Consider the following 72089-nt stretch of genomic DNA (forward strand, 5'->3'; position numbering starts at 1 on the left):
ACCGATAGAGGTACTCAAAGTACCCTCCGCCACACACCGTTAGGTGGCTTGCGGAATATGGATGTAGATGTAGATGTAGAAGCTGGTGATGACTGCATAATGGTGTAGGCTGTGTTCACACGGAATGGACTGGTCCTTTGGTCAATCTGAACCGATAGCTACCCGGAAGTAGCTATGTGCAGCTACTCGGAGACCATTTTCAGAATTTCATGGACTTCATGTTCCTAAACAGTTACAGAATTTATATGGATGACAATACGCTATGCCACCAGGCCACAGTTGGTCGCGATTGGTTTAAAGAACATTCTGGAAAGTCCGGGCGAATGATTTGGTCACTCAGATCGCCCAATCCCATCGCACATTTATGGGACATAATCGAGAGGTCAGTTCTTGCACAAAATGCTGTACCGGCAACACTTTCGCAATTATGGACGGCTATAGAGGCACTATGGCTCAAAATTTCTGGAGACTTGCAACGACTTGTTGAGTCCATGCCACGTCCACTTGCTGCACTATGCTAGGCAAAATAAGGTCCGACACGATCTTAGAAGACACTCCACGACTTTTGTCACCTCAGCGTACAGTAAGATTACATGATTAAACCTGTAGGCGATTTGGGGGTAGAAGGAGGGCAAAATTTAGCAGGGTTGGAGCCGGAGCTGCACCCTTAGCAGCAACCATGGCTAAAAGCAGGCTGAGCATTGAGTCTAAATGAGATTGGATGACGTACAGGTACGTCATTCCACGCTGCGTCTACTCTCCTTCAGAGTTCATCAGTCATAGTAATTGGCCAGTGGTGGCGCGCTAGTGTCTCTTCAGACGATGAAAAGGTGTTTTTACTGGATGAGATCTGTATAACATGCTGGCCACGGAACAGCAGGCACGCTCTGTATCGAGGCTGTTTAGGACAGCAGGGGCAACATGACGTCTAGTGTGTGTTGAAAGCTGACGTCAAAGGGACCTTGAAGACAGGGCACAGCCTCAGAATTGTAATGGCTGTTGTCGAAATTATCACCTACGCGAACCGGAGGCACTCATACTAAAACCCATACCTAATGGCTGTAGATTATAATAAGCTAATGTGCAGTGCGCTGTAAAATATAGTACTAAAATTATTCCTTTCCTCTTCGAATGCGAGACGGAAATCGCACTAAAATTACGCCATTTCTCTTCGAATGCAAGTAAAAAAAAAAAAAAATAAAAAAAAAATGGCTCTGAGCACTAAGGGACTTAACATCTGAGGTCATCAGTCCCCTAGACTTAGAACTACTTAAACCTAACTAAACTAAGGACATCACACACATCCATGCCCGAGGCAGGATTCGAACCTGCGACCGTAGCAGCAGCGCGTTTCCAGACTGAAGCGCCTAGAACCGCTCGTCCACAACCGCCGGCGAACGCCAGTCAAATTCGAAAGAACATGTGTTCTGGTATGCAAATAAAACAGATGGAAATATGTTTTTGGCGCTCTCTCCGACATAACTAGAAACCAGTCTCGAGTGCTGAAAGATGGTCAGCTGCCCTACGATCAACTCGGGGAAGGGACGTCATCCCTTCCAGCACTACGAGTGGTAAATTGATTAAAGCACCAATTTCTTTGAAATTGCTCGTAACATATTGTGAAAGCATAGACTATGAGGGTTTTCGAAGAGCAGTTACACTAACAGCTCTGAGGGGCTCTGAGGAGAGGGTTGGGGGTGGAGGTTGGTTAGCTGCACTAATTAGTAGTCGTTAGCGTTCTTATATTACAAAAATGACATGCCTAGCAAAGTAAATGCAGATACAATACTTTACGCAGATGACTCAACTGCTGTAGTCTGCTGCAAAAACATTGATGAATTAGTATGGACCACGAAACAAACTCTACAAGAGCTTGAACAATGGATAAAAAATAATTCTATGAAATTAAATCTTGAAAAAACCCAAATCATACACTTCAGGACAAACCAACTACTGAATGCATATCGCAAATAGAATATTGAGGTAAAGAACTGACCACAGTTGATTCTGTAAAACTTCGTGGGATAACTTTAAATAAAAACTTTCAATGGATCGGCTATGTGGACAGTTTACTGAAGAGATTAAATAGTTTAGTTTATGCAACGAGGGTACTACACAACGGATTTAACGGTGAAGAAAACTGCTATAAGACATGGAATAATTTTTTGGGGTGCTGAAAAGACATACCTCCTTCGAATCTTCAAATTAAAAAAAAAAAAAAAAAATCAGAGCAATGACAGGAACCAATAGTAGACATTCATGCAGACCACTATTCGAAAGCCTCAGAATTGTAATGGCTGTTGTCGAAATTATCACCTACGCGAACCAGAGGCACTCATACTAAAACCCATACCTAATGGCTGTAGATTATAATAAGCTAATGTGCAGTGCACTGTAAAATATAGTACTAAAATTATTCCTTTCCTCTTCGAATGCGAGACGGAAATCGCACTAAAATTACGCCATTTCTCTTCGAATGCAAGTAAAAAAAATAAAAAATAAAAAAAAAATGGCTCTGAGCACTAAGGGACTTAACATCTGAGGTCATCAGTCCCCTAGACTTAGAACTACTTAAACCTAACTAAACTAAGGACATCACACACATCCATGCCCGAGGCAGGATTCGAACCTGCGACCGTAGCAGCAGCGCGTTTCCAGACTGAAGCGCCTAGAACCGCTCGTCCACAACCGCCGGCGAACGCCAGTCAAATTCGAAAGAACATGTGTTCTGGTATGCAAATAAAACAGATGGAAATATGTTTTTGGCGCTCTCTCCGACATAACTAGAAACCAGTCTCGAGTGCTGAAAGATGGTCAGCTGCCCTACGATCAACTCGGGGAAGGGACGTCATCCCTTCCAGCACTACGAGTGGTAAATTGATTAAAGCACCAATTTCTTTGAAATTGCTCGTAACATATTGTGAAAGCATAGACTATGAGGGTTTTCGAAGAGCAGTTACACTAACAGCTCTGAGGGGCTCTGAGGAGAGGGTTGGGGGTGGAGGTTGGTTAGCTGCACTAATTAGTAGTCGTTAGCGTTCTTATATTACAAAAATGACATGCCTAGCAAAGTAAATGCAGATACAATACTTTACGCAGATGACTCAACTGCTGCAGTCTGCTGCAAAAACATTGATGAATTAGTATGGACCACGAAACAAACTCTACAAGAGCTTGAACAATGGATAAAAAATAATTCTATGAAATTAAATCTTGAAAAAACCCAAATCATACACTTCAGGACCAAACAAACTACTGAATGCATATCGCAAATAGAATATTGAGGTAAAGAACTGACCACAGTTGATTCTGTAAAACTTCGTGGGATAACTTTAAATAAAAACTTTCAATGGATCGGCTATGTGGACAGTTTACTGAAGAGATTAAATAGTTTAGTTTATGCAACGAGGGTACTACACAACGGATTTAACGGTGAAGAAAACTGCTATAAGACATGGAATAATTTTTTGGGGTGCTGAAAAGACATACCTCCTTCGAATCTTCAAATTAAAAAAAAAAAAAAAAATCAGAGCAATGACAGGAACCAATAGTAGACATTCATGCAGACCACTATTCGAAAGCCTCGACTTCATGACAATCCCTTCTCTTTGAACAGGAAGACTCGCATCTGTTTGAAGGAAATACATTCACACATGCCTATGAAACTAGGCATAAATTGAAATACCTGCTACCTAGTCACCGACTCACATTGTATGAAAATACTCCATATTACATGGCTCTGAAGATCAGAAATAAGATAAGGTCAATATTTGGGGAATTCACATTGGAGACCATTGGCACATACTTAAAAAGCAAATGTTATTATAGTCTAGAAGAATTTCTAAATGAATTAAAAGCAAATGTTATAGTTTAGAAGAATTTATAAATAGGAATAGGGAGTAAGGATACAAGTACAAATGGTATACTTTCGAAGCCATATAGATACAAAGTATACACGTTCACAGTATATTCATGTTTATATATAGAATTATAGTTTGAATGGCAGTTTGTATTCCGTTAAAAAAAATGTCTCTGAGCACTATGGGACTTAACATCTGAGGTCATCAGTCCCCTAGAACTTAGAACTACTTAAACCTAATTAACCTAAGGACACCACACACATCCATGCCCGAGGCAGGATTCGAACCTGCGACCGTAGTAGTCGCGCGGTTCCAAACTGAAGCGCCTAGAACCGCTCGGCGTCCACGGCCGGCTATTCCGTTCAGTACATCCATACTTCATATAGGTGTGTGAAGTCTATGGTAATGATTCGATGAGTTACGAAAAGATTGAAAATATAATGTTGTATTTTCATTATAATAAGCAATGTATGTATTACGCATTTCCTGTAGTATATAAAATACTGTAACAACTTAGGTTAAAGACTGACGAGTCATCACTGTTCTCAATCGAATGATTGTATAAAAACATGTTATGTGACAATGAAGTATCTTATCTTAGCCCAGGTTTGGTTACCGCTGTTACCAACATTTTTTTTTTTTTGCATTTTATTTTATTTCTTGAAATGCGGTCTTCTGACTGATTTCATGCGACCGCGGACGAATTCCTCTCCCGTGCCAATCTTTACATCTCAGAGCAGCACTTGCAACCTACGTTCTCAGTTATTTGCTGAATGCATTTCAAACTCTGTTCTTCTCTACAGGTTTTACCCTCTATAGCTCCCTCTAGCGCCAAACAAGTTATTCCCTGATGTCCTATCATCCTGTCTCTTCTTCTTGCCAGTGTTTTCCATATATTCCTTTCCTCGCCGATTCTCCGGAAAACCACCTCATTCCTTACCTTATCATTCCACCTAATTTTCGACATTGTTCTGTAGCAGCACATTTCAAGTGCTTCGATTCTCTTCTATTCCGCTTTTCCCACAGTCCTTGTCTCACTTCAACACAAAGAATGCTATGCCCCAAACGTACATTCTCAAAAATTTGTTCCTCAAATTATAGGTAACTGAATTCCTTAACTTCACCTATTTCACGATAGCCAATTCTGATGTTAAGTTTCTCGCTGTTCTCATTTCTCCTACTTCTCATTACTTTCGTCTTTCTTCGATTTACTCTCAATCCATATTCTGTACTCATCAGACTGTTCATTCCATTCATCAGATCCTGTAATTCCTCACTTTCACAGATGATAGCAATGTCATCAGCGAATCTTATCACTGATATCCTTTCACCATTAATTTTAATTTCACTCTTGAACCTTTGTTTCATTTCCATCATTTTTTCTTCGATGTATAGATTGAAGAGTAGGGGGGAAAGACTACATACGTGTCTTACACCCTTTTTAATCAGAGCACATCTTTCTTGGTCGTCCACTCTTATTGTTTCTTTTTTTCTCTTGTACATATTGTACAAAGAGCGTTCAAAAAGTTTTGCAGTGTCGTCTCTAATTTTTTTATTTTTTGCAGGAGGAGAATGAAATTTTTTGTGAACATAAGTGGGACATTTAGCTATAAGTTGGTAGATAAAAGTATTTTATTTTATCTACAGGTGAGCCATAATGGACCGTGAAGTAGATGTGAGGTTGCGACAACGGTCGGTGACGGATTTTCATTGACTTGTAGAAACCTGACTCCACAATTAACCGGGATCGTTACTGTTTGTCATTGGACAAGCTGCAACGTGCCATCAAGACTCACAGACCACAGCATCAGGGTCAGCTCCTCAGACTACACCATAACAATTCCAAACCCCACACAGCCCTTATGACTCAGGAGAAAATCAGGAAAATGGGGAAAATTGTTCCTCATCCTCCCTACAGTCCGGACTTGGCTCCGTCTGATTTTTACCTCTTGGGTCGCCTGACAGCCCACCTGCACGGAAAACACTTGATAGTGAGAAAGACCTTACTTCCTGTGTCAAGCGATGATGTAAAAGTCAGTGCCCAGAATTTTACCAAAGAGCATTTACATCATGAAAAGAACGTTGGGCCAGTTGCGTCACAGCTGATTGAGGCCACATTGAGCAGGCTCAATGTATAGCTAAATGTTCTGAGTATATTTACAAAAAAATTAATTCTCCTCCTGCGAAAAATAAAAAAAATAGAGACAACTGTGCAAGACTTTTTGAACGCCCTTTGTATGTTACCCATCTATACCTACAGCCTACTCCTATTTTTTCAGAATTTCGAACATCTTCCACCATTGTACATCATCGAACGCTTTTTCCAGATCGACAAATCCTACGAACGTCCATTGACTTTTCTTTAGTCTTGTTTCCGTTATCAGCCGCAACGTCGGAATTGCCCCTCTGTACGTTTTCCTTTCCTAAAACCAAACTGATTGCCATCTAACACACCCTCAATTTCGTTTTCCATTGTATTTATTCTTGTCAGCAACATGGCTGAATGAGCTGTTAAGCTGATTGTGCCGGGGCTCGTCAGCAACCACTTGGTGCCGAACATTAACCAGAGCAAGAGAAGTAGCCCCAGCGTGTGGTTCAGGCCGACCGTGTGGCTGGAAATTCCATGTTGACGCTGTGTCGAGGACTGTGCTTTGTGTCGATGAAGGAGATTCGTATTCTGGGAGTCCCAAAGATGGCGGACTTTGTGAAACCATAACGGCAGACATTTCACAGTTCATGTAGAAATTAATAATAGCCAGAGGAATCATGACACCTTAATAAGAAACATGTACATTACCATTATTAGCACGAAGATTCTGATGGTGTAATCAGATTTTCAATATCTTTATTAGTTTAAAATTTAGTATCTGAATGTAAATAATACAAGTAACACCCAGCAACGAGTTTCCAAAATCTAAACGGTGTAACCTCTCCACAAAAATTTTACACGAGAATATTATTTAAGACTGCTAATGATCATTGAGCTAAGTGTAACCTTCCCGGAGAATTTTTTAAAAGACAATATTTAATAGAAATGGAGTCAAGCGTAACCTCCCTAGCAATTAAATTTAATGACAATAAAAATGAGAATCGCAATCTGACTCAAAGTATAAGGTGTCACGAAAATAATGAAAAACAATTCAATGCTAATGAAACTTCAGTGACAATGAAAATTCAATTAAACCGAAATATCGGTCTTTGGCCCTGTGCAAAAATCAGAATTAATTTCTTACCTCAGGATAACTGCATGTCAGGTTTCTGCTCTTATTGTTGGCCACGGCTTGGAGGAAATGCATTGCAAATAATATTTTTTTTTTTTTTTGGAATTTAACTGAAACTTTTCTTTAAAGAAAATGGAAGGAAATCGTTGGTTAAATTAAATGGTTTTTTTTGTTGAAAATTGCTTTGAAATCGAAATTATTATTGGGGCGATTATTGCACAAATTAGTTACAGTTAATTTACATTATTAGCTGAGCGCATTTAAAAATAATATACCTCGTCCTGTATCTTGACCAGAATGCCATGTCGACGCCCACGGACTCCTCACACACAACTGCACTCGACTGCTACTACCGACATACTGCACTGCTCACAGACTGCCCACTGACAGACTGCTCGCAACTGTACTGCACGACTACTACCGACCGACTAATACCGACGACTGCACTGAGCTACTGCTACCGACAGAGTGCACTGCATGACGACTACTAGAGTACTGCTCGTAACACTCGCGCGGTCAAGCGCAGACTAACCACAATAAAAGGCTCTCTGGTCAAAGATTTTATCATGCCTCACCATCGCTGCTACGTTACATACGTGTTTCATAACCCTCCACTGGGGGGGCAAAAATTTGGCAGCGATGGTGAGTCATTTGGACTTGTCATCGCAAGAAATTTTTACAATTTACAGAATATTCAAATGTAGTACATAAATTAAATGTGGTGCACACGCACCAAGTACAAAATATATCAGACAAAGACAAAATGTGAGTACAAAACATAGTAGCAAATCAGAAAAATGTATATACAAATTATTTGACAGATAACAGAGTGCATACGCACTGAAAAAATTCTTTAGCATTTTCAGAACAAATAAACAGAATGGCAGAAAATCTTGTTGACAAGTGACATGAGTGTACTTAATGAACATATCAGGAAATCATAAAAGGTATACAGAATGAGTACAAATCATATTGAAAAATGAGAAAAGTGCACAGCCACTGAAGTTCAGTAGAAAACATATTAACACATAACATAAGTGCACATGCACTGTAGTTCAGAACATATCATCAAAAATAAAAATGTATATACAATATAAAAGACAAGAGTGCACATATACTGTACTTCAGAACAAATCGAAAAAATGTCTTTAGAATTTTCACAACAAACATAATGGCAAAAAATCATGTCGACAAGTGACATAAGTGTACTCGCACTGGAGTTCAGCAAATCGAAAAAAAATGTATAACCCATGAACATAAATGATGTTAGCAAAAAATGATCTTCACTATGTGACAAGAATTACGATAGGAAAGGGAAGGATTGCATCATGGTTGTAGCACTTTAGATTGCACACAGCTGTTCTGAAAGTCCATATCTTTCCACAGAAGTACAACACCAAGTGACACAATTTGAAGTTCTTTTCTCATCAGATTTTATCAGCGTAGCCAAGACATTAAACTGTCGTAGTAATGTTCCATGTTTTCATTTTGGCAGTACACTAGGTACACCAAACAGTGCGACCACGCTCTTACAAGGCACACCAACGTAGAATTAGTGCAATAACCAAATATAGTGCTCCATGATCATAAGGATGGACAGGACAAATCGACATTGCAGTAATTCAGGGTAGTTAGCTCATAAGGTGAAGGACATTAAGTCACATAATATTGAGAATTACAGTAGTAGTTTGCGGCATTCATACCCTAGTTATTGAACATTTCTGTACTATGTATTTAGTATTACAGAATAATGTTCATAAAATTAAATTATTGGCATCATGGGTAATCGTATTACAATAAACAGTGGCAGTCCTTGGCCAGTTACAAAGCATATTTAGTATGACAGAATAATGTTCATCAGATGTCTTAATTAAAAAGGAGAGTCAATTATTGGACTAGCATTAACATAATACATTGAGTGATACAAATTATTGTCACTCATTGGTCATTTGCCAAAACATGAAAAGTCAACATTGAAAACAAGAGCTAATTAATGGCATAGCTAATAACATAATTCATTTAGTGACATTAATTATTGGCACTCAGTGGCTAGTTATTATAACATGAAAAGTCATAATTGAAAACAGGAGCTAATTGGTGACATAATTAATATATAATTCATTAAGTGACAGTAATTATTGGCACTCAGTGGCCATCAAGTATCGAATAGTATAAAACATTGTTCCTCATTCAGTATTATTCAGATAATTAAGAAGTCATTATTAAAAATCAGCTAATTACAATCATAGCATTAATAATCACGGGCATTATAAGTAGTCTCATTACAATAAACATTGTTCCTCATTCAGTATTATTCAGATCATTAAGAAGTCATTATTAAAAATCAGTTAATTATAGTCATAGCATTAATAATCACGGGCATTATAAGTAGTCTCATTACAATAAACAGTGGCAGTTATTAGCCAGTTACAAAGCATTATTTTATATATTTTTTTTTGTCTCATAAGAAGTCATTACTCAAGTGACATACTATTCAGAGCTAATCAGTATTATTCAGAATTATCATAAACTAGTGACATTATGTGGGACTGGTAATACATTTTTTTTTTGTTAGCAATGCATTGCGTTGGGATCGATAATTAATTGCTGAGGCATAACACTATTTGCTTTTGACCTATTGCTGCAAATGAGGATAGGTAACGTCATTCGTCATGAGTCAGCTGTAGCAAGGTTATGTAACAAGGCAGTATATGTGATCACATTTATAAATGATGCACACAAATGGGTAAAAAAATAAAATTGCAAGTACTAGAACAGGTATAATAAGTAACAGGTTTAGTAAGTATCATGAAAAACTTCTCCTGGGAAAAAAAAATACAAAATGGATTATTGACCTGAAAGAAGAAAAGCATACTATGCTGAAAAGTAGTGACCTTCGAATTAACAGGTAGTGAAATGTGTATAAAAATGTGTTCCATAGCTGTCCTTTCCAAAACTTTCCGTCATCCTACTATGCAATATAACACCTGCTGTCAAAGCAAACTGCAACAAATACTTAAATAACTACATAGCATAAATACATAACTTCAACATTATCCTCATCTGTAAAGAAAAAACTTCATTATCAATCACTTCATTATCCATATTATCATAACTTCATTATTATCATCACCTATAAAGAAAAACTTCATTATTCATAACAGCATATCCTTCATCATTATTCATCAGCATTCATTATCATCTGCAAAAAAAAAAATCACTTCATTACTCATTATACAACTATTTCTTATCTCTAGCATATTTCATCACTAAAACTAAGATGTGTAGTTCTGTCTGACAGCCTGCATCAATCGCCTTGTATTCTGAAAGAAAAATTAGTTAAGACTGCTATTCTATGATGAGTATAGTATATTCTTGTTAATGCTTGTTAATTCTGATCCATTTACTCTTCCTCATAAAGTTATTGCATCTTCTTTCGTTTATTCCGTAGGTGAAATTCCCATTTATGTTGAATTTATTTCTTACACGCATCATTTCTTTCTGAAATTGATGAACAAAGATTAATGTCTTGCATTTAAATCATATACCCACTAAATAATGACTGGTTTATGGTGACATAATTAACCATACAGCATAACATGACAGAAAACGTAATATGTCAAAGACATTGACCGTGTTCAGATGCAAAAATGTACACAGAATAATACAATGCAGCAGCAAAAAATGTAAAACAGTCACGATCTTGAGATGTCATAAGGCAAAAAATGTCAAAGTCAACTGGTGTGTGTTATATCTTAACTATTTCACAGTGCATACAAACAAAACTGGAAAACAATCATATACACAAAAAATGGAAAATGTGAACGGTCTGATGTGTAACGACAAGAAAAGCGACCTGCTAACCTTACCTTGTCGGGCACTTGCCAAGAAAAAATACGATAATCATCAGTAATAAGTCATATGAATATAATTGCTTAAGTGGTCATAAAAAAAATTAGTAAATGGCATCATAGTGTGTTGAATCATAAAGTGTCTTCATTCAATAAAGGGTTTAATATTTGACCAATGGTGGTTGCCTTTCGATTTTCTGGTTCTCAAAGTTTCGACGTGTACAACATTGGGATGAGGAATGCTGCGAATCCGATATGGACCTGCGTATAGAAGTTCAAATTTACTGCACTTACCTTTTACTTTGCTGGATAAATAGTGTGTACGCACTAATATCTTCTGTCCAACGTGAAAGTCGCGGCGTGTACAAACCTGTTTTTGCTGTCTTCTCCGGCGCTCTGCGGCACGTTTGATGTTGTTCAGCGCAATGTCAATTATTTCGTGGTGTCTTAGTCGACGACAGGTAGGGAAGTTTACTAATTCTTTAATTTTGTTTTGTGGTTCAACGTTTTTCAGTATAACAGACGGAGATAGCATAGTGGATTCATTTGGAATGGAATTAATTACATCTTGGAATGAGAGTATGTGTGTATCCCAATCAATATGTCTTTTGTGGCAGTATATTCGGCACAGCTTACCAATTTCTTTCATTAACCGTTCACAAGGGTTCGAAGAAGCATGGTACTTGGATATATAAATCGGAGAAATGTTTCTCGCTCGTAACATACGTGTCCATATGCTAGAACGAAATTGTGATCCATTGTCAGAAATTACTTTCAACACATGCCCTACATGAAATAGAAAATGTTTTACAAATGCTTTCGAAACAGTTTTAGCAGTAGCTTTGCGTAACGGAGTGAAAGTAACAAATTTTGAAGTGAGCTCAACAGCGACAAAGATGTAGCAAAAACCTCTGTTAGTTCTCGGAATCGGACCAAAAATGTCTACAGCGCCCATATGTTTTAATTTAACAGGTACAATGGGATATAAAGGAGGAATATGTGAAGTGGTGTCTGATTTAGCTTTCTGGCAAATTTTACAAGACGCTAAAACTCGTCGTATACGTTTCTCCATGTTGGTAAAATAACAGTTCTGTCTCAGTATAAGAAAACATTTTCGTGCTCCGTAATGTGCGTAACTTAAATGAGTGTACCAGATTAATTTGTTAACCAGTTCGTCAGGAATGCATAATAACCAATTGTTGCTGTCAGGATGAGAGCGGTGAGACAGAATGTCATTGCGTACAGTGTAATGGTTTCTAATCGTAACATTATTCCTATCTTGCCAAAGGTGTTTAATTTCTTTCCACACGTTGTCTTTATTTTGCTCCTTTGCTATGTCCTGTAATGACGATGAAATAAAGTTTTCAAATGCAACTTGCTGAATGTACATGACACTGAAATTTGCTTTGCAGAAGTTGGTTGCTACGTCTAGCTGATTGTTGCTCAGAGAACGCGATAGTGCGTCTGCTATAACATTTTGTGTGCCGGGAATGTGAACTATTGTAAAATTAAATTCCTGTAAAAAAAGTTTCCATCTGCTTAATCTGTCGTGAGTAAATTTAGCCGAAAGTAAAAATTGTATCGCTCTGTGGTCTGTGTAAACGGTGGTATGTCTGCCATAAAGAAAATGCCTAAATCTCGTGGAAGCCCATACAACACATAATGTTTCAAGTTCTGTAACAGAATAATTTCGCTCAGCAGGTGACAGAATGCGGCTCGCAAATGCGATGTTTTTAATTACTATTGAACCATCTTCTTCAATTTCCTGGAAGATGTGTACTCCTAAAGCGGTGTTGGAACTGTCGGTGGCAATGGAAAAATTTCTAGTAAGATCTGGGTGCGATAAAAGTGGTGCATTCAACAGAGCATGTTTCAGGTTCATGAATTCAGAGTGTGCTTGCTTATCCCAAGACCAAATACTGTTTTTACCTGTTAATTGGCATAATGTGGGTGTGTCTAAAGCAGAGTGATGAATAAATTTACGAAAAAAGTTAATTAAGCCCAAAAAACTGCGTAGTTGCTTTTTTGTTGTAGGAATAGTAATGTCACGTAGAGCTTGAAGTTTTTCCGGATCAGGTGCAATACCTTCTGCTGAAATTACGTGTCCAAGAAATTTTATAGAATTTTTGCCAAAGTGCGATTTACTAAGATTAACCGTAAGTCCTTGTGCATGAAAAGTTTGCAACAGTTGTTCTAAAACCACATTGTGTTCAGACCAGTTAGCTTCTGCGATAAGAATGTCGTCTACATACGTCGTAATTCTGTCCTTCAGTTCTGTCGGAAGTATTGTGTTCAAACCGCGAATAAAAGCTGCAGAAGAAATAGTTAAGCCGAATGGTAATTTGCAAAATTGATAACAGTCACCAAAACAGAGAAAAGCTGTGTACTTTCTGCAATTCGGATGAAGTTGAATTTGCCAAAATCCCGATTTCAAATCTAATGTAGAATAAATAGCAGTACCGTGAAATTTCTGTAGAAGTTCCTCTAATGTCTGTGGTCTATCTGTTTCATTAATAATAATGTCATTAATGTGACGTGAATCAAGTACAAGGCGAAGTGAGCCATCCTTTTTCTTAACAATATGTAGCGGGTTTATGTACGGACTAACTGCCGGTTCAATAATTCCTTGATCAAGCATATCTTGCAATTCTTTTTTAACTTGTTCTCTGTGTATATATGGAATGGGATAATGCTTTGCTTTAAATGTGTCGTGCTGTTTCACTTGAAATTCATACATAAAACCGGACATAGTACCAGGAATGTTGTCAAAAACTGGAGCTTGCTGTAAAAGAATTTTGTGTAACTGCGTGCGTTCGTCGTCTGTAGTTGCACTGCTTTGTTTAACCTTATCAGAAATCATCTGTATTACGTCGTAGTCAGCTTCGTCTAGAGTTTTATAGTTGTGTACGTACGTACCCGTGAACAATGTGGGATTACAGTCTATGCTACGTGTTGCGGAAATAACCTCTGTGCGGTTAATTGTTTGTTCTTCCGCAGACAATGAATGCTGAAACTCTAAAGCCAATTGTACATTTTCGTCCTTTAACATTAAATACGAATTCTGAAAATCAATAACTGCGTCGTGTTGTACCACAAAATTCGTACCTAAAATAACGTCTGTTGTCAATAAAGGAACAATCCAAAAATTAGAGTGAAAAGTATGACCTCCAATACAAAATGATAAATGCGTCTGTAATTTAACGTCTACTCCTTTACTCGATACTGCTCCCTTCACTTTTGTTTTGCCTAAAGGTAATGTCGGATAAGTATTCTCTTTGTTGCACTCGTTGAAAGTTTCTTCATTTATTACTGATATAGGTGAGCCGGAATCGATTACTGCTGAAAATTTCGATAAACCAATTTTAATTTCGATAACAGGATGCGAAATAGTTTTCTGAACAAATGGTCTTTCCTGCAAAAGAGTGTCTCTGATGTCGTCAAAAGTAATTACATTTTCGTGAACAACATTTTGCGTGTCAAAGGTAGTGCTTGTGTTATTGGAAGATGCGACCTGTACAGTATCTATCTGACGTGTTATTGTTATCAGGAGGATGTTGTGGCATTTCTACTATTTGAACTGTTCTATTACCTCTTCCAGACGTATTACGCTCTGGATGATACCTACTGTCGGGTTCATTCATGAGAATATGTTCTTGTTGATTACTTTGTTGCTGGTAAGATCGACTGTTATTAAATGTATGTTGGTAATTATGCTCATTGTTTTTACGTCTGTCGTGAAAGTCATTCCTATACGGTGCATTGCGATAGGAATTGAAATACTGTCTTCTCTGTACGTAGTTGTTTCCTTGCTGCCGTGCGTTACTATTTGTTGGTGCATTGCGATAGGAATTGAAATACTGTCTTCTCTGTACGTAGTTGTTTCCTTGCTGCCGTGCCGGCAGAAGTGGCCGTGCGGTTAAAGGCGCTGCAGTCTGGAACCGCAAGACCGCTACGGTCGCGGGTTCGAATCCTGCCTCGGGCATGGATGTTTGTGATGTCCTTAGGTTAGTTAGGTTTAACTAGTTCTAAGTTCTAGGGGACTAATGACCTCAGCAGTTGAGTCCCATAGTGCTCAGAGCCATTTGAACCAACCTTGCTGCCGTGCGTTACTATTTGTTGGATCTTGGACTATACGTGCACGCGGCGGAACATTAAAGCCTGGTTGACCTTGTGCATTACATTGTTGGTTATGTATTCCAACCGGCTGACTTTCATGCTGTTGTGGTGGAAAACGTCTATTGTTATCAAAATGTGTTTCCTGTTGCTGAAAATTTTGACAATATTGATAATCTGAATTTTGTCTGTGATTTAAGTTCTGGTAGTTGTCGTTCCTAAAGCGTCTGTTACTTTTCCTATTGAAATTACAACCCTGATCATAATTACTGTAAGTTTGTTGACCTTGGTTATTATACGAAAAGTTTTTGTTTACAAAAGAATAATCAGATTGATGTACTTCCAAGAGCTGTAAAAGATCTCTGAATGCTGAAATGTTTTCTTTTTGCTGGCCCGTTAGAAGTGACACTCGTAATGACCGTGGTAATTTAGAGATGCATAATTGTATAAGTGCGGATTCACTGTACGGTTCACTTAGGTACTGGTTTTGTTGCACCATGTGCTCAAAAAATTGCGTCACACTGGGAAAATTTGAGTTCTCGTAATTTGGCAAACTAATTAACTGATCTTTAATTCCGCGCTGTGTCGTCTTCGACCAGTACGCTGATAGAAAAGCATTCTGAAACTCTTCTACCGAATAGCACTGTCTCGCGATCGGTCTCATACGAGTTGCCGGTTCGCCTTCCAAAAAACTGCAAATAAATTCAAGTTTATGTGTTACAGGCCAAGTCGGTGGAAAAGCAAAGCTAAACTGTTGTATCCAATCCAGTGGGTGAATCTGTGTTCTGTCGTTTTTAAACACGTTAAACTTTCTCACTGACAGAAAATGTTTGTAATCAAAATTATCGTCTCTGTGTGATGGAACAGGTTCAGGATTGTAAGAGAATCTATTGAACTGTGGTTGTTCGGAATCTAAGTCCCGTACTCTCTGTAGATTACCCAAATTATACGCGTTGCGCGAGTCTGACAGATGTTCGCAAAGTGGCGTCTGCTGTGATGTGTTATTAACTGAAATACTTTTCATCTCTGTTACTTCTTGTTGTAGACTCGATAACTTTCTATGCAACGTGTTATTAGACGAATCGATCTCATTAATTGTCTGCTGTAAATTTTGAAATTCAGGTGTTTGGTTAAATGAAATCGGTGCAGTATCGTCTGACTTATTGTCATTACTACATTCTATAACGTCAATACGACTGGCCAATTCATCACATTTTTCAGTCAGTATTTTAACCTGATCATCGGTTCTAGAATCGGACGCATTAATCTGTTTTTGCAACTTACGTGTAGTTTCGCTCAGTTTTTTAACATCAGCTTTGATGACATCGCAATCCTGTGTTAGTTCTAATTGTTCGAATCTGTCTGTCACTGTTTGAATATTTACTGTGTGTGTATCTGTTTTTGATTTAAGATCAGAAATTTCATCACGTAATTCCGCGTTCAACTGTTCTATGGTATTAATTTTGTCGGACACTGTAGTAATATTATTGTCTACATACGTCTTTGCCTTCGCAAACATTTTACGTTTGTCTTCTTGTCTTTGAGCAGTGATTGTTTCCATGACTTGACGTTTGACTTTGTTTTGATCCTGAATAAATTTGCGGAAACGCGTGTCACTGTTTTGTATGTGGTGACTAAATCGCTCGTCAATTTGAGTGTTCTGTTGGTCGAATTTTGCGTCTATCTTTTCATCCATTGTGCGCGAAAGTTCTGCTGTCATTGTTTTAAACTCGTCGCGTAATTGTGTAGCCTTTCCAGAGCATTGTTCAGCGACTCCGCTAATTTCGTCTCTGAGTGTTTCTGTTGCAGCTGTTTGCATTTCCCTTAATTCCTGAGCAACAGACCTAATTTCTTCGCTACTTTTGTTTGAACAAGCCTCAATTTCCACGCGCAACTGTTCCTAAGTGTCATGGCACTGCGCGGCAACGGCTCTAATTTGTTCACTAAGCTGTCTGGAATTGTCGTCTAATTTTTCATTTAACTGTCTGGAATTGTCGTCTAATTTTTCATTTAAGTGTCTGGCATGTTCCCTAAGTTGTTTGAGATTTTCGTCATTATTGTCAAGTTTTTCACTTAAGTGTTTGTTATCTTCCCTAAGTTGTCTAAAATCTTCATTCTGTTGTCTGACCTGTTCACTAAGTTTGTCTTGTTTTTCACTCTGTTGTTTGAAATTGTTGTCTATTTTTTCACTTTGCTGTTGTAGCAAACTTCTCATAATTCGTACCAAGTCAAAATTAGCGTTTATATTCTCTGTGCTATTCAATGGTCGATCTGGAATTGTCTCGTTTTGTGTGACCATTTGGTCATTCTGTAATTTACAAAAAGATCTGTCACTCGAACGTACATTGTCAGTCACTATTTCGGAATTAAATGAATCCGTCGTATTTTCAGTACACTGACCATTTTCATTCAAAAAATTTGTCTGTACGTTACTTGAATTTTCCAAATCGGGTGTGTTATGCTGGGTAGCGCTCATTACAATAGAGCGTCCCGCGTCATCAATTGTCGTCAAAGTACAGGAGAGACAATTGAGTGCGTTTGTTCATCATTAAGACAAAAATCATCATTAGTGGTTGGAATGCATTGATTGTCAGTGAACGCAGGATTGTCATCATTACTCTGCGTGTCACAATTATTATCAGTCACGTTGTTTAAGTCGGTAAATTCATTCACAATACCTCGCGATACACTATTCATAGTCTTTCGCGGCATTTTTACAATAGTCAATTATTCACAAAACAAATAATCACAAATGCAAAAGCAACACACAAATACAACAGAGCAAAGAATTGCCGTTGATCTGTGGAAAGAGAGTCACAAAATTAGTAAAAGCGTTGCGCCAAATCCTAATTATATCTAAGCAAATAAGAGCAGATCTCTGACTGTTTTTCAAAAGACTCTCAACGAAATACGATCCTGGACTGGGTGTCGCCAAGTGTAACCTCTCCACAAAAATTTTACACGAGAATATTATTTAAGACTGCTAATGATCATTGAGCTAAGTGTAACCTTCCCGGAGAATTTTTTAAAAGACAATATTTAATAGAAATGGAGTCAAGCGTAACCTCCCTAGCAATTAAATTTAATGACAATAAAAATGAGAATCGCAATCTGACTCAAAGTATAAGCTGTCACGAAAATAATGAAAAACAATTCAATGCTAATGAAACTTCAGTGACAATGAAAATTCAATTAAACCGAAATATCGGTCTTTGGCCCTGTGCAAAAATCAGAATTAATTTCTTACCTCAGTATAACTGCATGTCAGGTTTCTGCTCTTATTGTTGGCCACGGCTTGGAGGAAATGCATTGCAAATAATATTTTTTTTTTTTTTTGGAATTTAACTGAAACTTTTCTTTAAAGGAAATGGAAGGAAATCGTTGGTTAAATTAAATGGTTTTTTTTTTTTGTTGAAAATTGCTTTGAAACCGAAATTATTATTGGGGCGATTATTGCACAAATTAGTTACAGTTAATTTACATTATTAGCTGAGCGCATTTAAAAATAATATACCTCGTCCTGTATCTTGACCAGAATGCCATGTCGACGCCCGCGGACTCCTCACACACAACTGCACTCGACTGCTACTACCGACATACTGCACTGCTCACAGACTGCCCACTGACAGACTGCTCGCAACTGTACTGCACGACTACTACCGACCGACTAATACCGACGACTGCACTGAGCTACTGCTACCGACAGAGTGCACTGCACGACGACTACTAGAGTACTGCTCGTAACACTCGCGCGGTCAAGCGCAGACTAACCACGATAAAAGGCTCTCTGGTCAAAGATTTTATCATGCCTCACCATCGCTGCTACGTTACATACGTGTTTCAACGGTTCATCCAATTTTGTCGACCAACATGTCTTTAGAAAGCTATTAGTGTAAACCTAAATTGGTATGAATTACAGGCACGTAACTTGAATGGTACATGAGTTATTGGAGGTCAAATTGGCTGATTACAATTGATCGCGTCAGGCCATAAGTACTCCACAGTTACAAGAAAAAACGGTAGCAGCATGCTGGTAAATATATTTATTCATCTATTTTTTTATCCGATATATACTATTCATGAAGAAATTGTTCAAATATTTACTGTGTTTTAGAAAGCACAGAGATATTAGGCTACTGGCCTACTTTTGTTTCTATTCCTTTGATATATGTTTATTTGACTTGTTTATGTATTTAATAATGTGTGATAGAGCATGTTTATGCTCCAGCTGTAGGAATATTTATTTAATTTCAAGTTATTTAAATGTAAATCCAGTATTTCGTATGGGTTTCAATATGTTTGTGAGTGTGCATTGGCTTGGAGACATACCGGGAGCGGTCTAGCCAATCACAGCGCTCGTTACTACAGTAGGCGACTAACGAAGTCAATGAAGAGACCGTATGGAAGTGGGGGATCTCGTGGTCGTGCGGTAGCGTTCTCGCTTCCCACGCCCGGGTTCCCGGGTTCGATTCCCGGCGGGGTCAGGAATTTTCTCTGCCTCGTGACGGCTGGGTGTTGTGTGCTGTCCTTAGGTTAGTTAGGTTTAAGTAGTTCTAAGTTCTAGGGGACTGATGACCATAGATGTAAAGTCCCATAGTGCTCAGAGCCATTTGAACCATTTTTGAAGTGGGGGAGGAGCATCGGGTGGCAGAGGACATGGGAGAGTGCTGGATGGGAAAGCGCGACGGACGGTTGCAGAAAATACTTGGAGAGGGTTGAGTAGTTTGTTCGTGGTCGCGGGAGATACACTACTGGCCATTAAAATTGCTACACCACGAAGATGAAGTGCTACTGATGCGAAATTTGACCGACAGGTAGAAGATGCTGTGATATGCAAATAATTAGCTTTTCAGAGCATTCACACAAGGTTGGCGCCGGTGGCGACACCTACAACGTGCTGACATGAGGATAGTTTCCAACCGATTTCTCATACACAAACAGCAGTTGACCGACGTTGCCTGGTGAAACGTTTTTGTGATGCCTCGTGTAAGGAGGAGAAATGCGTACCATCACGTTTTCGGCTTTGATAAAGGTCCGATTGTGGCCTATCACGATTGCGGTTTATCGTATCGCGTTGGTCGAGATCCAATGACTGTTAGCAGAATATGGAATCGGTGGGTTCAGGAGGGTAATACGGAAAGCAGTGCTGGATCCCAACGGCCTCATATCACTAGCAGTCGAGATGACAGGCATCTTATCCACATGGCTCTAACGGATCGTGCAGCCACGTCTCGATCTCTGGGTCAACAGATGGGGACGTTTGCAAGACAACAACCATCTGCACGAACAGTTCGACGACGTTTGCAGCAGCATGGACTATCAGCTCGGAGACCATGGCTGTGGTTACCCTTGACTCTGCATTACAGACAGGAGCGCCTGCGATGGTGTACTCAACGACGAAACTGGGTGCACGAATGGCAAAACGCAATTTTTTCGGATGAGTCCAGGTTCTGTTTACAGCATCATGATTGTCGCATCCGTGTTTGGCGACATTGCGGTGAACGCACATTGGAAGCGTGAATTCGCCATCGCCATACTGGCGCATCACCCGGCGTGATGGTATGGGGTGCCATTGGTTACACGTTTCGATCACCTCTTGTTCGCATTCACGGCACTTTGAACAGTGGACGTTACATTTCAGATGTGTTACGACCCGTGGCTCTACCCTTCATTCGATCCCTGCGAAACCCTACTTTTCAGCAGGAGAATGGACGATCGCATGTTGCAGGTGCTGTACGGGCCTTTCTGGATACAGAAAATGTTCGACTGCTGCCCTGGCCAGCACATTCTCCAGATCGCTCACCAATTGAAAACGTCTGGTCAATGGTGGGCGAGCAACTGGCTCGTCCCAATACGCCAGTCACTACCCTTGCTGAACTGTGGTATCGTGTTGGAGCTGCATGGGCAGCTGTGCCTCTACACGCCATCCAAGCTCTCTTTGACTCAATGCCCAGGCGTATCAAGGCCGTTATTACGGCCAGAGTTGGTTGTCCTGGGTAGAGATTTCTCAGGATCTATGCACCCAAACTGCGTGAAAATGTAATCACATGTCAGTTCTAGTATAATATATTTGTTCAATGAATATCCGTTTATCATCTGCAGTTCTTCTTGGTGTAGCAATTTTAATGGCCAGTAGTGTAGAAATATTTAGTAGTGCCGACTTGTGCACTTGTGAGATTTCCGTGGCTTCTGCAGTGAAGACACAGTATGCGTATAGAAGTGAATGTCTCGCGAGCTATGTTGTTGCTTGTAACTAATTACGTGAAGTAGGAATCTATTGATTCTCTGTTATTCAACTTATATTTTATTTAATTGCTGGACCATCGACACCAATAAGTGTTTCACAGCAATAAATGGCATTGTTAAAGGTCTTTCTGCTATCGTACTCATCATTTAAATTCGTTAAAATAGTACCTGCAGATATTATTTAATTGCAATCTTTCGTTTATAAATTTCTGTGTTACATTCAAAGTTAGCAATTGCCGAGTGATAGGAGCCTTCGACCAATCGATTCGTGTGTGTACTCATATTGTATACTGTACACTCAGCAGTATTTGGCATGTAATGCGGCAACTACGTATCCCAGCCCGTAGACAACGAAACCAGCCAAAACTTTTAATATTTCAACTCTGAGTCTTAGGGTACATAGTTGAGGTTCACCATCAATTTTTTTTGAAAGCCTGCACCCGTTACAGCATTTTCTGTTACTGTCGATATTACTCTACACTCAGCTAACTGGAAATCTTTGACTTCTTTCCGTTTCACTTTACTGACCCCCATTATATCTAGACTGAGTCATAGAAATTCTCTTTTCTGATTTTCTAGCTTCCCTCCCACGTTCAGACTTCTGACATTCTACACCCTGATTCGTAGAACTTTATTCTTGCATTGTTTATTCATTCTTTTTCTCATGTTCACCTCACACTTGGCAGTCTGCTCCCGGAGATCCGAATGGGGGATTAGTCCGGAATCTTTTACCAATGGAGAGACCGTCATGACACTTTTTTCAGTTACAGGCCACATGTGCCATGGATAAACAATGTTAGACGACTAATTATAAAATTTAAACAGTTCAGTTTACATATGTAAAATTAGTATCTTCAATTTAGTTACGATTACTATGCTTGCAGTCCGAAGTCTATAAGCCACCACATTGTGGAACATTGGTAAAATTTTGCACGCACCGCTACTGTCCACACTGTCACCTTCCTGAAACACATGTTCCGCTACAGCCGATTTATCAATATGTCCGAGGCGGCAGTTCCTTTTACGTTCACCCAGACGGGTGTTGACGCTTCTGTGTTTCAGGAAGGTGATCATGAAATAAATTTTAGTGAGACGACCGTCATAGCAAAGACGTCGCATTATTATGCGCGAATGTACAGAGAGGCCATTGAGACTGCCAAACACTGCAATAATTTTAATAAAAAAGATGAAGGCATTAAGCTGGATAAGATATGGATGTCAACATTGCAACAACAGCGTGACAATCGATTAACTTCAATTGACAAAGTTGGCAATATCAGAGATCATAGTACAGCCGACGTCACGTGATTGACAGCGGCGCCCTCTGGATGGCTTGTATACAGGGCGCTGACTCACGCTCTCGTTGCAGTTCGCCAGTTGTCCTCGGAGGATGCCTTCCGCAGTCGAAGGCGAAACGTCAGGGGAGAGTTTTATGTATGGACCACGGCATCTCAGAACGGAAGTGTTAAGAGAGAACACTGCGAGATGTTACGCCTGTGGTCTGTCAGTGTACAAAGTCGCATTTGCTGCCGAAGGCGTAGCGTAGAGGCAGGTGCCAGCCCCTATAACTTCGCCGCTCTGTAGCGTCGTTCGATGACATTTCCGGCCACGGATTTATATATATAAAATTTTTCATTGGTTTCAGGGAAAGTCCATGTCACTAAGCGAACAACTGTGTGAGCTAGCTGGTCTGTCGCAACGGTGGTCTAGGGTTAGAGTCTTTGATTAATAATCAAACTCGGTCCCAGGTTCGAAATCCGCCACCGCTTAAATTTTGATCACTAATCGGCATTGGCTGCCGAAGTCTTCCAGTATAAGAAGTAACCCTCATTCTGCCAACGGCTTTGTCAAAGGGAGCGGAAGAGCGGACAGAGATTCAGGGCACTTCCTTTCCCTTGGGGTGGGAAACTGGCCCTAAAAGCCAGAAGAATCAGCAGTGATCAACGACATGAGCATGCAGGAGGGAATGGAAACCACTGCATTAAAGACACATAACGTGTGTCCACAGGAAGTGTGGCCTGTAACTGAAAAAAACGTCAAGATGATCTCTCCAGAGGCAAAAGATTCCGGAATGGTCTCCCGTTTGGATCTCCGGGAATGGACTGCCAAGAGGCAGCAGACCATGAGAAAAAGAATGAATAATCAACGAAACGATAACGTGCTACCAGTCGGGACGTGGAATGACAGAAGCTTGAACGTGGTAGAGAAGATAGAAAATCTGAGAAGGGAAATGCAAAGCCTCAATCTAGAGACAGTAGGGTCAGTGAAGTGAAGTGAAATGAAAATAAGTCAAGGATTTCTGTTCAGATGAGTATAGGGTAATATCAACAGCAGCGGAAAATGGTATGACGGGAGCAAGGACGGCTTCAAAAGCAGACTAGCACTCGCCAAAAGGGCATTTCTGGCCAATAGAAGTCTACTAGTATCTAACATAGGCCGTAATTTGGGGAATAAATTTCTGAGAATGTATGTCTGGAGCATAGCATTGTTTAGTAATGAAACATGGACTGTTGGAAAATCGGAACAGAAGAGAGTCGAAGAATTTGCGGTGTGATGCTACACACGAATACTGAAAATTAGGTGGTCTGATAAAGTAAGGAATGAGGAGGTTCTACGCATAAACGGAGAAGAATGGAATGTGTGGAAAATACTGACAAGGAGAAGGGACAGGAATGATAGGACATCTGTTAAGACATCAGGGAATGACTTCCACGGTACTAGGGGGAGCTCCAGAGGGTAAGAACTGTAGAGGAAGACGCGATTGGAATACATCCAGCAAATAATTGAGGACGTAAGTTGCAAGTGCTACCCTGAGACGAAGAGGTTGGCACAGGAGAGGAATTCGTGGCAGGCTGCATCAAACCAGTCAGAAGACTGATGACCCAGAAAATAAAATATGATATAAAATGTGCATTAGCCTGACTTAACGCTGCAGTGAAAGCCCAAACAATTTCATTGTATTTTATTTTACTCATGATGTTACGTTAAGCTTTTCAGTTTACTACAGGTAATTAAACAGGGTGAAGTAAAATTCGCGCACTAGGACGTCGCAGCCCAATTCCACATATACTGGCAATACAAAAAGTCTCTCACAGAATTTCGTTCTGCGCATATTCGGGCAGTGATCACATGTACCGTAACTACCCCTGTGAGGCATCCACGACGTGCAAAAGGTTTCATTAAAATCTCGCCAATAAAATGATTGTTTTTTCATTTCCGTGTTCGTAATAAGTAACTGCAAATGTTTTTAGAAGACGTACTGTAATCGCTGTATGACGATTACGAGGCCACGTGCAGTACCACATGTAAGGAAGCAGCATAGTCACGCCTTATAAAATTCACATCAGTCTTTCCATTGTGTGCCAGCCAGTCCGCTGTAACTAGCTCTGACGTCATAAATATTGCGCAATACTTTAAAATGAAGTAAATAACCTGAAACGTTTCTAGCATGTCAGGAGTAATAGAAAATCAATATGTGTTGGATATCAGTTCAATAACTTTCACCATTTTCGAAATTTGTATGTTTTTCTGTAAAAATCATTGGCGCAACAGAAAAGAGCTAGAAACTTAAAAAATTATATTTAGATTCCTTTTGCATAATAATTTAGTAGAAACAGTATTCTGGATCTCACAAATTAAAATTTTAGTTGAAATTCATGATTTTCTGGTTTTTGTCTTAGAAATTAAGGAAGCAAGATGGATTAAGTAGGCGAATAAATAAAGCTAGGATGTTTAAATTTCAGTAGAAGGGAGATCCGCTATAATTATAAAAATGTGAGAAGTTTCAACAGAATAACTATAAAACTATAGCTATAGCGTATCTCCAAAGAGCAAGTTCAGAGCTCGTCTACTGTGTGTAGTGTAATTAAATTAATTCTCTCGTCTAAATATTTGACTTAGCCACATCAGACTTTTATTATGATTACTTACTTGTGTGTTGATTGCACAATTAAATTGAAAGCTTCATCGGCCATCAGCAAAGGAAGCAATGATTTATTCGATAACTTAAAGTGGTGCATTACTAGCCCAGTGGCTAGTCGAGAGAGCAGATTTGATCAGGCGTTCCCTTAGCCGTCCGCACCGCGGCTTTATATGTAAGAACGCTGCGCAAGGAAGGAAGGCCCCAGTTCTCTCCAGACGCTGATTAGCGCACCACCTGTGCCGGGAGTCGGGGAGTCGCGTCGCGTCGGTATTGTTGATATAAACAGCCTCGGATGCAGTAATAAGTTACTCGGGATACGTGTAACCATGAAATCGTTTTCGAGTGGAGTGTTAATTTTGGGATGACGTTAATGATCTATCTTTAGTTTGCGAATGTCGTATTTTCACGTGCCGCCGTAGGACAGACATTCTACCATTGTTAGCGTGGCGTTTGATGAACATTATCATCAAATTATGGCGAGCATTCACTTAACCATTTAATTTGAACAGTTATAGTTGCATCAGCGCATTAGACTCTGAACTGCTCTGGTAGTGGGATTGTGTGGATTCTTTTTGGTCTGTGACTTTCAGAATATAGTGAACATTTTAGGGAGAATGGTTTTTGATTATGAATTCCAGACAATCTCCTAATTTATCAGAGCTATAAGCTGTAGCTATAAACGTATTTCTCAGATGAAGTGGGCACTAGGAATTCTAATTACAGGCTTCACGTTTTGCTAATCACTTTCTGGTTGTTAATAGTTTAGTTAGAGAGCCAGTGTTGAGAACGGCAAACAACAGCATTAGATAAATAATAGGAACATTTACACAATTATTCCATCCGCCGCCCCACATATGTTCCTAATCGGCCGGGAAAGAATCTGAGTAAAAGTGAAAGTGATTTTTAAATATTCAGATTCGGGAGTGAAATGCGACATGCAACTAAGTAATAGAACAGTGATAATGTTACGCGTGCATGTGGACAACGCAATTGGATTAACAACGCATCTGGATTGATGGAGCTGGCACTGAGTCTAGCAGCGCTGCCGGCATCACGAGAAGCCAGTTTCGCCTCACCGCAGTCGTCCGCCGGAACAACCTAAGCCGTGCCTGCAGTTGCGGGCCACGCATACACACAGCAGCCGTCGAAGTGCCGTCTGCAGTTCAACGCGCCGCGTCGTATCAGTAATGCTGGTACGCCGCGCCAGCAATGCCATACGTCGTGCAGAAGGAATTAAGTTAAGTGAAAAGCTGTTAAAAGTTTTACTAACCTGCACTAAAAGACTGTTGGCGATGGAACCGCCGGAAGAAACTGAGGTTAAACTTAAATCAGAACCTATGTCTGTTGAGGGAACTGTAAATCCAGACAATGGTTCAAGTGTAAATATGCATGAAAATAGTAATGTTAAAGTGAAATATGAAGTATTGTCTCCTGACAGTAGTGTGAAAAGGGGCAATGGTTCAATAATAGAGACCCCTGTAGTAAAGCAGAAATCAGAAATTGTTAATTTATTGGATGATAGTTTATCTGATGAGTTAAAAACGAAACAGTCATCAGAGGTGGTAGAGTTTAAAAAGGATAAGTTAGATATGACTGATCAATCAGATGTTTCATTTCGTTTTGATGATTCTGGTATTGGAGCTAGTTTTTCGTCACCGGAGTGTGATAAAAAATCAGCTAGCGAGCAACCCAAAGATACTGGGGCTATTGATTTAAATGTTATATTACAAGCAATAGCTACCAGCAATGCTAAAATGACAGCTGAATTAAAGTCTGAAATAACTGAGGTCAAAAGCAGTAATGCTGAATTAAAGGATGAGTTTGTGGCCAGCCAAACTAATTTTAATAAACGATTGGAGGTAATGGACAATACCTTCAAGGTTGGTTGCAATAAGTTAAAAGAGGATCTGGACAGTTTGAATTATAAAATTGATTACAATCATGAGGATATTAAGAAAAAGGTTGCTCAACAATTTTCTGAAATATATAAAACAGTAAACTCCGAAGTTGCTGAGGTTCGCAAAGACTTCCAAGTGGAAGATGCGAAGCTGGAGCACAAGTTAACAGAAAAGATCGAGGTGGAATCTGAACTGTGCTCAGATAGATTCAAAGATGTTGATATAAAAGTAAACATATGTCAAGTAGAAGTAGATGCAATCAAAACTGATACTACTCATATTGTGCAAAGAGTAGATAATGTTGAAATGAGACTAGAAAATATTAGTACTAACATTGCTAACATTGAGAGTAAAGTAGCTTCAGTAACTTCCGGTAATGGTGGTATCCAACAAATTGTAGCTGCAAACGCCGCATTTATCGGATGTCGGCATTTCTAGCGGTTCGATCCAGATAAAAATATCCACCCGCTAGATTTCTGGAACGATTTTGAAGATGTGATTCCACCAACTTGGTCTGAACGAGAGAAAATCTCATTCATTAGAAGCCATTTAGCGGGTGACGCCATGCGTTGGTCAGCTGATGTTATGTTGAAGTGTAAAACATTAGCGGAATTTAAAACAGCTTTCATTAATGAGTATTGGTCTAGCAATAAGCAAAATGAAGTGTTGAGAGAATTTTGAAGTGGAAAACGCTTCAATGCAGGACAGGAATCTATTAAACAGTTTGCTAGGTCATGGATTTCACGTTTGTCACATTTGGCGGAAAAGCTGAAACCTGAAATGATAATACTAGGTCTTGAAGCCAAACTGCCGTGGTATTGGCAAACTAGAAGTATATCTGCCCCTAGAGACAATCTGGATTCGTTTCATTGAATATTTGGAACGTGTAGAGCGTGTGGCTGCCAATGAGGAGCAAGCACGTAATAACAGAAATGCTAATAACACTAGTAGTAATTTTAAGAACGAGCAGAATGGCAATGTAAACATCAGAACAGTAGGTGTTCGCCATCCTAAGAAAGGTAGGAATTGGAGAAATAATTACCAGAACCAACAATGGCATCCAAATGATAGTAATTTTGTTCCTAACAAAAATGTGCAAGTAAACAACAGTGTTGAAAGCAATGCTGTGCCAGTTAACTGTAATGCAAATAAAGGTAACAGTAGTAGGCTGAGGCTGGAAAACTAGTTCCCATCTATGAGGATACTGGCGCTCACCAGGCGGTTACTTTTCCTAAACTAGTAATTACAGTAACTGGTAAGACAGATCAGAATACTCAGACTGAACATGTGGATGAGGGGTCGGTAGAATCTAAGGATACAGCAGAAATATTAGATCACTCACAGTATTTAACAGATACCATGTTAGAGACGCTTTCTAAGTGGGAAGAGAAAGAGAAGGCGCAGCAGTGTAACGGTAGGGAAGAGCTACAAAATACTGAGTTGTCAGGTGAAGAAGCAGAAGAAATTCATGCTTATATTTGCGATAAGGATGAAGTGCTCTTATCTAAAGTGCCTGTGCAGGATGTTGATACTGTACTAATGGATTTAGTTCAGGAGGTAACTGAGAATGTAGAGGATAGCCTGTTGTGGGTCGATGAACCCAGTAGCTGTGACCAGTTGTCACTTGAGAAGGAACCCGACGATAATAGTGAAAGTGGTTTAGCTGTAACTAGTGTTATGCCCGGTCTGGAGGCGCAGAATCGCTCATACTACAGTAATTTGGGTCATGTTCAGCAAACTAAATGTAATGAAGTCGTGCGGTGTTTCGATTTAAAATTAATAGACCGACTGGAAAAGGCAGCTGAAAATGTAATTCAGGAAACCCCTACACACTTTGACCTAAATGTAATGAAGACAGATGTCGATCACTTTATTTGGAGACAAATCCAAAAGGAACTATTTGATGAGTTTGAGGAACCACCTGTACAACCTAGAATAATCCACCCTAATAATATGTTGGGTATCAATGTACGTTGTCTCTTAGCCAGTGGAAGTGAGGTGAGTGCGATATCTCAGTCCTTCTTTAATGCATTACTTAGTAAAGACAAGCTTACCGTAATGAGGGTATCAGGACTAAGAATAATTGGTGCTACTGGCAAGGTGTCAGAAACGGTAAAACATGAAGCTTTGCTGCCCTTTAACATTAATGGTAATTTAATTGATCATCCATGCTTAATTGTAAATAATCTCAGTATTGAGGTTTTAATTGGGATAGATTTCTTGTCAAAATATCAGAGTGTTGTTGACTTTGAAAGAAGCCAGTTAAAAATGGTCTTGCCGATAACCGGAGTAATTACGGTACCTTTTATTGATAAACATGTAGCAACTAATGATGAAACTTGGGAGCTGCCTGTACGAGTTCTGAAAAATAGGAGATATTGGGATGAAGGTGTTAATCTTAGTAAAAGTAAGCTAAACACAGACGAGAAGAACTTAAAGGCTAGGGCAAATATAAGAAAAAGAGCATTGGAAGGAATAAGCGTCATGAAGCAAAAGCTGTACCCACCAGTTTTGAAATAGGTCAGTTAGTCCTTGTCAAGTACCAGGAAAAATAAAAGAAAATAAATGCAGAAACAAAGAAATTCATGTTCGTATACCAAGACCTTTCAGCATCATAGGAAAACCACATGCCAATGCATATAGGGTAGAGTACCCTAAGAGTAAAAAGCTATTAGGTCTCAGGAACGTGATCGACCTAAAGAAGTTCATAGGTAGTGAATGCTTTCTGCAGGGAGGAGGTTGTTCTGTAACCTCTACACAGTGTGGCAGCTGTGCAGTCCCAGCTGTGTGAGATCTTCTTTCCCATTTCAGATTTCACTCACTCTTCATCTTTTCTATCCACCTAAAATTTCGACCTCTTCTTTCCAACACATTAAATTTTCTGTTATGGTTATCAAGCCAATAATAAACTAATGAATTCTGTAGGGAGGAGATTGTTCTGTAACCTCTACACAGTGTGGCAGCTGTGCAGTCCCAGCTGTGTGAGATCTTCTTTCCTTTTCAGGTCTCACTCATTCTTCATCTTTCCTATCTACCAAAGTTTCGAGTCCTTCTTTGCAATACTAAAATTTTCTGTCATGGCTATCAAGCCATGAGTTTCTGTAACCATTCTATCCACCGATTAGTGAAGAAAATACTTAATGTGACAAACCTAACAGTGACATAAACAACAGAGAAGTATGATGTAATTTAGATACAAAGGTATTTGAGTAACAAGTATGTATAGAACCCTGGTAATATTATAAGTACAAAGTTGTTGTTTTATTGGAAATAGTTCACCAACAGTAATTTAAAAAGATATACAAATTCGTGTACAAGCAGGATCTGAAGTGGCAGTGAAACCTATTGTATGCTGTAGAGCTAACTAATTAATAGTAAAAGAGATTGCTTAGTGTTATGAAAAATATGCAGATAAGTTGTAAGAATGAACTCACCTTGTGTAGCAAGGAATGGCAGTGTAATAGAATTGAACAGTGTTTTTGGATGAGACGTGAAGGACACGTCCTTGAAATATTTATAAGGTTGGAGCTGGCCGTTGTTTGGTGTAGTGTGTGACAGGACACACCTACACGTATTGAGGTTATGAGTTGGAGGCGTGAATGCGACCACAGGTACCCTTATGTTAGATGAGACAGAGCAGCTCATGGTGTCCTATAGGTTTAAGGAATTTAGCATTACGCTCGGCCATAATTACTTAATGCAATTTAATGGTAGGTCGAGAGAGACTACCTGTGGTTTCAGCGTCCGATCGAGTGGAAATGGATTGCCACGTGAGCAAACTGATCAGCTGCAATACACTATAGATATGAAATAAATGTGCTATCCTATGCTTTAAATTTTAATGGAGTGAGTATTACTTAAGTTCATACACTAGCAAAGTAAGTAAGTACATAATTGCAAATGTGGAACTGACACAGCAGCAGAAGACCAATAAGTGGATTTAGTAGTCAACTAAACGTAGTGTGTTTTGAACATTCAGAACTGTACTATTACCACAAGTTACTCACATTTACAAAGAAGCTGAGAAGACAACTACTAATCAAATATACTCATACAATCTCGAAGAATAAGGTAATCGAAGATGAGTCAGCTAAGTAAATAAAATACAAATGTATCAAGAATGTACCGAACATTGGTTCAGTGTTCTGGCCCAGAAATATAAATTGAGATTAAATAGGATTCATGATTGTATGCCTTGAGCATAAATTTTCTCTAGTACGTGACTAACGGCGTTTTGAGCCATTTGCTTACCGATTTTATGACAGTTAAGTAACTGCGAGAGTAAAATTGAAAAAGTTCTGTTAACTTTGTTCCAGCAACATATTGAAAGACAAAATATATATATCCCCATTTCATTGTGACCCACCCTTGGATTTTAAATGAACAGAATCGAGGCTCTCTTTTTGTTTGTTCTACAGGACAAACCAGATAATGGCAGCCTGTTAGTTGCGTAAAAGTGTGGAGTGACTTGGACACCACTCATAGTGACCCCTCCCCTTTCCCCATGTAAGTTAGAGTGGATGTGAAGGATGCACACCATAGCAACTTCCCCCCCCCCCCCTCTACCCTTGTGAATGGAAGTGTAGAACGCCAGCCAAAGTGGCTACAACCACGTGTGGAAAAATTAAATTGTCATGACTTGTGAAATTTCCTTTTAGGTTTAGAAAAAACTGCTAAGATATAATTATCTGTTTATATATCTTGAATAACCATGTTATTTTCTTTGAATTAATGTATGTAAAAAAAATATTTACAGACAATTTAATGAATTTAAGATTTTCATAATTTTACATATTTTTAAGTGTTTGTCTGTCTAAGGCAATATGTATGCCAAAGTGTTTCATTGATTTCTGCTTAAATTTTGAGTGATAATGTTGCTTAAGAGGCAGTAAACATCCCAGCAATTTAAATAATTGAAGTAGGTAATAAGTTTTCTTTTAATATTTCTATATGTTTACATTTCAATTTTAATTTTTCATAGAGAGTTAAGCTGTACTCTTGATTCCCTTTTTATAATTAATTTTTTTTTCATTTACATTCAAAAAAATTAAGTAGAGGGTGATGTAGGGAAGCAGCATAGTCACGCCTTATAAAATTCACATCAGTCTTTCCATTGTGTGCCAGCCAGTCCGCTGTAACTAGCTCTGACGTCATAAATATTGCGCAATACTTTAAAATGAAGTAAATAACCTGAAACGTTTCTAGCATGTCAGGAGTAATAGAAAATCAATATGTGTTGGATATCAGTTCAATAACTTTCACCATTTTCGAAATTTGTATGTTTTTCTGTAAAAATCATTGGCGCAACAGAAAAGAGCTAGAAACTTAAAAAATTATATTTAGATTCCTTTTGCATAATAATTTAGTAGAAACAGTATTCTGGATCTCACAAATTAAAATTTTAGTTGAAATTCATGATTTTCTGGTTTTTGTCTTAGAAATTAAGGAAGCAAGATGGATTAAGTAGGCGAATAAATAAAGCTAGGATGTTTAAATTTCAGTAGAAGGGAGATCCGCTATAATTATAAAAATGTGAGAAGTTTCAACAGAATAACTATAAAACTATAGCTATAGCGTATCTCCAAAGAGCAAGTTCAGAGCTCGTCTACTGTGTGTAGTGTAATTAAATTAATTCTCTCGTCTAAATATTTGACTTAGCCACATCAGACTTTTATTATGATTACTTACTTGTGTGTTGATTGCACAATTAAATTGAAAGCTTCATCGGCCATCAGCAAAGGAAGCAATGATTTATTCGATAACTTAAAGTGGTGCATTACTAGCCCAGTGGCTAGTCGAGAGAGCAGATTTGATCAGGCGTTCCCTTAGCCGTCCGCACCGCGGCTTTATATGTAAGAACGCTGCGCAAGGAAGGAAGGCCCCAGTTCTCTCCAGACGCTGATTAGCGCACCACCTGTGCCGGGAGTCGGGGAGTCGCGTCGCGTCGGTATTGTTGATATAAACAGCCTCGGATGCAGTAATAAGTTACTCGGGATACGTGTAACCATGAAATCGTTTTCGAGTGGAGTGTTAATTTTGGGATGACGTTAATGATCTATCTTTAGTTTGCGAATGTCGTATTTTCACGTGCCGCCGTAGGACAGACATTCTACCATTGTTAGCGTGGCGTTTGATGAACATTATCATCAAATTATGGCGAGCATTCACTTAACCATTTAATTTGAACAGTTATAGTTGCATCAGCGCATTAGACTCTGAACTGCTCTGGTAGTGGGATTGTGTGGATTCTTTTTGGTCTGTGACTTTCAGAATATAGTGAACATTTTAGGGAGAATGGTTTTTGATTATGAATTCCAGACAATCTCCTAATTTATCAGAGCTATAAGCTGTAGCTATAAACGTATTTCTCAGATGAAGTGGGCACTAGGAATTCTAATTACAGGCTTCACGTTTTGCTAATCACTTTCTGGTTGTTAATAGTTTAGTTAGAGAGCCAGTGTTGAGAACGGCAAACAACAGCATTAGATAAATAATAGGAACATTTACATAATTATTCCATCTGCCGCCCCACATATGTTCCTAATCGGCCGGGAAAGAATCTGAGTAAAAGTGAAAGTGATTTTTAAATATTCAGATTCGGGAGTGAAATGCGACATGCAACTAAGTAATAGAACAGTGATAATGTTACGCGTGCATGTGGACAACGCAATTGGATTAACAACGCATCTGGATTGATGGAGCTGGCACTGAGTCTAGCAGCGCTGCCGGCATCACGAGAAGCCAGTTTCGCCTCACCGCAGTCGTCCGCCGGAACAACCTAAGCCGTGCCTGCAGTTGCGGGCCACGCATACACACAGCAGCCGTCGAAGTGCCGTCTGCAGTTCAACGCGCCGCGTCGTATCAGTAATGCTGGTACGCCGCGCCAGCAATGCCATACGTCGTGCAGAAGGAATTAAGTTAAGTGAAAAGCTGTTAAAAGTTTTACTAACCTGCACTAAAAGACTGTTGGCGATGGAACCGCCGGAAGAAACTGAGGTTAAACTTAAATCAGAACCTATGTCTGTTGAGGGAACTGTAAATCCAGACAATGGTTCAAGTGTAAATATGCATGAAAATAGTAATGTTAAAGTGAAATATGAAGTATTGTCTCCTGACAGTAGTGTGAAAAGGGGCAATGGTTCAATAATAGAGACCCCTGTAGTAAAGCAGAAATCAGAAATTGTTAATTTATTGGATGATAGTTTATCTGATGAGTTAAAAACGAAACAGTCATCAGAGGTGGTAGAGTTTAAAAAGGATAAGTTAGATATGACTGATCAATCAGATGTTTCATTTCGTTTTGATGATTCTGGTATTGGAGCTAGTTTTTCGTCACCGGAGTGTGATAAAAAATCAGCTAGCGAGCAACCCAAAGATACTGGGGCTATTGATTTAAATGTTATATTACAAGCAATAGCTACCAGCAATGCTAAAATGACAGCTGAATTAAAGTCTGAAATAACTGAGGTCAAAAGCAGTAATGCTGAATTAAAGGATGAGTTTGTGGCCAGCCAAACTAATTTTAATAAACGATTGGAGGTAATGGACAATACCTTCAAGGTTGGTTGCAATAAGTTAAAAGAGGATCTGGACAGTTTGAATTATAAAATTGATTACAATCATGAGGATATTAAGAAAAAGGTTGCTCAACAATTTTCTGAAATATATAAAACAGTAAACTCCGAAGTTGCTGAGGTTCGCAAAGACTTCCAAGTGGAAGATGCGAAGCTGGAGCACAAGTTAACAGAAAAGATCGAGGTGGAATCTGAACTGTGCTCAGATAGATTCAAAGATGTTGATATAAAAGTAAACATATGTCAAGTAGAAGTAGATGCAATCAAAACTGATACTACTCATATTGTGCAAAGAGTAGATAATGTTGAAATGAGACTAGAAAATATTAGTACTAACATTGCTAACATTGAGAGTAAAGTAGCTTCAGTAACTTCCGGTAATGGTGGTATCCAACAAATTGTAGCTGCAAACGCCGCATTTATCGGATGTCGGCATTTCTAGCGGTTCGATCCAGATAAAAATATCCACCCGCTAGATTTCTGGAACGATTTTGAAGATGTGATTCCACCAACTTGGTCTGAACGAGAGAAAATCTCATTTATTAGAAGCAATTTAGCGGGTGACGCCATGCGTTGGTCAGCTGATGTTATGTTGAAGTGTAAAACATTAGCGGAATTTAAAACAGCTTTCATTAATGAGTATTGGTCTAGCAATAAGCAAAATGAAGTGTTGAGAGAATTTTGAAGTGGAAAACGCTTCAATGCAGGACAGGAATCTATTAAACAGTTTGCTAGGTCATGGATTTCACGTTTGTCACATTTGGCGGAAAAGTTGAAACCTGAAATGATAATACTAGGTCTTGAAGCCAAACTGCCGTGGTATTGGCAAACTAGAAGTATATCTGCCCCTAGAGACAATCTGGATCGTTTCATTGAATATTTGGAACGTGTAGAGCGTGTGGCTGCCAATGAGGAGCAAGCACGTAATAACAGAAATGCTAATAACACTAGTAGTAATTTTAAGAACGAGCAGAATGGCAATGTAAACATCAGAACAGTAGGTGTTCGCCATCCTAAGAAAGGTAGGAATTGGAGAAATAATTACCAGAACCAACAATGGCATCCAAATGATAGTAATTTTGTTCCTAACAAAAATGTGCAAGTAAACAACAGTGTTGAAAGCAATGCTGTGCCAGTTAACTGTAATGCAAATAAAGGTAACAGTAGTAGGCTGAGGCTGGAAAACTAGTTCCCATCTATGAGGATACTGGCGCTCACCAGGCGGTTACTTTTCCTAAACTAGTAATTACAGTAACTGGTAAGACAGATCAGAATACTCAGACTGAACATGTGGATGAGGGGTCGGTAGAATCTAAGGATACAGCAGAAATATTAGATCACTCACAGTATTTAACAGATACCATGTTAGAGACGCTTTCTAAGTGGGAAGAGAAAGAGAAGGCGCAGCAGTGTAACGGTAGGGAAGAGCTACAAAATACTGAGTTGTCAGGTGAAGAAGCAGAAGAAATTCATGCTTATATTTGCGATAAGGATGAAGTGCTCTTATCTAAAGTGCCTGTGCAGGATGTTGATACTGTACTAATGGATTTAGTTCAGGAGGTAACTGAGAATGTAGAGGATAGCCTGTTGTGGGTCGATGAACCCAGTAGCTGTGACCAGTTGTCACTTGAGAAGGAACCCGACGATAATAGTGAAAGTGGTTTAGCTGTAACTAGTGTTATGCCCGGTTTGGAGGCGCAGAATCGCTCATACTACAGTAATTTGGGTCATGTTCAGCAAACTAAATGTAATGAAGTCGTGCGGTGTTTCGATTTAAAATTAATAGACCGACTGGAAAAGGCAGCTGAAAATGTAATTCAGGAAACCCCTACACACTTTGACCTAAATGTAATGAAGACAGATGTCGATCACTTTATTTGGAGACAAATCCAAAAGGAACTATTTGATGAGTTTGAGGAACCACCTGTACAACCTAGAATAATCCACCCTAATAATATGTTGGGTATCAATGTACGTTGTCTCTTAGCCAGTGGAAGTGAGGTGAGTGCGATATCTCAGTCCTTCTTTAATGCATTACTTAGTAAAGACAAGCTTACCGTAATGAAGGTATCAGGACTAAGAATAATTGGTGCTACTGGCAAGGTGTCAGAAACGGTAAAACATGAAGCTTTGCTGCCCTTTAACATTAATGGTAATTTAATTGATCATCCATGCTTAATTGTAAATAATCTCAGTATTGAGGTTTTAATTGGGATAGATTTCTTGTCAAAATATCAGAGTGTTGTTGACTTTGAAAGAAGCCAGTTAAAAATGGTCTTGCCGATAACCGGAGTAATTACGGTACCTTTTATTGATAAACATGTAGCAACTAATGATGAAACTTGGGAGCTGCCTGTACGAGTTCTGAAAAATAGGAGATATTGGGACGAAGGTGTTAATCTTAGTAAAAGTAAGCTAAACACAGACGAGAAGAACTTAAAGGCTAGGGCAAATATAAGAAAAAGAGCATTGGAAGGAATAAGCGTCATGAAGCAAAAGCTGTACCCACCAGTTTTGAAATAGGTCAGTTAGTCCTTGTCAAGTACCAGGAAAAATCAAAGAAAATAAATGCAGAAACAAAGAAATTCATGTTCGTATACCAAGACCTTTCAGCATCATAGGAAAACCACATGCCAATGCATATAGGGTAGAGTACCCTAAGAGTAAAAAGCTATTAGGTCTCAGGAACGTGATCGACCTAAAGAAGTTCATAGGTAGTGAATGCTTTCTGCAGGGAGGAGGTTGTTCTGTAACCTCTACACAGTGTGGCAGCTGTGCAGTCCCAGCTGTGTGAGATCTTCTTTCCCATTTCAGATTTCACTCACTCTTCATCTTTTCTATCCACCTAAAATTTCGACCTCTTCTTTCCAACACATTAAATTTTCTGTTATGGTTATCAAGCCAATAATAAACTAATGAATTCTGTAGGGAGGAGATTGTTCTGTAACCTCTACACAGTGTGGCAGCTGTGCAGTCCCAGCTGTGTGAGATCTTCTTTCCTTTTCAGGTCTCACTCATTCTTCATCTTTCCTATCTACCAAAGTTTCGAGTCCTTCTTTGCAATACTAAAATTTTCTGTCATGGCTATCAAGCCATGAGTTTCTGTAACCATTCTATCCACCGATTAGTGAAGAAAATACTTAATGTGACAAACCTAACAGTGACATAAACAACAGAGAAGTATGATGTAATTTAGATACAAAGGTATTTGAGTAACAAGTATGTATAGAACCCTGGTAATATTATAAGTACAAAGTTGTTGTTTTATTGGAAATAGTTCACCAACAGTAATTTAAAAAGATATACAAATTCGTGTACAAGCAGGATCTGAAGTGGCAGTGAAACCTATTGTATGCTGTAGAGCTAACTAATTAATAGTAAAAGAGATTGCTTAGTGTTATGAAAAATATGCAGATAAGTTGTAAGAATGAACTCACCTTGTGTAGCAAGGAATGGCAGTGTAATAGAATTGAACAGTGTTTTTGGATGAGACGTGAAGGACACGTCCTTGAAATATTTATAAGGTTGGAGCTGGCCGTTGTTTGGTGTAGTGTGTGACAGGACACACCTACACGTATTGAGGTTATGAGTTGGAGGCGTGAATGCGACCACAGGTACCCTTATGTTAGATGAGACAGAGCAGCTCATGGTGTCCTATAGGTTTAAGGAATTTAGCATTACGCTCGGCCATAATTACTTAATGCAATTTAATGGTAGGTCGAGAGAGACTACCTGTGGTTTCAGCGTCCGATCGAGTGGAAATGGATTGCCACGTGAGCAAACTGATCAGCTGCAATACACTATAGATATGAAATAAATGTGCTATCCTATGCTTTAAATTTTAATGGAGTGAGTATTACTTAAGTTCATACACTAGCAAAGTAAGTAAGTACATAATTGCAAATGTGGAACTGACACAGCAGCAGAAGACCAATAAGTGGATTTAGTAGTCAACTAAACGTAGTGTGTTTTGAACATTCAGAACTGTACTATTACCACAAGTTACTCACATTTACAAAGAAGCTGAGAAGACAACTACTAATCAAATATACTCATACAATCTCGAAGAATAAGGTAATCGAAGATGAGTCAGCTAAGTAAATAAAATACAAATGTATCAAGAATGTACCGAACATTGGTTCAGTGTTCTGGCCCAGAAATATAAATTGAGATTAAATAGGATTCATGATTGTATGCCTTGAGCATAAATTTTCTCTAGTACGTGACTAACGGCGTTTTGAGCCATTTGCTTACCGATTTTATGACAGTTAAGTAACTGCGAGAGTAAAATTGAAAAAGTTCTGTTAACTTTGTTCCAGCAACATATTGAAAGACAAAATATATATATCCCCATTTCATTGTGACCCACCCTTGGATTTTAAATGAACAGAATCGAGGCTCTCTTTTTGTTTGTTCTACAGGACAAACCAGATAATGGCAGCCTGTTAGTTGCGTAAAAGTGTGGAGTGACTTGGACACCACTCATAGTGACCCCTCCCCTTTCCCCATGTAAGTTAGAGTGGATGTGAAGGATGCACACCATAGCAACTTCCCCCCCCCCCCCTCTACCCTTGTGAATGGAAGTGTAGAACGCCAGCCAAAGTGGCTACAACCACGTGTGGAAAAATTAAATTGTCATGACTTGTGAAATTTCCTTTTAGGTTTAGAAAAAACTGCTAAGATATAATTATCTGTTTATATATCTTGAATAACCATGTTATTTTCTTTGAATTAATGTATGTAAAAAAAATATTTACAGACAATTTAATGAATTTAAGATTTTCATAATTTTACATATTTTTAAGTGTTTGTCTGTCTAAGGCAATATGTATGCCAAAGTGTTTCATTGATTTCTGCTTAAATTTTGAGTGATAATGTTGCTTAAGAGGCAGTAAACATCCCAGCAATTTAAATAATTGAAGTAGGTAATAAGTTTTCTTTTAATATTTCTATATGTTTACATTTCAATTTTAATTTTTCATAGAGAGTTAAGCTGTACTCTTGATTCCCTTTTTATAATTAATTTTTTTTTCATTTACATTCAAAAAAATTAAGTAGAGGGTGATGTAGGGAAGCAGCATAGTCACGCCTTATAAAATTCACATCAGTCTTTCCATTGTGTGCCAGCCAGTCCGCTGTAACTAGCTCTGACGTCATAAATATTGCGCAATACTTTAAAATGAAGTAAATAACCTGAAACGTTTCTAGCATGTCAGGAGTAATACAAAATCAATATGTGTTGGATATCAGTTCAATAACTTTCACCATTTTCGAAATTTGTATGTTTTTCTGTAAAAATCATTGGCGCAACAGAAAAGAGCTAGAAACTTAAAAAATTATATTTAGATTCCTTTTGCATAATAATTTAGTAGAAACAGTATTCTGGATCTCACAAATTAAAATTTTAGTTGAAATTCATGATTTTCTGGTTTTTGTCTTAGAAATTAAGGAAGCAAGATGGATTAAGTAGGCGAATAAATAAAGCTAGGATGTTTAAATTTCAGTAGAAGGGAGATCCGCTATAATTATAAAAATGTGAGAAGTTTCAACAGAATAACTATAAAACTATAGCTATAACGTATCTCCAAAGAGCAAGTTCAGAGCTCGTCTACTGTGTGTAGTGTAATTAAATTAATTCTCTCGTCTAAATATTTGACTTAGCCACATCAGACTTTTATTATGATTACTTACTTGTGTGTTGATTGCACAATTAAATTGAAAGCTTCATCGGCCATCAGCAAAGGAAGCAATGATTTATTCGATAACTTAAAGTGGTGCATTACTAGCCCAGTGGCTAGTCGAGAGAGCAGATTTGATCAGGCGTTCCCTTAGCCGTCCGCACCGCGGCTTTATATGTAAGAACGCTGCGCAAGGAAGGAAGGCCCCAGTTCTCTCCAGACGCTGATTAGCGCACCACCTGTGCCGGGAGTCGGGGAGTCGCGTCGCGTCGGTATTGTTGATATAAACAGCCTCGGATGCAGTAATAAGTTACTCGGGATACGCGTAACCATGAAATCGTTTTCGAGTGGAGTGTTAATTTTGGGATGATGTTAATGATCTATCTTTAGTTTGCGTATGTCGTATTTTTACGTGCCGCCGCAGGACAGACATTCTACCATTATTAGCATGGCGTTTGATGAACATTATCATCAAATTATGGCGAGCATTCACTGAAACATTTAATTTGAACAGTTATAGTTGCATCAGCGCATTAGACTCTGAACTGCTCTGGTAGTGGGTTTGTGTGGATTCTTTCTGGTCTGTGACTTTCAGAATATAGTGAACATTTTAGGGAGAATGGTTTTTGATTATGAATTCCAGATAATCTCCTAATTCCTCAGAGCTATAAGCTGTAGCTATAAATGTATTTCTCAGATGAAGTGGGCACTAGGAATTCTAATTACAGGCTTCACGTTTTGCTAATCACTTTCTGGTTGCCAATAGTTTAGTTAGAGAGCCAGTGTTGAGAACGGCAAACAACAGCATTAAATAAATAATAGGAACATTAACAATTATTCCACCCGCCGCCCCACACACACACAGACTACTTTTAGCAAATAAAAGCAAACAAATCACGGCCCAGCATCCAACATGCGACTTCCTGCATGCCAACCCTAAACACTGTCCACTACATCAACTGCACAGCACTGAAGTACGTCTTGACAGAGGTGTGACGGGTCACATGATTACAGTGTTGTCTTACCGCCTATCTTTAACGTCCATTTGCTCCCCGAAATATGCGCAGGACGAAATTTTGTGAGAGACTTTTTTCTTTTGCTAGTAGTGAGATATCGCCCTGCGAAGTCAGAGTGCGCGAATTTTTATTCACCCCGTATAATTACAGGTGAACAGTACTGGAAAGCAATGTAGTGGCATGTGTCTGTCGATCGACGTGCAGCAGAGATTCAGGAGTGACGTCTCGATAAAGCAACAATAAAGAAACACTCGTGTAATAACAAAAAAATGGTTCAAATGGCTCTGAGCACTATGGGACTCAACTGCTGAGGTCATTAGTCCCCTAGAACTTAGAACTAGTTAAACCTAACTAACCTAAGGACATCACAAACATCCATGCCCGAGGCAGGATTCGAACCTGCGACCGTAGCGGTCGTGCGGTTCCAGACTGCAGCGCCTTTAACCGCACGGCCACTTCGGCCGGCGTGTAATAACAGTTGAATGTTTATTAGTCTCTGTTGGAGTACCAGACTTAATTCGACAACCGAAAATGAAGTAGCAGCGATCTGCAGTGGATGGTGCTCGACTTTGAACTTCACACCACATCCACTGACTCAAACTACAAATAAGCTGTCTCTGTGAGCACAATACACAGGTGACATTTGTCTCTTTGTGGTGCTGAGAGCAGGTACCCTATCGAGCATGCACGCCATATGAATTCCATACACACTGAAATGCCAGAGAAACTGGTATATGCATGCGTAATCAAATGCAGAGATACATATACAAGCAGAATACAGGGCTGCGGTCAGCAGCATCTATAAAAGACAACAAAGTGTCTGGCGCAGTTGTTAGATCGGTTACTGCACCTATAGTGGCGGGTTATCAGGATCTAAGTGAGTTTGAACGTGATGTTATAGTCGGCGCACGAGGTATGGGACACAGCACCTCCGGGGTAGTTATGAAATGGGGATTTTCCCGTACGACCATTTCACGAGTGTACTGTGAACATCAGGAATCCGGTAAAACATCAAATCTTCAACATCGCTGCGGCGGGAGATAGATCCTGCAAGAGATTGAACAGAGTCGTTGACCGTCACAGAAGTGCAACCCTTCCACAAATTTGCAGCAGATTTCAATGCTGTGGCATCAACTGGTGTCAGAGTGCGAACCATTCAACGAAACATTATCGACATGGGCTTTCGGAGCCGAAGGCCCACTCGTGTACCCTTGATGACTGCACGACACAAAGCTTTACGCCTCTCCTGGGCCCGTCAACACCGACATTGGGCTGTTGATGATTGGAAATATGTTGCCTGGTCGGACGAGTCTGATTTTAAATTGTATCGAGCAGATGGACGTGTACGTGTATGGAGACAGCCTCATGAATCCGTGGACCCCGCATGTTAGCAGGGGACTGTTCAAGCTGGTGGAGGCGCTGTAATGTTGTGGGGCGTGTGCAGATGGAGTGATACGGGACCCCTGATATGTCTAGATACGACTCTGACAGGTGACACGTACTTAACCATTCTGTCTGATCACCTGCATCCATTCATGTCCACTGTGCCTTCCGACGGACTTGGGCAATTCCAGCTGGACAGTGCGACAACCCGTACGTCCAGAATTGCTACAGAGTGGCTCCAGCAAAATTTATCTGAGTTTAAACACTTCTGCTGTCCACCAGACTCCTCAGACATGAATGTTATTGAGCATATCTGGGATGCCTTGCAACGTGCTGTTGAGAAGAGATCTCCACCCCCTCGTACTCTTACGGATTTATAGAGAGCTGTGCAGGATTCATGGTGTCAGTTCCCTCCAGCACTGCTTCAGACATTAGTCGAGTCCATGCCACGTCGTAGTGCGGCACTTCTGCGTTCTTGCGGGGACCCTACACGATGTTGGGCAGGTGTACTAATTTCTTTGGCTCTTCAGTGTAGAAGAAGCCGCCAGAAATTAATTCTCTCAGCTATGTCTTATAGAACGTGTAGGAGCAAGCTGTAAATCTACATAACAAAATTATCAGCAGCGCCTCCGTCTTATAAACTGCTCCTTTTGTTTGACTGTTTCCCAAAGAGTAACATTTATATACTGAGTGATTTAGCTGTCCTTACCGGTGTCGTTTTATGCAACCACATGAGAGATTTTCGTATTCTCTTGCCCGCTATGAGTAAACTATTAGTGCTACAGAAGAACTACGCAGGACCTTTTCGTAGGAGATTTAATGTATTGTAGTTTAATTTTGCACCAGATTACGTTCGCGTTAGAAGTCTTAGTTTTCGAGTTACTCAAGAAAAACCTGCAAAATGTCCTTCAAACGCACCCCCACTCTAACTTTCAAACCCTACCGGTAAGGATTTTTAGTACATTGTTCACGGTACTTCCTCCTACCACTGTATAAAAGCCCACATCTCGTGGTCGCGCGGTAGCGTTCTTGCTTCCCACGCACGGGTTCCCGGGTTCGATTCCCGGCGGGGTCAGGGATTTTCTCTGCCTCGTGATGGCTGGGTGTTGTGTGATGTCCTTAGGTTCGTTGGGTTTAAGTAGTTCTAAGTTCTAGGGGACTGATGACCATAGATGTTAAGTCCCATAGTTCTCAGAGCCATTTGAACTGTATAAAAATTTGCGACTGCACGAATTATTTCCAACACTCTACGTGTTTTTAGGCTTCATTTATTGGCCTTCTTACGCCACCGTCTTAGTCAGCCACAAACAAATTGTGAAATTGACGTTTGTTTAAGTGTTCCTAACAGTTTCGTGAATTTTAACAGCATAAAATAATCAATTACATCGTTGTTTCCGTCAAGCCTTCTGACTACGGAACTAATGTGCTTGTGAGGGTTAAGTTTGGATAGAATTGTCAACGTAATTAGTTTTAGCGTAAGTCTTTTTTCTTTCACAAGCTGCGACATTGTCGCGAATAAAACAGTGACCCGTATATATAATAAGTTTCCTTTAATTTACGTCTATGGTCACAAACGTTTTGTTAACAGATTACCGGTTTCGGTGTATAATGACCATCATCAGATCTGTTTTATAAAAACAAAATAGATTAGGACTTTGTTTTTATAAAACAGATCTGATGATGGTCATTATTGACCGAAACCGGTAATCTGTTAACAAAAAGTTTGTGACCATAGACGTAAATTAAATGAAACTCGTTTTTCTTTCATTGCCCTCACGGGCACGCTTAGATTAATAATGTTAGCGAAATAGCCGAATATGCTGGTGGCGAAATAGCCATTCAGTAGAGATAAAACGAGGTCAAATATCGGGAAAAGTTCGTGTAGTTACTAATTTTTGTACAGTGGTAAATGGAGGACGTTGCCAGGACCAACTATTACAAATCCTGACTGGTGAGGGATGAGTGTGGAGGTTGAGTTGCGTTTGAATGTCACTTTTGTAAGTTTTCCTTGAATAACTTGAAAAACGTGACCTCCAGCGAAAACGTATCCCAGTACAAAACTTAACAACATTAAATTTCCTACAAAAGCGTCCCGCTCATTTCTTCACTAGGACTAAAAGTTTGCACGTAGCGAGCAAGAGGAGATGAAAATCTAGCGCGGATTTTTGAAGACCAGATGTAGAATTGCGGGTTGCATAAAATGTCTTCGGTAGGCGCAACTGAGTCATCCTGTACATATTAATGAATAAAGACATGTGCACTAGAAACGTTGTTAACTGTCATGCTGCTAAAGAAGTTACTGTCCTTGATTATAGGTAATGAAATACGTTCAGTCTATTGAAAGAACAGGTTAGTATTTCTAACTTGTCAGCTGGTACTGATTTCTAGTCTTATGCACGGATATATCTTGTTAATAACTTTTTCTCGGAAGCCCAGACGAATAGATAAAAATCTGCGTGGAAGTTTCAAACGCTTTTACTTTCCTCGCGTTCTCGGAACTGCGATGGTGTTGCGCCAGGTGTGACTCGTGACTACGCTGCGGCAGGAATGTGTGCTCGCTTCGCGATGCGCGGCGAACTGGGCAAATTACGCAACATATTGCTACGCTGATCAGTAAGTAAACATTCATCTGCGGACCAAGACCGGTTCTCACGCTGCTGCATTTACAAAACAAGAATCGCTAGCTTGGCTTTGGCCCATGAGACGGGGTTAGAACTGCCACATTTCCCACACCAAAACTAGGTCCGTTGTAGCGTACGAGAAGATTCCGAGGTTCGACTGTTGGGTTTGAAAACATACACCACTTACATTCAATACAGCGCCTCTCACTGGTCCGTTGTAAGTCCTATAGCTATTCTCCAGAAAGAAATAGTAGGATGACAGGTCAAAGTCAACAGGTCAAAGCCTACCAGTGGCAGGACGCAATCAATACCTTCACTGCGCGATAACAACGGCGAAGGCACTAAAGCAGAGTTATTAAACACGATTTTTCGAAACTCCTTCACCAAATAAGACGAAGTAAATATTCCTGAATTCCAATCAAGAACAACTGCCAAGATGAGAAACATAGAAGTAGATATCCTGGGTGTAACAAAGCGGCTTAAATCACTTAATAAAGGCAAGGCCTCCGGCCCAGATTGTATACCAGTCAGGTTCCTCTCAGAGTATGCTGATAAAATAGCACCATATTTAGCAATTATATACAATCACTCGCTCACAGAAAGATCCGTACCTAAAGACTGGAAAATTGCTCAGGTCACACCAATACCCAAAAAGGGAAGTAGGAGTAATCCGCAGAATTACAGGCCTATATCACTAACGTCGATTTGCAGTAGGGTTTGAAATATATACCGTATTCGAACATTATGAAGTATCTCGAAGAAAACGATTTATTGCCACATAGTCAGCACGGATTCAGAAAATATCGTTCTTGTGAAACACAACGAGCTCCTTACAGTCATGAAGTAATTAGTACTATCGACAGGGGATGTCAAATTGATTCCATATTTTTAGATTTCCGGAAGGCTTTCGACACCGTTTCTCACAAGCGTCTTCTAACCAAACTGCATGCCTACGAATTATCGCCTCAGTTGTGCGACTGGATTCGTGATTTCCTGTCAGAAAGGTCACAGTTCGTAGTAATAGACGGGAAGTCATCGAGTAAAACAGAAGTAATATCCGGCATTCCCCAAGGAAGTGTTATAGGCCCTCTATTGTTCCTGATCTATAGTAACGACATAGGAGACAATCTGAGTAGCAGTCTTAGATTGTTTGCAGATGATGCTGTCATTTACCGTCTTGTAAAGTGATCAGATGATCAAAACGACTCGCAAAATGATTTACATAAGATATCTGTATGGTGCGAAAAGTGGCAATTGACCCTGAATAAGGAAAAGTGTGAAGTTATTCACATGAGTAGTAAAAGAAATCAGCTAAATTTCGATTAAGCGATAAGTCACTCAAATCTGAAGGCTGTAAATTCAACTAAATACTTAGGGACTACAATTACAAATAACCTAAATTGGAAAAATCACACAGATAATATTGTGGGTAGAGCAAACCAAAGACTGCGATTCATTAGCAGAACACTTAGAAGGTGTAACAGGTCTACTAAGGAGACTGCTTACACCACGCTTGTCCGCCCTATTCTGGAGTATTGCTGTGCGGTGTGGGATCCGCATCAGGTGGGACTGACGGATGACATCGAAAAGGTACAATGAAGGGCAGCTCGCTATGTATTAGCGCGAAATAGGGGAGATAGTGTCACAGACATGATACGTGAATTGGAGTGGCAATCTTTAAAACAAAGGCGTTTTTCCTTGCGACGGGAGCTTTTCATGAAATTTCAATCACCAGTTTTCTTCTCCGATTGCGAAAACATTCTGTTGCCACTACATAGGGAGAAATGATCATCACGATAAAATAAGAGAAATCAGGGCTCGCACAGAAAAATTTAAGTGCTCGTTTTTCCCGCGTGCCGTTCGAGAGTGGAACGGCAGAGAGACAGCTTAAAGGTAATTCATTGAACCCTCTGCCAGGCACTTTATTGTGAATAGCAGAGTAATCACGTAGATGTAGAGCTTCCACTAAAACCAGTGAAGTTTGTTGGCTTGAGTTACAGCTCACCAAGTCCGCCACTTTCATTAAACACCACTTCCAACTATCTAATGGCTCCACAATCCCACACGAAGCCGTTTTCAAACAGTGTCGTCGAACATACGCCTACAACTATCGTTACAGTGCGGAAGCGCTGAAACAAATAAGTCTGAAAAGGCCTGACGCAGGATCCGGTTTGGGCGGGTGCAGAGGGGGGCGGGGGGGGGGGGGGGGGTCTTGGTTCTCGGTTCCTATCGGAGCTAGGAACATGGGTAAAACGTTTTTAGTTCAGCCCGTGTCGCCTTACTATAACTATGTTACAATGTGCTAAGAGTTTGAACGACGATCCAGCCAAACTGTGATAATCGATTAATTACTTCTGCAAAGATTTCAATTGGGCTGAAAATAATGCTCAGCCAATGGCACCACTTGTGTGCACTGTTTGGACTGAAACGTCTCCTTAGAAAAATTAGTGAATTACTGTCCTGGTAAACCCCTTACGTTATTTGATCTTCAAACAGCTGAGCTGAACTGAACGTACTCAGACATTTCTCTCTTTACTTATTCTGATCAACACTAAACTGACATACAATATTTTTAGCGCAACGTAATCTGACTTTCAAAAAATCCCTACAAAAGAATGGCCCTGACTAACAATAACCTATACCTTTCATGAATCACTTACCTCACAAAAATCTTCGTTACTCGAATTACTGCAATACAGCGAGCGCCACCACTGCCAGCTAAATAAAAGATTCTAACTACTGAAGTCACTAACTACTGATAGGCATAGTTAGCAAATGAAAACTTTGATAGAGAACAAACAATGTATTTACCTTAACAGTACTCAAAAGTAAATACAGGGTGTTTCAAAAATGACCGGTATATTTGAAACGGCAATAAAAACTAAACGAGCAGCGATAGAAATACACCGTTTGTTGCAATATGCTTGGGACAACAGTGCATTTTCAGGCGGACAAACTTTCGAAATTACAGTAGTTACAATTTTCAACAACAGATGGCGCTGCAAGTGATGTGAAAGATATAGAAGACAACGCAGTCTGTGGGTGCGCCATTCTGTACGTCGTCTTTCTGCTGTAAGCGTGTGCTGTTCACAACGTGCAAGTGTGCTGTAGACAACATGGTTTATTCCTTAGAACAGAGGATTTTTCTGGTGTTGGAATTCCACCGCCTAGAACACAGTGTTGTTGCAACAAGACGAAGTTTTCAACGGAGGTTTAATGTAACCAAAGGACCGAAAAGCGATACAATAAAGGATCTGTTTGAAAAATTTCAACGGACTGGGAACGTGACGGATGAATGTGCTGGAAAGGTAGGGCGACCGCGTACGGCAACCACAGAGGGCAACGCGCAGCTAGTGCAGCAGGTGATCCAACAGTGGCCTCGGGTTTCCGTTCGCCGTGTTGCAGCTGCGGTCCAAATGACACCAACGTCCATGTATCGTCTCGTGCGCCAGAGTTTACACCTCTATCCATACAAAATTCAAACGCGGCAACCCCTCAGCGCCGCTACCATTGCTGCACGAGAGACATTCGCTAACGATATAGTGCACAGGATTGATGACGGCGATATGCATGTGGGCAGCATTTGGTTTACTGACGAAGCTTATTTTTACCTGGACGGCTTCGTCAATAAACAGAATTGGCGCATATGGGGAACCGAAAAGCCCCATGTTGCAGTCCCATCGTCCCTGCATCCTCAAAAAGTACTGGTCTGGGCCGCCATTTCTTCTAAAGGAATCATTGGCCCATTTTTCAGATCCGAAACGATTACTGCATCACGCTATCTGGACGTTCTTCGCGAATTTGTGGCGGTACAAACTGCCTTAGACGACACTGCGAACACCTCGTGGTTTATGCAAGATGGTGTCCGGCCACATCGCACGGCCGACGTCTTTAATTTCCTGAATAAATATTTCGATGATCGTGTGATTGCTTTGGGCTATCCGAAACATACAGGAGGCGGCGTGGATTGGCCTCCCTATTCGCCAGACATGAACCCCTGTGACTTCTTTCTGTGGGGACACTTGAAAGACCAGGTGTACCGCCAGAATCCAGGAACAACTGAACAGCTAAAGCAGTACATCTCATCTGCATGTGAAGCCATTCCGCCAGACACGTTGTCAAAGGTTTCGGGTAATTTCATTCAGAGACTACGCCATATTATTGCTACGCATGGTGGATATGTGGAAAATATCGTACTATAGAGTTTCCCAGACCGCAGCGCCATCTGTTGTTGAAAATTGTAACTACTGTAATTTCGAAAGTTTTTCTGCCTGAAAATGTACACCCTGTATATATATATATCAGTTCATGACATCCAGTCTTACAAATTTACTGTCTCTGATGGACACACGTCCAGATCATCCGCTCTCAAAACTCCGCCATCTCTCTCCTCACATCCACCACTGCTGGCGGCTCACCTCCAACTGCGCAACGCTACGCGCTGTTCACATCCAACTGCCCAACACTACAATAGCGACTATTTCAACAATGCCCACCAGCCACAGACTGCACACAGCACAGCCAGTGATTTTCATACAGAGCGCTACATGGCGTTACCAACATAAAAACCTAAACAGCCTACTTACAGGATTTTACGTGCAAAAACTCGCCATTTCTATGGTTTAAACTTGTTCGCAACGGTTCAAACTTTGCAGGTAGGTAGATAAACAGATATAGCCAAAAAGAAATTATTTTATCCAATAATCTTTATCCATTGTCTAGATACGATTTTTTAAATTCGAGCTAAATGAAACACGTAAAATCCATTCTTACGTGATCTGAAAGCGTGGAAACGGTTTAAAGCGATTCAAATAAATAAAAAAAATGTATTCCCCTCCCCCACGCAGATCCTGTATGACGTCATTCTGTTCCCCCACCTCCTCCTTTCCCTCGTAACGGATACCGATGCTCTACACCTCCTGTAAACTCGATCCTCCTCACCCGCTTGTCTCACCGTCCTCTCCCGGCCCCGCCCGCTGCCGCACCTGTATCTCCACATCCCAAATGCTCTCCATCTCTCCAGCCTCCTTACCCTCTCCCAAGGTGGCTTCTGCCAGCTACCCCTCCCTGATCATGCCCTCCTCCCCTCCATCTACCCCTCCTACCAACTTTGATCCTCCCCTCCCACTTCCTGTGTTGTTTCCTTTGGGCACCCTCCCTCCCTTCTCTCTCCTTTTCCCTCCATCCCCCCCTCCTCTACACCTCTTCCACCAAGCTTCCCCTACCCCCCTCCTCCCTTCCTTCCTCCCCCTTATCTCTCCTGCCCTTGGCATCTCTGCTCTCCCCTCTCCCATACCCCTCCTCCTCTCTTGGCAGGTCCCCGGACTCGTACAAGCACAGTGGACATTCGTGTGTCGGAGATCATCGCCATCAGTGTCTCGTGTGTGTGCCTTCGTGTTTGTGTTTAGTGTTCTTTCGCCGTCCCGCCCCACCATTCATCTGTGCCATCGCAGTCGTCAGTGTTTGTGTGCCGTGTCAACAGGTTTTAGTGTTTTTTCTTGTCCAGTGTGAACGGCTTCGTGTACATTGTTTTCTGTGTCTTCATATTTTTGCCCGCCATTTGTATTGTATCATCTGTACTTCCCTTATGTCTTATATTGTACCACTCGAGGCTGAAGAGCAGCGTACTATGCTGCTGACAGCCCACCTTTGTACTAGGTGTTTAAAATAACAATAAAGAAAAAAAAAGATATTCCATGGGCCCCATGGTTAACCTGCGAGGTCACATTACTGCCAAGGGTTATGTGGCTAGTTTGGGTGATGAGCTCCATCTCGTGGTACAATGTTTGTTCACAAATAGTGACGATGTTCCAAGATGACAGGACACCAGTTCACACAGTTCACATAGTGCAGAACTGGTTTTGTGAGCAGGAGGATGAACTGACGCAACTCCCAAGGCCGCCACAGTCGCCAGATCTCAAAACTGTTGAGCCTTTGTAGTCTGCTTTGGAGAGAAGGGTGCGTGGTCGCTATCAACCTCCATCATTGTTACCTGAAGCTGCCACTATTTTGCTGAAAGAATGGCTTAAGATTTCCGTGAAAACCGTACAGAACCTGTATTTATCCATTCCGAGACGACTGGAAGCTGTTTTGAATACAACATGGTAATGTGTTGTATTTTTGGTGTTTTCACATTTTTATCCACTCCCTGTATGAATTTATCCCAAAAGTCCCGAAATACATGGGCTATAGAACAACTCAGACGTAGGAAAGTTACTGCTTCTTCGTTTGGAAACGAAGGATCTTACTATAACATCAAAACTTTTTTTTATCTCACAGCAGGTAAGCAAACCTCAAAATTTCAGGGAGTTAACGTGATTATACGTAGATGGTAATATGACAGAAGAAGTTTGGCAGCTTTCTGCAGACAAATCTCCCATTCCCGTCTCTCTATAAAGAGTGATAGGTTTCAAACACAGGAGCTCCCAGATTGCTTGTGGCAGGGATAATTCCTTCCCTGTATTGTGACATATAAGAGAAACAATAGCACTGTGTGTCTCTTAACTGTAGGATTTTATCTTACACTTCTACATTATACATGAATCTTGGCGAACAGGTCTGTTGTAATCACAGGTATTGTCTTTCGTTGGCTTCGCTTGAGAGTTAGTTGCACTCGTTGTAACCGAGCGTATTTAATTGTAAGAGAACAGGTCTGTACAATAACAGAAAGCTCAGTCTAGTATAACATTTCTCTAACTACTCGTAATAATGGGGTTGATCATAGTTACTCTTTATCTGCTGCATTCGTGGTCCTGAGTACATTTATAGTCACTGTAAAACAACTACTGGAGAGTTGATTAAGTTTCATAGTTTTTTATTATACTTTCAAAATAAAATTAAAGTATTACAAAGGCAAACAAAACTTACAATACAAAAGGAGCAGCTACATGCTCACTGCTCAAAAAACAAAACCAGACTGACTCTCTATGCCAACATGGCAATCATTATTTATAATTTCTTAACAATCCAGAATAATCCTTGGCATTGTTTAAAATTATTATTTCATTAGTTAACAATTAAAACTCTCATCCTAAAACAAATGACATATTTTAATGATTACCTAGATTCTTATATATTAAACACATGAGTGAATTCTAATCTTTATATAAGTTGAAGCAAGTATAACCGCTTAGATATCAAATGTTAACAATACACTTGTTAAATTTACTAATTACAGAAGATTCATATCACATAAAATGTTCCTACCAATTAACAGACTTCTACACGTTAGTGTAATCAAGATTCCGTAATTATTTCCTTCATAACTGTTTCACAAGTACATATTTCCATACACCTCTATGTCAGAAACTACTGTTTATGGTTAAAATGTACGCGTTTTTATTAGTTTTGATTGGACTGTTACGTTTCACTAGGTACGAGTGTACTGTGCGTTAGTGTAGTAAGATGGAAATAACGTAAGCATTTCTGGTCAGACAAATACAAGGTAATATCTACATCAGAGACACAGAGTGAGTTACTGTGGATAGGATTATTCTCATCAGAATCAACAGCAAGTCAATGCCAACAGCAATAGTTCAGGTATACGTCACAAGAAAAAGATGAAGATACTGAAAAAATATGAGAGGATATTAAACGCGTAATTCATAAATAAAGGTGGATAAAAATCTTACATCCACTAGCGACTGGAATTCTGTAGTGGGGCAAGATATAGCAGACAGAAATGGGGGAGAAAGTGGGAACGGTAGTAGGAGAGGAGAAAGTCTAATTAAGTTCTAGAAGAGATTTCAGCCAATAATAGAGAGTACAGTATTCAAAAATCACAAGAGGAGGAGGTATACTTGCAAAAGGCCTGGAGACACGGGAAGAATCCAGTAGGTTTCCACCACTGACACAGATGCCGAAATCAAATATTAGCTTTTAAGACATGATGAGGAGTAGATATAGACTCAGATCACTAGTTAGTAATGATAAACAGTAGCCTGAAGATTAAGAGCATCATCACCAAGAATCAGTGTGGAAAGAAGTGGGATACTAAAGTATTGAGGAACGATTAAGTTCATTTGAAGTGCTCTGGGGCTGTAGGTACTCTGATAATGGATACACTAGCCATTTCAGATGAAGAGAACTGACATCTCTAAAAAAGGGCGAGCACAAAAATTGGATGGACAAGTGTCGTTACAAGGAAGGTACCTGCGAAGAAATCTTGGGTATTAGAACAAATATTTGAATTTCTCGACGGAACAAGAAAGTAAAAATATGTTAAGGATTAGACTGGATTACAGCAATATAAATCACTTAGAAATCAAATAAATAGGAACTGCACGGTAGGCATGGCAAAATGACTCCATGAAGAATACGAAAAATTCGAAAACGAAATAGTCGGTCTGAGGAAATTCGGCATAGAAATGTGTCAAATTAAAAGCAAAGGCAGCAACATGAAAAATGCAAGAAGACTTCACACAGAAGAGAGAGCGGAAAGGTGGAAAGAGTCTACTGAAAATCTTTGCGAAGGAGAGGAACTGTCTTATGACGGGATAAAAGAGTAAATGGGAGTCAATATGGAAGAAATAGGAGAATCAGAGTCTAAAATAGTTCCTGCATCCAAGCTACTGACAAGAATAATGTACAGAAGAAAGGAAAAGAAAACCTAGGATCTATTCGATGATTATCACTTTGACTTTTGGAAAGATAAAGTCACTAGAGAGACAGTTCCGATGTTGAACTTGATGATGGAAGTTAGACATTAAAAAATTGGACACGTTCGTGGAACTTGTTGACGTAGAAAAAGCGTTCGACTATGTAAAATGATACAAGATGTTAGAAATTCTCTGGAAAACAGGTGTAAGTTTTAGAAAAGACGGGTAACATTCATTATGTACAAGAACCGAGAGAGAAAAATAAGAATGAAGACCAAAAACGAAGACGTAGGCTTAGAAAGGGTACGTGATAGGTATGTAGTTTTCGCAGCAACTGTTCCATCCACATGTCGAAGAAGCGATGACGGAAATAAAAGAAAGGTTCAAGAGTGATAAAAGTTCAGGATGAAAGGATATCAGTGGTAAGATTCGTTGATACATTGCTATCCTCAGTGATTGTGGAGAAAAATTACAGGACATGCTGCATGGAATAATAATTATTCTGAGCAGAGAACATAGATCGAGAGTTAGCCAATGAAATACGAAAATAATAAGGAATAGGAATAAGGAGATTAATGATAAACTTATCAAAATTAGAGACTACGGAGTAAAGGAATTCTGCTACCTTAGAAGCAAAATTACCCATAACAGACGAAGCAAGGAGCACACAATAAGCAGACTAACACAGGGAAGGAACGCATTATTGGCCAAAGGGAGTCTACTGACATCAAACATCGCCCTTCATTTGAGAAAGAAATTTCTGAGACTGGACATGTTGAGCACTGCTTTGAGTGAGTCAAGTTCTATGGGAAAACTGGAAAAATAGTGAATCGAACGTTAAAGACGCGGTGCGGTAGAAGGTTGTTAAAATTATGTGGATTGTTAGGAAAAGGAATGAGGTTTTCTGCAGAAACGACGAGCAGTGTAGGATATTGAAAACGCTGGCAAGAAGAGGGTAATAGGACATGTGCTCAAAGTCATCAAGGAATGGCTTCTATTGTACTTGAGAAGGTTTTGACGGTATAAATTATAAGGGAAGACGGAGATTCGAGTATACCCAAGAAGTAATTCATGATGATGGATGCAACTGCTACTCTGAGATGGAGCTGGCTCGCTTCAAAACAAAGACCGATAACAAAAAAAAAAGTATATAACGTAGTCGAACTGAGATATGAAATACACCGCAGAAGCTAAGATACATTCGTGGAAAAAATGTATGTAGTTGTTAAAGAATGACAGATTTCGCCGGTTTAAGTTGGTGGATTGAAGAAAGGGGAAAAACTAAAAAGAGGAGACTATATGCGAGAGTTAGTCATTACCTTGCAAAGAAACGAAACTGCGACAGTGAAACTATATGCTAATCCTTCTCCACATATTCACCCTACAAAGCGACATATTTTCTCAGGGATGGATGTCGACGGCCTTGGCTGTAAAAATCTGCATTTGGTCAGTTAAGGAGAGGTTGCATCTCAAAAATTACCTCGCCGTTGTTTTGGAAACACATGCTACGCAATGGTTTCTTCGTCCGAGGATTAAGAGAAAACTCAGTGGGTGCTACGTGAGAAGAATATGAGAGGTGAAGAAGATTTAATAGCCATAGAAGCAGCATGTGTGCAAAATCAGATGGGATATCATCGTGAAGCAGGAACAGCGCTTTTGACAACTTCCCAAGACAGTTAGCCCTGACAGTCCTCCGTTATCCTGTCAGGAGATTCGGCAGTAAGCTCCTTTGACAGTTTGTCCCATAGGAACATAATCTGTTAGCACCACACCATGGCAATCCTAAAAGACTCGTTCAGTATCAACTTGCCTTGAAGATGGTTGGGTCTTCATCTTTTTCGGTTGTGATGAATCCACACGTTTCCACTGCTTCTCTTCCTCCATTGTCGCGAGATCATATTGATACACCCACATTCGTCCATGGTGATTAGCTAGCTCAAGAAGTCATCTTGCATTCGACTGACACAGATGCAGCGTTTCTGCTGCTACCTCCTTTCGGCTTTTCAGTGGGTATGAGTGATCACAGAACCCAGTGGGTGGCAATCCTTGTCTTTTCTCCTTAAGAGCATAATGTATAACATCATTGGACTTCTAAAAAAACACTCAGCGTCTTTCCTGATGATGGGTGGGTCTTCGCCTTTTTCAAAAATGTTGAACCTACATGTTTTCAGTGTTTCGCTCCTTGGTCCCAGGGTGATATGGAAACAACCAGCACCAAAGTGGCTGTCACCACAATAGACAGATCAAGGTCGTACCCACTTTGACTGACACAAATGCAACATTTCTGCTGCTACCTAAGTTTGACTGTTTCGGTGGATGTGAGCAATTGCGGAACACAGTGGCAATCCTTGTCATTCCTCCTTACGAATGTAAGGGAGTCCTAAAAAAATACTCAGCGTCACCTTAAACGATGATGAGTGGATCTTCGTCTTTTTAGAAAGTGGTGAATCCACATGTTTTCATTGATTGCTTTGTTCCTTTCTTCCGGCGTCATAGTGACACACCGAGCACTAAAGTGGCCGTCACCAAAATAGATAGGTCAAGGTCATACACGCTACGTGACGTCGTCAGATGCGAAGCGCTGTGATTTGTCCGCTTCACAGCTTTTTTGCCGCGTAAATACTGCAGCAGCGACGGAGGTCAGCGCCAGCTGTATATTCAGTGTTCCCTCGCTTTATTCAGTGTTCATGTGTGGTTTCAGTTTCCTGTAAGAAAGGTCACTGACTTGGATTTTGTAGCGAGCTAACGCAAGAGCAAGGACCTACGCCGGTCGGTGTGCGTGAGGGGCGACAAGATAACGCGAAAACAAAATAAAACTGCCGTATTGAGAATACTACAGTTTTTATTTCTGATCTGTTCAACAGTGAAGAAATAAATAAATAGAAGGGATAAGTAAATGTTCCGCAAATTCATAACTGACAGCAGCAGCTTGTGGTATTTCCGAATCGATGCAGTAGCACTGGCAGAATCTCCGCATGTGAGCACGTGTTTTTATTCTCCGAGAAAGACATACTAGGGGGTGCAGAAAAGTAGTGCCTCCTAATTTTCATGTGAAAGCTCTTAAATTTTTTTAAAATAAAACAGACTTTATTAACAATTCTACATCCTTACTCTTCATGTGTACGTACTTATTTCTCAACGTAGTCACCCTCGCGACGAACGCATTTCTCCCAAAGAGACACCAGTTTGTTGATACTGTTACTGTAGAATGTTTAACTCTGTTGACGGAGTTCCAATCTCACCTCTGCTTGCACCGCTACATCTTTATCAATGTGAAATCCTCGAAGGTGTTCTAAGTTTTGGAAACAGATGAAAACCGGATGGGGCCAAGTTGGGACTGTAGTGAGGATGATCGATGGCAGTGAACCCAAGACGTCGGATTGTTGCAGTGCCACAGCGTTCGTCTGATTTGGCCTCATCATGCTGAAGGAGAGGGTTCAATTTTCTAAGGGTCTCGCAATACTGTGCAGAGTTTACAGTGGGCATGAATTCCAAATGCACCACACCCTGAACATCCCAGAACACTTTGGGCATGACAGCCTGCTGATAGATGGTTGTGAACGTTTTTAGTTTCAGTGATCCTTTATTGCGGAACTCCATTGACACTCGCTTGATTTCGGGTTAAAAATGGTGAACAACCTAACGTTCGCACATTGCTGATATTGATACAGTCAACACCGTGCACAGCTTTCGTTCTTCTACGGATTTCAATCGGAGGCACATTTACCACGGTTAGAAACCCGATCACAGCACGCTGTCTCTCATGCACCGAGCACGTTACACACACAGTAACCATGTTAGACGCTACAATTCGGAGGCCTCTGGCGGCAGAGGATTGCAACTTGCGTGGCACGATGTAGGAAAGTCGATTGAGTAACATGCATCGAAAGGTGTGTGTGTTAGATTTTGTGAGGATTTTTCTTGTTTTAGATGTCTGAAATCGCGCTCGTAAGGTTTGAATTGCTTAGACATGCGCGCACAGCCTCGACAGAGATACTGCGCCGCACAGAGATGAATCAGATGTGATCTTTGATCTGTGAAGATGGACGCCAGGTTTATCTCTGGAGGTGAGGAGAGAAGAGCAGAGAAGTCAGTCAGATGAGCTTTGATGTTAGAGTTTTGGTTTAGTAGCAGCAAGGGGCAAACAATGGAGATTTTTGAAATTGTATTATGAATCAGTAGAAGACTTATTCTGGAGAGAAAGCGAATTGATTTTTACATTGATACGATAATATTTGTGAAGAATGGATTACAGGTAATGATTAAGTTTGTTTTATGTGCGGTAGCAGTTTGATAATGCAGCATTCTTGGTTTGTCCAGATCAGGAATATTTTTGCTTTTCATTTTTGGTTACGATTTATCATTCTTTGAGAGAAAAATGGATTTAAGAATTAGAATTTGTAATTTTGTGTAAGACGAGATTATACATGTGAAGTTTAGTTTTTTGTAAGTTCGGTTCTTGTAATTCTTGGGTTATTGTTATGTGATTTCAGGGAAAGCTTGTGAATTTTTGAAATTTTATTAAACATTTTTGAGTCTAAGGAAATGAAATTGGAATTGAGTTCATTTAAACGAGAGTCATTGTCCACATGCCAAGAGTCAATTAATTTTCAATTATTTAAAAACTGTTATCAAAAAGTATGAACCAAGAATGACAGTAACACGTTTAGACTGTGTGTATCTCTGTAGTTAGATTTTGCAGTTCTGTTATCGAGACAAGCTGTAGCTATGAGAGAAGTTTGCATCCAGGTGAGACAAATTATGTAGACAACAGATTCTGATCTTAATTAAATGTCACAGGGGTCAACATTACTATTTATACTCACATACTTCCAACTGCCATTTTCTCAAATGACATTCAAATACAATGTAATTACAAAAGTACACAAAACGGTGTAAAAACTTTTAAAAACCATAGTATAAATTTGTCGTTATTCATATTTAGGTAGGGCGACTGTATTCACACCTTCTGATATTAATTCTGACAATCATACAGTTTTGAATAAAGTATAAAAACAATGTAGGTACAAACATATATACAACACCATTTAAAACCTTTTAACAACAGCATACAGAACTCTCATAATCTTATTCGGGTAGAGTGACATTGACATCATGTATTGCCATAACACGCTCTTGGCATTTGAATCTGTAAAAATGATTACTCCAATTTATAGAGCAATTGAGACTTAGTCTACACTACAACATTACAGTTTGCTGTTATGAAATTATTATTTTCTAAATGTAAAAAGAATCCTCCTGTGGTCAGCGCCAAATGTCGGTTCTCAACAGTTTCCTCGGAAAGAATATCATCTTCCCTTCAGGGATTCCCATTTCCGCTACCTGGAAAGTGCAGCCCTTCCACGGCCAACGTCAAATGTCGATCTCCAGAAATGTTTCTTCAAAAGAACATCGTATTCCTTCCAGGGATTCCCATTTGAGCTACCTGGCAAGTGTAATGCGAATGCTGAAAAAGTTACTCGCCATGCAAAGAGACTCCTAGGGTCAATTCAATTAATTAGCCTGTCAATTTGATATCAATGACGTTCCGCCTGGCAGGTGGAAGCGATGGCTAGGGTTCCACGGATATGATTCGGGTGTTAGAGTGATAAACATGCGTTTTTTCATTGTGGCGATATCTTTTAACGGAATTTCAATCTCCCACCTACACAGGGCGAGATGACCATCATAATAAAATCAACTGTATTACCGAATTTATAAAGTTAGATTTACAACTTCTCTGTGCTGTTATCTTAAGAGACTTCGTAAGTGGTGAAGCATTTGGTTACTTTAAGGGAGTTCGAAAATGAGGAGGCATCCTATGACAGCAGTAGATCCTAGCACTCCATCATGAGCCAAAAAATGAGTTTAATATTCGAGTCCTGTGATGCATGATGTAACAGAAATTAAGCTGATTAGAGCAAGTTTTTTTTATCTGATCAGACAATACTTAGAGGAAATATAGCCTACGCCTAACTGTTACAGGGTTTTCACAACAAGTAACGATACTTTAGCGATGTGAAAATGCGTGCATGCCCTGAATTCTTCTTTTTTCGAAAATAGCTTGTATAAAAGGGAGAAATCAACATTTCGTGTGAGAAATTCGATGTATATGGTCAACAACATTCCTGTCTTGGGATGGGTAAAGTGGATTTTTGAAACTGGGTGTCTATGTTGGGATGGAACTGGTTAGAACCACTGTACACATCCAAGCCGTAGCTGTCTGTCTTACTGTGAACCCCGGCCGGCTGCATGAGTGGTCACCAAGCTTCGGTAACCAGAATTTGCGGATTAGCTTGGTCTATGACATGTGGTTAGGTACAAAGAATGCGCCGACCTGTTCGCTTGTGCCCACGCCAGCGGGGGCTGGCGAAGTGACCAGTGTGTTGGGTGAGCAGTGAAAGAAGAGGATGTATGTGTTTCGTGAGAAGATGCAATATGATGGGTGTCTGCGCTGGGCGAATTCCCCCCATGTAAATTTATCAGCTGACTGCTTGGTGACAGTCTCTCCAACCTCTGAGCGTTCGGTAGGGCTGGCTTGTGGATGGCGGGGGATGGACATGCAGCTGCCGACACACGAAGATGGCTCCCATCAGTCAGCGTACAGCGCATTCTTTTTGTCATCACGAGCGTATGTAGTCAGTTGGATTTTTTCACATGACATGTTTAGTGGAAACGTTGCAGTGGAGGAGCGTGTTTGTGTTCTCAAACATCAATGTATGCAAGACCTTAGATATACAGGGTGTTTCAAAAATGACCGGTATATTTGAAACGGCAATAAAAACTAAACGAGCAGCGATAGGAATACACCGTTTGTTGCAATATGCTTGGGACAACAGTACATTTTCAGGCAGACAAACTTTAGAAAATACAGTAGTTACAATTTTCAACAACAGATGGCGCTGCGGTCTGGGAAACTCTATAGTACGATATTTTCCACATATCCACCATGCGTAGCAATAATATGGCGTAGTCTCTAAATGAAATTACCCGAAACCTTTGCCAACGTGTCTGGCGGAATGGCTTCACATGCAGATGAGATGTACTGCTTCAGCTGTTCAATTGTTTCTGGATTCTGGCGGTACACCTGGTCTTTCAAGTGTCCCCACAGAAAGAAGTCACAGGGGTTCATGTCTGGCGAATAGGGAGGCCAATCCACGCCGCCTCCTGTATGTTTCGGATAGCCCAAAGCAATCACACGATCATCGAAATATTCATTCAGGAAATTAAAGACGTCGGACGTGCGATGTGGCCAGGCACCATCTAGCATAAACCACGAGGTGTTCGCAGTGTCGTCTAAGGCAGTTTGTACCGCCACAAATTCACGAAAAATGTCCAGATAGCGTGATGCAGTAATCGTTTCGGATCTGAAAAATGGGCCAATGATTCCTTTGGAAGAAATGGCGGCCCAGACCAGTACTTTTTGAGGATGCAGGGACGATGGGACTGCAACATGGGGCTTTTCGGTTCCCCATATGCGCCAGCTCTGTTTATTGACGAAGCCGTCCAGGTAAAAATAAGCTTCGTCAGTAAACCAAATGCTGCCCACATGCATATCGCCGTCATCAGTCCTGTGCACTATATCGTTAGCGAATGTCTCTCGTGCAGCAATGGTAGCAGCGCTGAGGGGTTGCCGCGTTTGAATTTTGTATGGATAGAGGTGTAAACTCTGGCGCATGAGACGATACGTGGACGTTGGCGTCATTTGGACCGCAGCTGCAACACGGCGAATGGAAACCCGAGGCCGCTGTTGGATCACCTGCTGCACTAGCTGCGCGTTGCCCTCTGTGGTTGCCGTACGCGGTCGCCCTACCTTTCCAGCACGTTCATCCGTCACGTTCCCAGTCCGTTGAAATTTTTCAAACAGATCCTTTATTGTATCGCTTTTCGGTCCTTTGGTTACATTAAACCTCCGTTGAAAACTTCATCTTGTTGCAACAACACTGTGTTCTAGGCGGTGGAATTTCGAAAGTTTGTCCGCCTGAAAATGTACTGTTGTCCCAAGCATATTGCAACAAACTGTGTATTTCTATCGCTGCTCGTTTAGTTTTTATTGCCGTTTCAAATATACTGGTCATTTTTGAAACACCCTGTATTTGGCGCTACAGTCTATTTGTGAAGGAAATTTAATTACTTGATTTGCATAATGTTTGTCTGTGATACTCAAACGCTGAAAAAATATTTTTATTACAGAGGAGGATCATCATAAGGTGTAGGTGAATGATCTATTTGACTCCTGTAAAGTGTTAAGGGTAGTGCAAATGGACTATTTCCCTCTATTTTTGATATCGAAATTGTGTCAGCTCTCCCTTTGCCCCAGCGTTTGCCAATAGGAACACAGTGTTCTGAGGAGAAATGAAAACCTCTGTCTACATGTTTGGACACATTGGTTCACACGCACACAAACAGGAAGTAGCCTCTTAAGTGAGAGAGAAAAGAAGTGAGTCTAGAATTTCCCAATCAACAGAATGCTTTTTTTGGGGCTGCGTGATGAAAGAAGACTGATATCTGGTATTGGTCGGTGGTATTTAGTATTATGATCCGTAATTAGGAGACTGGGCGGTTTGTGACCTATGTGGCAGCGCCCAAACGATACACACGACAAAGAGTGGCTACTTTACCACACTTAATTCTGTTCCTCGCTGCTTACAGTTATTACATCATGAGAAGTGAGGTGGGAGGATGCAGACGAGAGCTCTACCCAAGTGGTGGAGCCCTGTCTCCTGCAGACTGATTAAATAAGGAATTTGCATTAATATATTATTGACATTGATATGAATTTAGTGTCGTGAGTTCCTGAGAGTGAGTCTTTTTCCTGCCAGTTTATTCTGGGAGGGTTGGAGAGGGAGGGACGAGAGGTTGAGTGGATGTCCGCTGGTGGTAGCACTGACCAACTCATTCGATCCCTGCACATCAAGTGAGGACACACATGAAAATTTTCCAACAAGATATCACTTCCAGTCTGCAGCAATGTAATTATGTAATTAGGACATGTAATTGCTGGATGTGGGCTTTTCCCACCAAATAAAGAGATCCAACCCATGAAAATTGAACTTTGTAAATAAACAGCATATCCTCTGCTATGTAACTGACACTGACTTCAATTTCATATCATGAGATCCTTTGTCTCAAGCACAGACTGAGACCTTTTCCAGATAGGGGAGAGAAGGGGGAATGGCAGGTGCAAGGGGAGGGCTGGGAGATTTCCCAGAGGGAGAGTGGGTAATTAATTTATCAATTTAATTAATTAGTTAATTGATTTAATGTTAAAAGTGTGCTTGTATTGGCGAGGGAGGAGGGGAGAGGGGTGGGAGATGGGTGGGGAGGGTTGAGGGTTTCTTAGAGTAATGGTTATCTCCAGGTGGTCATAAATCAATCCTCAGCAGAACAATTGGTTAATGGGTGAGGGAGGGGGTCATAAATCAATCAAGTTTGCCTCTGAATGTATGCAACCCTCACTAACAAATTGTGACAGCACCACTGCTGCCCTCCTACTCCTGGACAGAGTGTGTTTGAGCAATGGAGATGAGAAAGCAATATGCTGGACAGCACAGAGTCTACAGATGCTCTTGCTGAGCTAAAAGAAGACTTGAGGTAAGTTTTGCAGACATCACTCTTCGTCTTGCGTTCGTTCCTGACTGGCGTAAATGTGTTGTCTTTTTTTTTTTTTTTTTTTTTTTTTTTTATACTCCAGGCAAGAATAATAGATAGATATTACAAGACAAAGTTACCACAGAATGTTTTACAGAACATACCTAGAATATTGTGTTCAGAAGTTCACTGTTTTTCTTTTAGACGTTGAGATGATTCAAGCGAAAGTGTGACGAATTATTTTTACATAATTACAGTACAGTACAACTTTCCTTTTTATTTCATGAATGTTACGTGAAGTGGGGAGTTATGAGCGCAAGGAAAGCAATGAGAGAAGCGTTCAATGACTTTGGAAATAAAATTTCGTTCACTAGCCTCCAGGTATTTTGGTTTTATGTAAAATCAGTGGCGGCCGCTGTGGCCGAGAGGTTCTAGGCGCTTCAGTCTGGAACCGCGCGACCTCTACGGTCGCATGTTCGAATCCTGCCTCAGGCATGGATGTGTGTGATGTCCTGAGGTTAGTTAGGTATAAGTAGTTCTAAGTTCTAGGGGACTGATGTCCTCAGACGTTTGCTCAGAGCCATTTGAACCATTTTGTTGTTGTTGTAAAATCAGTAAGCGATTCACCGCGCGAGGTAGCCGCGTGGTCGAAGGGCGCATTGCCACGGTTCGCTTCCCCCCCCCCCCCCCCCCCGCCCCCCCGCCGTCGGAAGTCGGAGGTTCGAGTCCTCCCTCGGCGGGCGTGGGTGTGTGTGTTGTCGTTAGCGTAAGTTAGTTTAAGTGTTTAAGTTAGATTAAGTAGTGTGTAAGCCTAGGGATCGCTGACCTCAGCAGTTTGGTCCCATGGGAATTCACCACAAATTTCCAAATAACCGATTCGAAATCTTCCACTGAGTCACTCGTTGACTGTACTGGCACCGAAAGGAAAGACGACAATTTGGACTTCCGAAATAATTCAGCGTGGAAGATACTCTCCCTCATATCAGTCATTGCGCGAACGTCGAAATGGCAGATATTGAGATAACCGATCGCAGAATAGAAAAACAACTAGAATCGCTTAGAAGTGGAAAGGGATCAAGACCAGATGAGATACCTGCAAGATTCTACGAAGATTATGCAAAGGAGCTTGCTCCTCTTCTAGCAGCAGTATAGCGTAGATCGGTAGCACAGCGAAGGATATCAAGCGACTGGAAAAAAGCGCAGGTCATAACCATTTTCAGGAAGGGCCGTATGACAGATACACATAATTAAAGGCCTATATCGTTGACGTCAGTCTGTTGTAGAATTATGGAACATGTTTTAAGCTCAAGAATTATGACGTTTGTGGATGGAGAACAGAAACCTGCTCTAGAAAATTCTATATGGATTCCGCCAACAGAGATCTTGCGAAACTCAGCTTGCTCTGTTCCTACAGGAGATCCATAGCGCTATAGACAACGCACCTCATGTTGATGTGTTGCCTTACTTCAGGAAGGAACTTTACACCGTTCCGCACTACCGTTTAGTGAAAAAATACGAGCTTACCGCTTATCCTATCAGATTTGCGACTGGATTCATGACATTCTTGCAGACAGAACTCAACACGTCGCTCTTCACAGAACAAAATCGACAGATGTAAACGTAATTTCCCGATTATCTCCAGGAAGTGTGATAGGACCGTTACTATTTGCTATGTATATAAAGATCTAGCAGAAGGCCTCGGAAGATCTTTGACTATTCGCAGATGATGAGTCTGTCCATTACGAAGAAGCAACGCCAGAAGAGACGGTATCGATAAGCAGAATGACCTACAGGGGTTGATGAATGATGCTGTTGACCTTGATCATCGATAAATGTAACATATCACTCATACATAGGAAGAGACATCCACTATTGCACAAGTATACTATTGATGACAAACAGTATCTACCGTAAAATATCTATTGTAACAATCCAGAGCAGCCTTAAGTGAAATGACCACATAAAATTAACAGTACGAAAAGCAGATGCCAAACTGAGAATCATAGGAAGAATCTTAAAGAAGTGTTACTCATCAGCGAAGGAAGGGGCTTACAATGTGCTCGATCGAACGGGTCTTGGGTATTATTCATCAATATGGGATCCTTACCAGGTAGAACTGATAGAATAAACAGAAAAAATCCAACGAATAGTGGCGCGTTTCGTGGCGGGATAGTTTCATCAGCGAGAGAGCGTTTCAGTGATGTCCAACAAATTCCTGTGGCAGACAGTACAAGACAGCCGCTGTGCGTAACGGAGACGTCTACTACTGAAATTTCGAGAGAGCACTTTCCGACCGAGCGAGGTGGCGCAGTGGTTAGACACTGGACTCGCATTCGGGAGGACGACGGTTCAATCCCGCGTCCGGCCATCCTGATTTAGGTTTTCCGTGATTTCCCTAAATCGCTCCAGGCAAATGCCGGGATGGTTCCTTTCAAAGGGCACGGCCGACTTCCTTCCCCGTCCTTCCCTAATCCGATGAGACCGATGACCTCGCTGTCTGGTCTCCTTCCCCAAACCAACCAACCAACCAACCAGCACTTTCCGGGAAGAGTCGAACAACACATTTCTTCCTCACATATACATTTCGCGAAATGACCACGACGAAAAAAATTCGAGAAATCAGAGCTAATACAGAGGCTTACCAAGTCTTCCCACGCGCCATTCGAGAGTGAAACAGGGATAGGGGGGGGGGGGGGGAGATCAGTTAGTGGTAACAGAAGTATCCTCCGCCACACACCTTGAGGAGCATAATGTAGACGTGGATGTAGATGTTTATTCCTTGACTGTGGCAGGTTACTTCTCCGAATTGTTTCACGTCTGGGGCGGCGGAACTTTTACTGTCGTAGTACACACAGTCAGATCGCATCTTTTAATTACGGTCGGTTGGCCTGAGCCAGATTAGCAGAACTAATATTGACAAGGGGCTTCGGTGCTCAGGAAAGACAAGTTGGAATTCTCTTAGTTAAACCCAATCACTCAGGCATACGAGTAAATACGAGAATCGCCGCAACTACTGCAGTACAGTTTCACCAATTCATCACGGACTATAGCACCGTGCTGCTCCTTAAAATGTGGAAAACTGGTGAAAGCATGATGTTCCATTTAAGTAAGGAACTGTGCCATTTCCTTTTGGGTTGTCTGTCTGCGTTCTACGGTACAGTGCCGTGGGGATTTCATTGTGTACCAGGACTGCGGACACGTACTTGAAGATAACCGTAAATTAATTACGTAATTTAATGTTTTCGTCGTGGTAGTTATAACGTCACGATCTCCCCCGCTGCAGAGAGGTTACCTTTGCCTCCAAATAAGTGAGCCACAGTCCGGTGTTCCAGCCGGGGGCCGCGCTGCACGTGGGCTCCCAGTGCCTGTTATAGACGGCGGCTGGACCGCTCTCGCCTTCAGTGCCAATGTCAGCCGGTTCCAGGCTCTGCAGAACGACTCGACGCCGGAGTCGGGCTGACCCTCAGATGCAATGGGCTGTGATCCTCCAAACAGGTTTTTCTCGCCGCCCAGCATTGCTAGGTCAGAGTTGCGGAAGAGTCGGTCTCACCTTTCGAACTCCAGCAAAAGGTTGCAATTCAAAGCGACCACGTGCATGTCAATAACACTGTGTTATTCCCAGCCTCTTTCATTTTGTGGAACTATCTGCCGTTCTTGTAAACAGGGGGAAATACGTTTGAAATCTTATTACTTCTGAATTCCTACAAGTTAACTACCGTTTCTTTCCCCGTGCACATAATATCAAAAATGGTTCAAATGGCTCTGAGCACTATGGGACTTAACATCTGTGGTCATCAGTCCCCTAGAACTTAGAACTGATTAAACCTAACTAACCTAAGGACATCACACACATCCATGCCCGAGGCAGGATTCGAACCTGCGACCGTAGCGGCCACGCGGTTCCAGACTGAAGCGCCTTTAACCGCACGGCCACACCGGCCGGCCACAGAATATCAGAATAGAATTTTAAGAACTAGGGTTCACTCCTTAGAAAAGTTTTATGTAAAGTGACAGTTCAGGGATAGGCGGCAAAGGGCGTGGAAGATCAGTTAAACAGAATTTAAATTGCCTTGAGAAAGAGGCTACAATATCAACGTCAATAAAAGTAAAAAGAAAAGGGTAATGGAATGTTTTTGAAATAAGTCGGGTGACGTCAAGAGAATTAGATTAGGAGATGAGAGGGTAAAATTTATTATACAAGAATGTGGAAAATATATTGTTGTTGGCAAAAGCAAAGTGAGTGTAAAACCCAGAGTTGCAATAGGAAGAAAAACATCACTGAATAAAATAAATGAGTTAACGTTAGATATAAACTTAATGTACAAGAATGGTACGAGGATAACCTAAAAAACAGAAGTTCCAAAAACGGTATACGTTTAAACTGCTTGGTATTTCCTGATGATCTTGCTCTTCTAGCGAATACTGTTCAAGGGACCAGACAAAAAGTAAAATCGCTGCAAAAAAAGACAGAAAATTGGTCTTGGAATGTAGTTTGAAAAAAAAGAGATAATGTTGACTTACCCACAACCTGCAAAGAAACTTGCAGTGGAAAAACAGTGAAACGAAACTGTTGATAGCTTTAAATATTTAAGTGAAATCGTATCATAAAATCTAAATGAGGCAGACATACCAAAATAGAATAAAAAATGAAAATAACAAATTACATGACCAAAAACACATACAACAAACAAATTCTGTCAATAGCTGCAAGACTGAAACATTGTAAATAATTAAAAAAAAACAGGAAAACATAACCACGTAAAAGCATCATCAAAACAAATAACATAGTAGAAACTGACAGAATATTCAAGAGAGAAAGAAGAATAATTAAGATATGCGTAAATAAACAGTATCAAATAATAGGACATTGCAGAATAGCTTCAAATGAAACAGTATACAAAAAAATAAACAGTGGCGAGCACAATCGAGAAGAAACGCATATCATTCTTTGTATGTCTGAACAGAACTCTATAAAACGGAATAAGTAAGAGAATAAACGGAAAATTGTGAAATATTAAGAGCAACATAAACAGATTACAAGACATGAGGAAGATATAAGAGAACTCCAAATTAGAGCACATGACCTCAAAACCGCAATAAGCAAAATCAAAATACTGGAAGACACACAGGCCAGGCTACAAATGAAGATCAGTAAAAGAACTACAGGAAGGATGATCTCAAACGAAGAAAGAAACAAAAATCTGAAAGAATGAAAAAATAGTGGGCAGACAGAAGAGCAACAAAACTTCCATATAATTAATTACAATAATCCTTTATATAACAATCGTATTATTGAATTGTTATTAAATTGAACTTTATTGCTGAATAATAATAATATACCTTGTGTAAACATATGTATAATTCACTAGAGTGGTCCGAAGAAGGCATGAAATATTTAAAATAAGATTTAAGTGTTAGGAAGTCGATTTTGGACACATTCTGACCATCTTCGAGCCATTAAAGATGCATTTAAATGTGCATTTCACAATTGCTATAACTAATCGAAACTGTGAAATGGTTCATTTGGTATAACTTCCGATGTCACGATCATGTACAGTCGGTGAAATGGTTCATTTGGTATAACTTACGATGTCACGATCATGTACAGTCGTGCTTAAAAGTATCCGAACGACCTGAATTGCATTTCGCCTGATTCGCATGCAACCCACATAACGCAACTGTCTAGCAGGTCCTCTAATCGCTCCTTGGTACAGTCGTTTGACTATTGAAAATGGTTCCAACAAGTCACCACTAGAAAACACTGCTCTGTATCGCAACAACTCAAGATGTAAAGCAATACTACGATACTACAAATATCAGGGAACATATTATCACAGGTAAGACTGTCCTTAAGGCTTGTAAGCTCACGTTTATTACAATAAATGACATACCTGAAATGTTACCACTCTCATCATTACGTCAGATAGGTAATGCACGTAGTAAGTTCGTCGTATTCATGATTTCCTCTTCAAAGTAACATACCGTACTTATTATTTAACACAAAATGGCATAAAAAATTTAAGTTATTCACGAGCATCTAGTTGAGAATATGTATGAACTTCAAATGACACGACGAACCGTCTCGTTCTGCATATGGGTTCAAACCCAGGTCATGCAGACTGAGCAAAGATTTCGTGACTGACGGAAACTAACAGTCATTCCTGATTAGGCATACATAGAGTGATATACCTCGATTTTAGACAGTATCAATTAGCATATACCAACTTTAAATTACATAACGGAAACATTTTTAACGGACGCGAATTCCTACCCAGCACCTATTGTCCCTGTTAACGAACCACGAGAGATGTTAAATATTGCTTCTTGACAAGTAACTTATTTGAAATGCCGTGAGTTAAAGCTTTGTGTTGGACAGGAATTCGAACCCAGAACCTAACAAGATATATATCGAAGCACAATCAACAGTGACATATCGGATTTTCTCGGCAGTAGCTAGATGTTTTAACTGAAATGACGAGACGAAACATTAATTTTTTCCTTCCCAGGACTCCAACCCGGCACCTATCGCTGTTATATTCTAGAGAAAACGAACGTTAAATATTGGTTTGTTGCACCAGCAGAGACATGTGAGCATATTTGAACTAGAAATACTATGACGAAGAGTTCAGTGCTGACTGGGAATAGAGTTCCACACACAGCGTTGTTGACTACACGCAAAGAGACGTCAGCTACCGAATTTTTCTCCACCAGCAGCTCGGAATAATATCCTCGAAGTTACAGTGGTCTCGCAAATAGTTCTGTGTCCCACTGGGAGTCAAAAACGTCCAATACCGTTAGTGTGACAACGAATGAAAATACATTAAAAATCGAAATTGTTATCCACCAGCAAATAGGTGTTCTCATGCTAGAGCTTGATAATACATAATGAAATCATTAGTGTGGGGCCAGAATTCGAACCCATTCACGCGCAATATGTGGAGATGTTGAGGAATCTGCAGTTTTGAACAAACAACAAATTGTAGCCGAGCTGTATTGTCACGAAGGGATGACATTCCGCGTTAAGGGAGGTCTGAGTTGCATTCCCAGTTCAGAACCAATTTCATCGACATACAGAAGCTCATATAAAAGATAGAATAAGTGTCCTGTGAGCCTATATAGCGTTTGTTTCGTCACTAAAAATAAATAACTAGTATAAGAAAGGTTATTGGTGATAGAGTTTCTACATGTCGCCACTCCAGACTTTATTGTGGCTCAACTTAACGTTTACTTGGTAGAGAAGGAATATCATTTTTAATATGAATTTCAGACCACACCGCCATTATATCTTCTTCACTTGGTGTAGCCAGAAGAGAATGGAATCTGTCTCTCCCTATCTAAAGTCATTGACCGAAGTTGGAATCGTACCCAGACCATAGATTTAGGAGCCTATTATCAGCCCAACAGACCACCAAATTCTCTACTCAGTGGCTCATTTATCTATCATAACGCCGTCGTACCACACTGGCTGAGAATTCTGACACACAGGCTCCCTGTATCAATTTGCAGCATGTTCAGTAAATTCATTTACTTGGTTGACGGAATCACCATGAACTAGCTGCCTCAGCTACGCAGTGCATGCATTCAACTTTATTTTGTAATCACCAAAATAAAATCACGTAACTGACACCAACACAGAACTGCCAACAGTGTAGGATGCAGAAATTTTAATAGGAAGTGTTCCTTTCTACTTGAGCTACTCCATTGCGCTATCTGTTTGTTGAAAACGTCGTGCAGTGCAAAAGCAAAGGTATATCTGTTTGTCTCTCGTAAGTACTGACCTGGCAATATGTATTGTCCCACAGCACTGTGGAATACAGAAGTTCTGGAGGAATTATTGTGACTTCTGGAGCTGCTGTAGCTACGTGTCAGGTAGTGGCGTAATGGTAAGTATCGTTCACGATAAATAAGATGTCGCGAGTTCAAGTACATTCACTGCTACATTTTTTAAAACGCAATTTTGCTGTCTGCTAAAATTATCAATCTACTGGAACTTGTAATATAATTTCCTTCACTTCTCAACCCAAAATAGTCGTATTTGGATAAAGGGCTAACTTCTGCGACATTTTGTTCATTTCAGGTTTAATAGACAGCCAGACAGTAGATGCATCTCGAAACTTTTGTATTATGTATGGGTAGAGTGCATCGTGCCAAAATACGTCGGAAAAGTATTTTCTACATTATCTGTCGTCTGGTAGTGGCATTTTATTCTTCTTCAAACCTTGTTTGACAGCTTTAACTCAGAACAAGTTTTCTACATGGGTGTAATCAATAAACCGCATGTGCATTTTCAGACTGTTATAGATAACATTAGAGAATTCGCATATATCGTTGATGATTAATTTCTCTCTCATGTTTACTATTGTTTTAACAACATTAAAGAAATTCTTACAAAAATTGTGAACTGTATTATAAAAAATGAAATAAAACTACCCACGATAACCTTGTGACGAAAGTCTGTTTTAATAAAACTGAGTATCTGTACACAAACGTGCCTCTGTCGTCACGAATTGGTAAAATA

Source organism: Schistocerca americana, chromosome 4 (genome assembly GCF_021461395.2).
Source record: "Schistocerca americana isolate TAMUIC-IGC-003095 chromosome 4, iqSchAmer2.1, whole genome shotgun sequence".
In the NCBI taxonomy this organism is placed as follows: domain Eukaryota; kingdom Metazoa; phylum Arthropoda; class Insecta; order Orthoptera; family Acrididae; genus Schistocerca; species Schistocerca americana.